General features: G+C 31.5%; 6 protein-coding genes and 1 long non-coding RNA gene across 17 annotated transcripts; 2 read left to right on the top strand and 5 right to left on the bottom strand.

The window, feature by feature from the left end:
* Positions 1–9,320: 9,320 nt before the first annotated feature.
* On the bottom strand, positions 9,321–10,013 carry LOC149498856 (transcription factor TCP14-like). Its single transcript, XM_089718638.1, has one exon. It carries the CDS (start codon positions 10,011–10,013, stop codon positions 9,321–9,323), a length of 693 nt encoding a protein of 230 aa, XP_089574764.1.
* A 6,945-nt stretch (positions 10,014–16,958) lies between these two features.
* On the bottom strand, positions 16,959–27,424 carry SETH2 (UDP-Glycosyltransferase superfamily protein). The gene is made up of 9 exons (XM_012209362.4): positions 27,285–27,424; positions 25,302–25,453; positions 24,626–25,198; positions 22,469–22,623; positions 18,769–18,859; positions 18,510–18,626; positions 18,309–18,412; positions 17,847–17,937; positions 16,959–17,661 (listed from the first exon to the last, which is right to left on the bottom strand). The coding sequence occupies exons 1-9, from the start codon at positions 27,301–27,303 to the stop codon at positions 17,563–17,565; spliced, it is 1,401 nt and encodes a 466-aa protein (XP_012064752.2). The 5' UTR covers positions 27,304–27,424; the 3' UTR covers positions 16,959–17,562.
* LOC149498857 (uncharacterized) lies at positions 27,032–30,017 on the bottom strand. Its single transcript, XM_089720500.1, has 2 exons — positions 29,876–30,017; positions 27,032–29,206 (listed from the first exon to the last, which is right to left on the bottom strand). Exon 2 carries the CDS (start codon positions 29,145–29,147, stop codon positions 27,312–27,314), a length of 1,836 nt encoding a protein of 611 aa, XP_089576626.1. The 5' UTR covers positions 29,148–29,206; positions 29,876–30,017; the 3' UTR covers positions 27,032–27,311.
* Positions 30,018–37,892: 7,875 nt separating this feature from the next.
* CPN60A (chaperonin-60alpha) lies at positions 37,893–42,084 on the top strand. Its single transcript, XM_012209361.4, has 8 exons — positions 37,893–38,138; positions 38,408–38,591; positions 39,214–39,335; positions 39,493–39,700; positions 39,800–39,945; positions 40,058–40,364; positions 40,513–40,964; positions 41,505–42,084. Exons 1-8 carry the CDS (start codon positions 38,085–38,087, stop codon positions 41,790–41,792), a joined length of 1,761 nt encoding a protein of 586 aa, XP_012064751.1. The 5' UTR covers positions 37,893–38,084; the 3' UTR covers positions 41,793–42,084.
* An 11,844-nt stretch (positions 42,085–53,928) lies between these two features.
* LOC105628048 (P-loop containing nucleoside triphosphate hydrolases superfamily protein) lies at positions 53,929–59,471 on the top strand. 2 transcript variants are annotated; one of them, XM_012209360.4, is made up of 8 exons: positions 53,929–54,319; positions 54,506–54,663; positions 56,316–56,569; positions 56,920–57,001; positions 57,136–57,561; positions 57,636–58,370; positions 58,556–58,666; positions 58,895–59,471. In XM_012209360.4, exons 2-8 carry the CDS (start codon positions 54,517–54,519, stop codon positions 59,270–59,272), a joined length of 2,133 nt encoding a protein of 710 aa, XP_012064750.1. In that variant the 5' UTR covers positions 53,929–54,319; positions 54,506–54,516; the 3' UTR covers positions 59,273–59,471. The 2 variants fall into 2 exon arrangements, with proteins under 2 accessions (XP_012064750.1, XP_012064749.1); XM_012209359.4 differs by having other exon boundaries at positions 53,930–54,319; positions 54,509–54,663.
* A 26-nt stretch (positions 59,472–59,497) lies between these two features.
* On the bottom strand, positions 59,498–62,052 carry LOC105628047 (Pentatricopeptide repeat (PPR) superfamily protein). The gene is made up of 2 exons (XM_089720729.1): positions 60,568–62,052; positions 59,498–60,346 (listed from the first exon to the last, which is right to left on the bottom strand). The coding sequence occupies exons 1-2, from the start codon at positions 61,852–61,854 to the stop codon at positions 60,230–60,232; spliced, it is 1,404 nt and encodes a 467-aa protein (XP_089576855.1). The 5' UTR covers positions 61,855–62,052; the 3' UTR covers positions 59,498–60,229.
* A 4,055-nt stretch (positions 62,053–66,107) lies between these two features.
* On the bottom strand, positions 66,108–70,608 carry LOC105628046 (uncharacterized). Of its 10 annotated transcripts, none has more exons than XR_016322523.1 (6): positions 69,871–70,608; positions 69,385–69,475; positions 69,126–69,302; positions 68,821–68,940; positions 66,837–66,914; positions 66,108–66,417 (listed from the first exon to the last, which is right to left on the bottom strand). It is a non-coding gene; the product is annotated as an uncharacterized LOC105628046 (long non-coding RNA). The 10 variants fall into 10 exon arrangements; XR_002283652.3 differs by having other exon boundaries at positions 69,642–70,608; XR_002283653.3 differs by having other exon boundaries at positions 69,428–69,475; positions 69,871–70,607.
* Positions 70,609–72,089: the final 1,481 nt, after the last annotated feature.

Consider the following 72,089-nt stretch of genomic DNA (forward strand, 5'->3'; position numbering starts at 1 on the left):
CTTAAGACAATTCGTCCTCGAATTGGAATCTAGTAGGAGAGAGTAAGAATGGACACACACAGAGAATTTCAAAGTCATAAGAAATTCCTTCCAACACCAAGGACACAGCTCAAGAGTGGATAATATGAACCTAGGAAAGAAAAGAGTCAAGTATCCTAATTGTATTTCTATTGCCAACCATCCTATTTAGTGCCAATTGGTTGAAGTTTACAAGAAACTTAAGCTTATTGTCTAAATCTCCAATTACTATCTTCAGACAGCTACTGAAATCTTTAGGAAATCTTTCTTTGAATAATATTTTATCTTAAAACCGGTTTAGCAATAAGTTGCACATTTATAGGTGTATATATATATATATATATATATATTCAAGATTATATGATTCATTTGAAAATTTAAACATTCCTTCATGAAAACCAAGCATATAATTTTACAAAAAGCGATTAATTGAACTTTGATTTTATTTATAGTGATAAGAATTATCTCATTTAATTTACATATACACTTACTAAAACTCTTATTGATTAAAAATTCAAAAACTTATTACTTTAATTCAAAACTTTAAGAAAAATCGTCTGCGACTTCCGTTGTCTATTATATCATAGGGCACTTCGAAATAACTGTCTTTGTTTCTCATCTATACAAATTCAATTGTCCCTATAATATCTTTACCATAGACTAGTTCATATGTTATATAGCTCCTAGATCACTGCAGCCCTTAGCTATCTCACTATTATAAAAAATTTTCTTAAGTCCTGACCTAATGCTATCTTAACACCCAAATATCGCATCAAATCAATCTCATTAGCTTCTTATCGCCTAATGCATATATACTAACAACTTCTCTCTCTCATGGACTAGAATTTTCTAAACTATAGTCTTAAACATTTATTTAAAAGTCTTAATTAGCCATACGTCTACCTATCACTAACTTGAGTCGACTTTATATTTAACTTTCCTATCTCATTTGTCCTTAATCAATCAATATTCTCTTATTCAAGTCGAGTAAGATATTTATAAATTACTCTAATTTGTCTACCACTTGCTCCTAACATATATTACACTTTGTTATATATACCATTTCTATTCCCTTAAACCATTCAAGTCCATTCCTAATGTTATTCTTTCCATTTATTTATTTATTTATTTTTTTTTTTTTGAATAAATTCTAAAAAAATTTAGTAGCTGAGCTGAATGCTAAAATACCGATTCCTAACCACCCAAAGTTCATCAATCCACCATACAAATGAAAAACCTATTTATTCTCTACACCATCCTATTCACTGATAGGAATAGAGCTCACATGAAAAGTAGTGCACTGGGTGATCAGGCCAATCCACTACCATCCAGGCATTACTCTATTCCCTAACCTAAAGATTGATATTAGCTCAGGCCCCTGTAAGTATTGTGATAGACTTATCTTATTGTTCCCAACTTTCACTTCAAACCTCTATAGTCTATTAATCTACATAATAAGTGAGATATTTTCCCACCTCATAGGGTCTAGTGCGTCCACCATCCCTAGGGAGGAAAATCACAAGGTTTCTTTCCCTATGTTGGTTACGGCCGATCCCAACATAAAGAAATTCCCTATACTCCGCAGTTGTGTCCTAAAATTTCTAACCTACGCTCTGATACCAACTTTGTCACGACCCGATTCCATGGGCCGGACCGGCACTAGAGCCCAGGTAAGCTTAAGGCTCCCGAGGCCCGTAGTAAGCCTGAAACACTAAAAATTTACTATCTCAATATAATTTTGTTAATATTCAGCCCATACTGATAGGAAAATAAACTTCAAGATTCTATTAAATCTCGGCCCAAATTTAAAACATCTTAAACATTTACAAATTACCCTGCTTACAATACACTATATTTATAATATAGACTCACCAAATTTTTGTCTCTATAATAATATACGACTATAAATATACAAATTCTATAACTGCGGAGTTCACTAACAAATGAATACAGATAAGTCGTCGGACATTTATCTATTTAATAGATCAATACTAAAATTAGAGAAGTCTTTTCTAACAGTGAAAGAGCAGAGTTATAGCTGGGACTTAGAAAGAGCTACTTCCTGAAAGATTTAAACAAAAGAGATGTGAGTCTATTAATGAATAATAATTATTGCACAACACACGCATTCACACAAATGTATAAATATATCAATCTAGTCATCCGACTAGTTATATGCTCACACAGCCAGTCACACAAATGGCATATCACCAGCACTCACAATTATTAACATCTTCATATAATCACATCACGTGGAAATTAGTCAGTGGCACCACCTGAAACCCCAACGAGCCGTCCTCACACATGGCTCGCCCTCTCATACATGTGCACCAGGGAGCCGATCCCCCATACGGCCAACTGGTCTAATCCTCACTGACCAGTCCTCTCATTGTTTTTCCCATTCTCTCTTTTCTTTTCCATACCAACAGGAGGCAACCCGGTGGTCTCCATCCAATCTAGATCATCAAGTGCTCACAACAGGAGGCCACCCTGCGGGCTACAATCAAATCTAGATTATCAGGTGCGCAACAACAAGAAGCCATCCTGTGAATTCCCATATAATCTATATCATCAGGTGCACAAGGGGGCGCCGATCTCCCATTTTCCCGGCCGACGGTCAAGTATCATATCATAACCGGATCCATATCACAGACCGTCCTCACAAACCCATGGTGGTCCACTTCATCCCAATTCCACACAAACAAAGCATAGCATTTTCACAACACAATTAATCAAACATTGCAATCAAATGCAGACATATTGATCAGTTGAACATCATAATGCAATGCACAATTAGACATCCATTCTCAAATGCAATTAAATAATTAAATAAATACCATTAACAATAAACAACAATAAAATAAATGATAATAATAAACAATAACAATGAAAATAATTAAATACTTAGATAATTAAATGAATAATAAAGATAATAAATAAATAATTAGAGCACTCTATTTATTATGCATTAAGTTATAGAATTAATCTAAATAAACCTATTAATTATGTTATGAATTAAAACTAGTCTAGGTTCTATCGAAATTTCGGCAGCACCTCCCCTAAAAATTGGACTATCTACCTGCTCAATATCACAATATTATTGTATATTTATCAAATCAATGCACACAGCCCATCCGTCGGGCAATCAATCAATTTAAAATCCCATCCTCCTTAACATCAGTGTCAACACCCAACTATCTCAACCATAAGTTCATAATTATAACGACTTTCAACCTGTTCCAACAATACTCATATAAGATTATTCGTTAAATCATAAACTGACCAAATTAATAGCTTTATGGTAATTAATCTGTTAAGTTGTTAAAAATCATTTTTAACAATAACTATTTATAACTACTATTTATTCAGATTCGATTCTTATATCAATGCCGGAAGTGGTTAGGCTTTAGAAACCTTAGGTCCTCAAAATTTCGCATCTAACCGTCAACCTACTAAAACTATCTTACTTTGTCTTATGCGCAACCAACTAGTTTTAGACTAATGATCATCTAATTAACTAATTAATTAATTCTAATTTATCTCCTCCTCAAGTCGCCTAATTATAATATTAATTCATGTAGTTTATTTAACAATATTAAAAATTAATTTGTAACTACATTATGCCAATTATCCAATTTCTAACAAGGATTATATTTGATCGGTTATTTATTTGAATTCAATTTAATTAAGTGATGGTTCTAAATTCGCAAGTTACAACACGAATCGGGAAATGGAACTTAGAGCGTACCGATCGAAATTCAAGTGACGATTCCACGATCCTCACAAAGAGAGGGAGATTCTGTCCCTTAGTGCCTCGCCGGAGGCTCGCCGGCCGGTCACCGTACCGCCATCGCCGCCGCCGTCCACGGTGGCCGGAAGTTCGCGAATGCCCAGAAACGTGCAAGGTTACCACCACCCGACTCCAATTTTTGTGAGGAGTCCAAATCTACAATCATTTGTTGAGCTAGTGGCTCGCTTGGCCGGAACAAGCTCGACAGTTCCTTCCTTGCCGTCGGCCATGGCGTTTTCACTTCCTTCCACCAAAGCTGTCGTTTCTTGGATGGAAAACGTTCACACAGGATGGAGGAATCGATTGGAGCTCACCTAGAAGCTTCTCGTCGCCGGAATCATTCGATCTTCGCCGGAGTTGCTGCTGCGTCACTGGAAAGAAGAGGCTCGCGTCGTCGCCGCTGAAGGCCTGATCGACGTGAAGAAGGACTGGCCACGTGACCGGCGGCATGAGAGGGATCGATCGTCACCCGCCATCGTCAGTCTGGTGGCCGGAGACAGAAGGAGGGGGAAGGAGGAGGGAGTCGCGCGCGAGAGAGAAGAAGAAGAGGAGGGAAGAAAGAAAGAAAGAAAGGTATGTCGGTTTCTAGATGATTCCGGTTCGATTCGAACCGGTTCGATCTATTTCACTGATTGGCTTGATTCTTGCTCGGTTTACAGGTTTTCCACTAGGTTTTTGGATTATTCGTGTGGTTTTTCGAAAAATCAATTTGATTTTAAGGCCCGGTTCGATTTATTTTATTTATTTAGCTCGGTTCCATAATATTTTCTCCATTTTCTCAATATTAATAAAATATGAACGATTATCATATTCGATTGATAACTAGAGTTTCTTTTGATTTGTCAAAAATTTTAAGTATTCTCGGATCGAAAATTTCCGAATAATCTGCTCTTGGGCTTGGACCAAATTCTAAAATTTGGGCTCGAATTGAGACTGTATTACATTTACAGCCCACACGGTCAAAATTCTCGATTTTTAATTAAATAAAAATTTAAAAGTTTCAAAAATAAAAATTCGGGGTGTTTCAATTGAGGAGAGAGATAAAAAAAGAAAAAAAGTATATTCTTTTAATATTTTTTCTTTATGCTTGTATGATTTGATTGGATATGTTTTTTTAAAAATATACATAATATTTTATTTAGGAGAGAGATAACAAAGAAAAAAATATATTCTTTTTATTAATATTTTAATATTATTTTTTCCTTATATTTATATGATTTGTTTGGATATATTTTTTAAAAAATAAATTTTCAAATAGAATATGCATGATATTTTATTTAGGACAGAGATAAAAAAAGAAAAAAAATAAGTCTTTTTATTAATATTAGATCGTAGCATGATTTGCTTAGTAAATTTTTCTTTATGGACTTCGCTTTAGTCTTTTTCTTTTTTTTTTTCATTAATATCAAATTTTATTAAATTATGGTTTCCAGTCGAAAAAAAGCTCATTTTTAAAATTCAAATTGGTAATTTTGTTTAAGATGATTTGTTTCTTGTTTTTTGTTGAGTTTTGAAAAGAGTTTTATTCTTAATAATAATTTTTTATTTTTTATTTTCTTTTTCATTACTGAATTAATTTATAATTACTATCACTTTAATTTTGTAAGAGATTTATATTTCCCTTACAATAACTAGATTGTCTCTTTATGATTGATTTTCTTGATATTTTCTCTCTTATATCCTAAATCTATTTGACTTGAAAGAAAATAATTTAGAAATTTGAAAAGAAACTAGAACTATATATTTTTGTTTTGGGTCATTATTTGAGGTTTCAAGAATTTATATGTATGTTGCATATATTCTTTTCTCTAATGCACTTGATAAATAATATTGCTACTATAGCCAAAGTACCATGATCTAAAACCATGGGCCAAATCGACATTAGGACTTGGATTGGCTTAAAGGCAGCCTAAGTCAATTAAGCTCATTCTACTCACAACATGGCCTCAAGCCCAATAATCATGTCCTCATAGTTAAAGCCCAATTTGATACTCCATAGATATATTGAGAATACAATTTATATAATTAATACATATATTCATAATATTCAATTACAATCCATTTGGAATATAATTGTGAAACTCTAAAATCTACAATCTTTTACATTTATATGCTTAACACAACTATTATTATTCTCTTTTATATGTATCTCAACTCGATAGGATTTATAGGGTTCTTTCCTCTTATTACCTGGAAAAATAAAGAAGCAGGAGTGAGCACCAAAGTCAATGAATAGGGTTAAATAACCCTTTCAACCCACATATCATACATATGATAATTATATTATATAATCAGGAGCCCTCCGGCTAACTATGAATGAACCATGTACATTTATCAAACAAGTCACAACTATTTCAGTAATCAAACAGTGGATATTAGCTCGTGGAATAACCATTATAAACACGGATCATGCTCACCTCCAAAGCATGCTTTAAAATAATTTTTGGAAAAATAATCCATTATCCTTGTGTCAAGTGCACTTAGGGAATGCACCCAATTCGGGCTCGACGGACCCAGTCCGTCCAATGTTTCTTTCCTTTCTTTTCTTTCCCTTGTTCATTTTTCCTTTCTTTTTCCTTTTCTCTTATCACTGATGCGCATCGAATCAAAGAGTGCACAGGAGGGCGCCACTCCACCAGCTTACAGCCCACCGATGGCATACTCACCATGTCCGTGCTTTTACCCCAGGGTGATCCAAATCATTCTAACTCCGCACATCACAAATAAATCATGTCCAATCACAAAATTTCAATATCATTCACACAGTGTATAATGTCCAGCATCTTCATATATTTCAATATATAAGTATATGTATTCCATGCAATTCATGGCGTACACGCCTATATGACATTTCTACGTGTATGCATTCTTCAAATAGATAACATATTATTCATGTATGTATGAATATAAAATACATGAGCGATGCAGATTATTTAACTTTCAATAATTTTTTCGTATTATTATTACTTTAGTAGTAATGGGTATCATAAAAAAAACTAAAATGAAAAAGATGTAATAATTTTTAGGGGCATAATTTGAAATTCATACAAAAAAGACAATTAGAATTTTAAAGAAAAAATGGGATGGGAATTTCCAATTTTCGGGCCGGGACCGAACAAAACTCGAGTCTGTACAAGTTGGTTTTAATCAAAGAACCAATCTCGTCCTATAAATACTTTTAAAATGGGATTCAGAACAGAACTATGAAATTAATATCGAATTTTTCTCGAAATGGAAAATTTGGAAAGGTTTTCAGGAACGTGCCAGGTTGCGCAATCCTGTGCACACCCCTAATTCTAATTGTATATCATTTTTTTTTTCTCATTTTCTCTTCTTACTCGATTCTAGATATACGTCATTTTCTCTTTTTTTTCTCATTTGGTTAGTTTGATTAAAAATTTTGTAGCAGTTGAAATATGTATCAAATTTATAATTAAACTATAAAAAATAGATAAGTAAAGTTAATAAAAATTACAATTTTATACAAATAATATAATATTAACATTTTTCCTCTCAAAATAACACCAACTTTATCTAGATATATATATCTTCAAGTTCCACTGCAACATATCTAAAAAAGAAAGTAATAAAAGTTAAAAAAACCAAAAACAATTCACCAGCTTCCTTCTCTAACGTAACCCAGATAGTATAGGGTTTGTTGTTTAATCCACTAATCTGAAAGGAGCCTTGGCACAATGCTACAGTCGTTTCACCAGCTTCCCTCAATACCCTCCTTCTCTAACGTAACCCAGATAGCATAGGGTTTGTTGTTTAATCCACTAATCTGAAGGGAGCCTTGGCACAATGCTACAGTCGTTGCTATATGTTCTAGCATTCAAGGGTTCGTGGTCCGACTTTTCAAGGGCTGCCCTTTACTAAGGTCCGTCTCTCTTTACTGTTCCCTCCATTTCTAGTGTGTTTAAATTCACTGAATTGGAAAGATCAACTTTCAAATGTCGAATGTGATAATGGCAGGTAAACTCTGCTGCCATTGAAAGTCGAAGTATTTGTTCTATTAATTACAGGAATGAGCTTTTCTTTTCTTTCTTTCTTTCTTTTTCATTTTGTAAATTTTTCCCTCTTCATGAGAATTCTATAGTAGGATTCTATTATATGCACTAACAATTTCATATTAGAATTTCAATCAGAGTTTGAGATTGAATAACCTTTCACAATTAAAATTTGAAACAAAGTTGAAAATAACTATTCAATGTACAGTACTGTACCTATTCTATGCTAGCTAGTAATACCATTGAATATGAATGCTAATTGCTGAAAGGTCCTAATCGGTTTGTTCTGTTTTATCTTTTATTTTTTATTTTTTATGTTTTCATAATCATTATCCATCTGCTAATTTCCCCCTTCTTGTCATTATTCTGAGATTATATTTAAGACCTTTAATTTTGTTTAAATCAATTTTTCTTCAAGGTTCTTCAACTTTTCCTGTTTATTTCAATGTCATAGTATTGATTTGAAATGTTTAATTGTAGGCTACTGTAATATCTGCTTCTGTCTTTGTCCTCCTTACTTTATGTGCATGCTGGGCATGATATAACAGAAACATTCTGTGTATTGAAATTGGAGTCGATTGCTAATGCTTTCGTCTATGTTTGTGAAAGCGCGGTTTGATGATAATGTTCACATTTGCTTCTGTTTCTCCTTTGATGAAATACTGGGTAATTTTGACATAGCTTTCCCTTTATTTCATAGTGTGTTTTTGAGCATCTACTATGACAGAATTTCCTCTCCAATTTGAAATCTAATCTTCTGTTGCTTGATTAATTTCCCTCTCCAACTTAAGTCTATCTTCTGTCCAACTAATATTCTAGGCTATTTGCTAGCTGCAACTCCACAAGATAGAGTAACCTGCTGCTACTAGAATCATAATGATGGTTTGGATATTACGAAGCACCAAGTCATTTTTACTTTGCACCAAGTCTTTCTACTTGATGAACTACTGAAACAAAATCTATCTGCATTTTTGGTTGTTCATTTCATGCAACTTCAGCTGAATTTTGATATGCAAATAAACATCATAGATTAATTTGTTCAACCACTTCCACCTTAAAACAAAAGTAGTTTCTTTTGATAGTTCATTCTTCCATTCTTGGAGAATACTATATTAGCCTCCAGGTTTCATAAAATACATCACTTATTACCTTAATTACATATTTAATATTTCTATTAAGCTCAACTAAGTAGGGAGCAACAGCATCTTTATCTTATCATTATTATAATAATTATTTTTTATTGTATTAATTTATAACTAAAAAGAGCATAAGGGAAAGATAAAAAATGATTATATAAAAGAAAAGAAAACAGAGCAACAAAGAATCAATGGACAAAATAGGGTCAACTTTACTACTAACAAAATGATGTTAATGAATTATCCAACATATAAAAGCCCAATAAAAGTTTCTCTATACCCTTGAACTAGACCACTATAAGTTAACCTATTTGCATTGCATCTCCTAGAAACAGAGAGAAGGGAAAAGAAAAAGATCAAAAGCATTCATGGTTCTCTCTGCAACTGCATCAACAAAGAAGTGAAAGATATGGTAGGCAAATTCCCATCTTTACCAGGTAAAAATTCAGATTCACCCCTTAATTCTTTTCTATTCCTCTCTTGATCTCCCATTCTTGGCGTTCTTGTTGGTGGTGCCGGTGTTGGTAACAGTGAAGAATCCAAAAAATTTGAATATTGAAAAATCCCACCAGAAGCATTACCAGAAGAGTTTGAAGATTCAATGTTTTTTGGTTTTGATTGCTTTAAGGAAGCATTTGTTGAAGGGACATCGTGCAAAGATGAATTTTTTGCAGTAATTCTTAAATTGTCATCACAGGTGGCAACGGAGACGGCGGGGGTCGCTCTGGATGGGAAGTGGGAGGGCGGCACGTGGTCGAGCAACCACTCAATCGTTTGACCATTAGTACGGTGGCCCAGTTCTCGGGTCAGTTGGAAAATACGTGCGGCACAGTCTGCCGGAATTCGCACACGTGTGTCACGGCCCTCCACCTTCTTGTGGCGGTCCTTAGAGCGGGGTTTGTTGAGATTAAAGAGTAGTTCCTGGGTTTTGGTGGTGATGGTGCCCGTGGCTGGAGTGGTGGCGGTGGTGGTGGTGGAAGTTTGAGGGAGGAGTTGTTGGGTTTTGGGAAAATCTGTAAAGATTTGTGGTGGGCCTATCGATATTGCTTGAGAAACCATTATTAGGGAAACAAAGGAGAACACGTTAGGGTTTATAGAGTTCTGATTTCGAAGGGAAAAGTCAGATGAAGGTTTTGGGGTTTTAAAAAGGGCACGATAAACAGGCATTTATAAATAAAAAATTAATTAATTAAAACGAGGAATTGGGCCTAATTTCTTAACTGCAAATTTCAACTAAGTTGGACTTGGGCAAGGATAATAGTAATTATTTTTCCTTTCGGTGAATAGTTTTGGCACAAATTGTGCCTGGCACAGCCAGGTGGACTATGGTAAAAGGACAGTAATGCCCTTGCAGTTTATTTTGTGATATGACGTAAAAGGACAATAATGTCCTTAAAAAATTTAAACAGTTTGTTTTATTATACATCGGATATTATGAGTTTCAACTGAGCGGATTTTATGAGGACCGTCACCGTCGACAGCCATGCATGGTGGCCGGAAATGGAATCAATTAAGAAAGTTGTTCTTTATATATTACAATGATGAGAATTTTGTGAGAATCTCAGTTTTACTATCAATTTCTATAAATTTTATCAATTTCAATAAAGCCCTAAATTTACCAAACTTAAACCCAAATTTCAATCCATAAAATCCTTCCGCCAAATCAACTTTAGTTCATAAAAAACTATAAATTCAAGCTTATCTCAACAAGGATTATATGGCCGGAATCGTATTCAACCGGAAAATTCAAAAACAATAAAACTTGAATTTCTTAGTACCAAAAATAGGAATTCGATTGACCGAACGGTGACCGAATATAGACTTCCCGTAACTAGAGGAGTATTTCGCTGTTTTATTTTTGTTAAACGATCGACGACCGGAGTTTGATTGGAGAAAGAGAGGCAATAAAGTCGACTTCTATGGTAAGAGGCAAACAAAGGAGGAGAGGAAGAATAAAGTAGAATTTTCTCTCTCATCCCAAACTATTTATAGTCCGATTTGGTCTGATTTAAATTCGATTCGATTTGAATTATAAAAGCATGTGTTTCTTTTGTTTTCTAACGGTTTAACTTGTAGTATTAATTAGATTAAATTAAGAAATAAATGTATTAATTGATCTTTACATACTTTCCTTGATCGTTAGAAAACTTTCTATATCCATTGAAATGATGATTATCTTAACATAAGGCATAATTCTAGGAATTGAGATTCAATGCTTTAATTAATAATTAGCATGTAATTAATCAATATCAAGATATTTCAAACCATTAAAATATAATTATAGCATTTTTAATTACAAACTAGCATTATAATAATAATAATGTTTGGTCTCATTCCTCGTTCCCCAACTTCCAGGTAGCGAAGAAGAAGCATTTTAGCATTCACCTATCCGTTCTTCTTTATGGAATACTCAAGTCTAGTGAGAACTCAAGTCGATTTGAATGACTTGTCATTGCACAACAAGCAAAGGATTGGGGATTTAGTGGTTCAGATCCAGATTATCATACCTTGCTGTTCATTTTACCATCAAAACGACGCGGTTTTGATGTAGGGAGTTTAAATCAACCCACAATCAAAACAATCATTTATGTTAATTATCATTTAAATTCTAATTGTATCATAATTATAGACATTCTAATTATAATTAGTATTATAGTCGAACTTAATATTATAATAACTTCTATTATACGATTATATATAACTATTATAATTATCACAATTATTCTAATAGTGCTATAATTATAAAATTTCTAATAATCACTAGTTTATATGCAAATCTATTCGTAATATAACAATATTACATATTAGCATAATTAGATTATTCATTTGTCTATAAGGTTATTAATCCTTTTAGTATTGTAATTATACTTAGCATTATAATACTTAGTAGATATAATGCCTAGTATTATCAAAGAGAACTATTTTAACTTAGTTTATTTAGCTATAATTATAATTATAGTCATAATTAATAATTATACGAGTATGCAATATCACAGAATATGAATATGTTTGATTATAAATTAGTAATAATTGAAAATTCCGTGATTATAGTAGTATTAGAATGATAATAGTAATTATAATAGGCATAATAATATAATAGAAGTTAGTATTAAGTTTCGTTATAAAACTATAATTATAATTATAATTATACTTGTATACAATATTGTTAGAATATGAATAAGTTTGATTATAAATTAGTAATAATTATAACTTTATAATTATAGTACTATTAGAATGATAATGGTAATTATAATAATTATAATCATATAATAGAAGTTAGTATTAAGTTTGATTATAGTATTATAATTATAATAATTATTATAATTATAATTATACTAGTATAAATATTGTTAGAATATGAATAGTTTGATTATAAATTAGTAATAATTACAAATTTTATAATTATAGTACTATTATAATAATAATGATAATTATAATAGTTTTAATCATATAATATAAGTTAATATTAAATTTGATTATAATGCTAATTATAGAATGTCCATAATTGTGATGCAATTAGAATGAGAATGATAATTAGCATAGTTAACATGACATAGTTTTGGTTGAGAATTAATTTAAACTTACGATATCAAAACTACGTCCTTTTGATCGTAAAATGGTTATTATTATTATTATTATTATTATATAAAATAATACTAGCTAGTAATTAAAAAGGTTATAGTTATATTTTAATAATTTGAAATATCTTGACATTGATTAATTATATATGCTAATTAAGGTATTGACTCTCAAATCTTAGAATTATAATGATTAAGGGAAGTATGTAAAATCAATTAATACATTTATATCTGATGGATATAGAAAGTCTTCCAATGATTAAGGGAAGTATGTAAAATCAATTAATATATTTATTTCTTAGTCTAATCAATTAATGCATAATAATCATAATAATCTAATCGATTAAGTTAAACCGCTAGAAAACCAAAGAAATTAAAATTTTGTGATTCAGATCGAATCGAATTCTAAACGGGTCAAACCGGACTATAAATAGTTTAAGGGAAGAGTAAATGTCATTTTTCTTCTTCCTTTCCTCCTTTGTTACGTCAAGCGACTCACTGTCTGTCCTTTCCGATCGAACTCCAGCCACCATATAACGTGAACAAAATTGTAAAATACACCTCTAGTCTTAATAAGTTTATTTTTGGTCATCATTTGGTTGATCAAGTTCATATTTTTGCAGACTAAGAAATTCAATTTTTGTTATTTTTTAGTTTTCCGGTTGGGTTTTGCAATTCTGACTACATTTCTTATTGAGGTAACCTTGAATTTATAGTTTTCTATAAAAGTAAACTTGATTTTGTATTCACTTAAAGATTTGGTGAAAGATTATGCGAATTGAAATTGAGTTTGAGTTGGGGTCTTTTGATGAAATCGATAAAATTAATAAAATACATTTTTCTCTTTTCTTTACTTTGATCTCCTTACTTGTAAGTTTCGTTGGCCTGTTCCTCGAGTGTGGCAATATTCAAATCTATCTCCTGGCCCTAGTTTAAGACCCTTTTAAGACTTCTTGCTTTAAAGGAAAAGAGTTCCATCCCCTTCCTTTCCTTCTTTCCATATAGTACAGTATGCTCTTAAAGAGACTTGCTCCTCTTGTTGATTACGTAATTAAAATAGAATAAAAGCTCAAGCAGTTCACGTAGCAGTAAATTGATAACAAAACTAAGTTCGTCATGAAATTTTCATTGTTTTGATATATAGTGAGCAAGGTTTTGGGTCAGTTCAATTTTCCAGTCATTATGCACGGTGGCCGGCGTCAGTTCGGCAAGTAGTTGGCAACGGCAAGGACAACAGTGCACTTTCATTTTGTAGTTTAATTTATAGAGGGGTCTTTCTCACTTCTCTATGCCTAATAAACAATTAAATATATTAAAGGCATTATGGATAATTTACATTTACTATACACAGATTGTGCAAGTCACAACTAGCACTGCCCATTTCCCTTTTTTTTTTTAGGAAAAGGTAATATTTTCTGTAATCTATATCCATATATATCTATAATCTATCTATCTATAACTTGAACGTTGCGATAAAAAAAAAATGCTCCTACTAAATTTATGTATTAATAAAAAAAATATTATTAAAAATTTTAATTTTATTTTCATAAAAATTTTATTGTCAAATTATAATAATATTTATAAATATTTTCTTTTCTTAATAAGTTATTTAATTATTAAATTTTTTTTACTACTTTATAAAAAATTTTTCTTCTATTTTGTGAGTACTCATAGATTTTTAGAATATAAATTCTCCATAATATTATAATTTATAATAAAAAAATTAATAGAAAAGTGTATATATATATATATATATATATATATATATATAATTATATATATAAATTAAATTGTACTTACTTAAATTGAGTAGAAATCAACTAGCACATACAGTGTTTAATGTATGTTCAAGAAAATTAGTATTTGCAAAAGTGAGAATAGGGAGAAGAGAATTGAAATTATCAAAAATAATTTTAGTAAGTAAAACTTCTTTAAAAATTTTAATTTTATTGATTGAAAAAATAAATAAAATCTTTTTCTTAATTAAATAGAATAATAATTGAAATTCAAATACATTCTTTAATTATAGAAATTACTAATTAAGTATAAATTTTTAATTTAAATTGATTATACTACTAATTGAATATACATTTTAACTTTTTTAGAAAAAATATAATTTTTAATTTTAATTTTCGGTATAATAAGTTTAAAAAGCAAATTTTTTTTTTAATTTTTATGACCTATTGTTGAAGTTTTGTTCCGTCTTCTAATCATATATTATTTATCATCTTAATATATTTATATAAAATTATTTTATTATGCAAATTTTATTTATTTTCAATATTAAGAATTTCTTTATTTTAATTATCAAGTATTTCGCAATTAAATATACGTCGGATAATAGCTTGACTTATTATTGTCAATCATTTATCCGATATCAATATTATTTTATATTTTATTAATCTTATTTGTTATCAGTTATAATTCAAAATCTAAATCTCTAAATCTTATTTTGTATTTATTTATAAAATGTTATAATCTTAAGTCTAATCATTATTTCGTATATTTAATTTTTAAATTTTAAATTCTTTAAATCTTATTTTGTATTTATATATAAAATATTATAATCCTAAGTCTAATCATTATTGTATATTTAATTTTTTAACTTGTGTTCACTAGCATAAATTGATTTAACTATATATTTATTATAATTACTCTTATTTATTTTTTAATAGAAAATTCATTATTTTCTATAAAAAATCATTATTATTACTTTTATTCTTCTGTATTATTTTTCTATTTTATAATAAAAATAAAATTTATAAACTGTCATAAATTTTTTTCGATTTTTAGATTTATCCATATTTTTATTTAAATTTTATGGAAAATAGCATGAATATGAAAGATAATCAATTTATAATAAATATTTTATTTAAATACCAATTGTTTTATAATCTATTAACTATTATGTTCAATTATTTTGTAATGGGAATTAAAATAATAATGAGAATTATTCTTGATAAATAATAAAAAAATTATAAATTAAACAACGAATATCTACGACAAGAATCAATAATCAATAGGTGCAATATATGTTCTAAAATATTAATGTTATATATAGAGAGACTCAAATGTCAATTAAAGATATAATTGTACCATTACAATTAAATATTAAACTGAATTTAAAAATAAACATGATAAATCATATAAAATTGTGAATTAAATAACAAGTTAACGTGCAGACGTTCTTAAATACTATTTATAATTAAATTTTCATAAGAACTGTATCCAATTTATTCTTTTATAGACTACTTTAATTCGCTCTGTAATGTTAGGGAAAATCTTGTTTTATTTATTTATTTATTTATTTTTATCAAAATCTAGAGTCAATTAGAAGGACTTTTTTTTTCGACATTGAATTAGAAGGACTTTATTTACAAATCACTTTCAATTAGAACTATGATTAGACCCATCTGTATTAGTGGGTGAAAAAATCTCGCGGCCAAAAACAAAAAAGGAAAGAAAATATAGGGCTGAAAATAAATTAAATGATTTGTGAATTTTTCGATATTTAGTTAGGAAAAATCTTGTTCTAACTTATTAGACAACTACTAAGTCAGTTAGAATTTATTTATGAAACTCATTTAACAAACAAGCAAAGTTCGATTTTATAAAAGCTCGATTGTCAAATTCGAATCAAATTTAATTATACATTTCATTAAATGGTAGCTCAATTCTGCTTATTTACAATATTGAATCTCATTTAAAATTAAAAATAATAATGCTTATAATTTTGGTTAAATTGAAACACATGGATAAAACATATATGGTATTTATTATCATGGTTTAACAGCAGAAAGTATTATTTATTTGAAAAAATATAATAAAATTAACAAAAAAAAAAAAAAGTGCTTATAACTTTCATGCAGTTATGTTTGTGAGAATTAAATAGAATTTTGATTTTTACTCTTAATTATTAATTAATATTAAAATAATGTGACATTATTATTTATATTTTTGATTAAATTTAATAAAAATTTAGCATCAACAAAGTTTATTGAATAAAGTTAATATTATGAATTTGATGATTTTACTTTTATTTTTATGCGTAATGTTTAGATAAATATATTTAATTAAGCATTGAATTATATGAGAATAATTTTGCTTGATTATTATGTAAAATTTCTTCCTTAAATTTCCAAAATTTTCACTAATAAAAACTTTATCAAAACAAAAATTATACTGTTTCAGAAAAAAAAAAAAAAAAAAAATCAATCCATGTCAAGAGAAGGTAAGAAAAGGCAACATATGATGCTTTTTTTTTTGTTTAATTAGGTTTTTACTACTCCTTTCTTTCTCTTTTCTTGTTTTTTTCTTAAGAAAGGCAGTTTCATTACTTCTACAGATGCAGACACACTGCTAATTGAATTAGAATTCTTAAAATAAAGATAAATTCAACGGGAAATAATACCAATCCCATATCCCATATTAAAATGGTTAACTGACTATTTCTAAGAAAATGATAATAAAATTCAACAATCATGAGGCTATTATACAATAGTCATTTTCCCCTAATTGAGGTTGAAGCTGGAAGCGTCTACCCTTTACTGGACCCACTCGACGAGAGCAGGATTTAATCTTAGCCTAGTGGGATGAAGATATTTGCCATTTACATATATTACAAATAAAAAAGAAGCAGCAAAAAAATGAAATGTCGTGTGGCTACTGTACAATAGCCATTTTCTATTAGAAATCGAATCAAGAGGAATGATCCATTCCATCTTCATCCACCACTGCTCCTGAGGGTAATAATGCAACAACTGGCCCTAAAATGTCTTTGTGATCTTCTATTAAAACATCAGTATTATCATAAAGTCTTTGCTAAGAAAGCATTATATTAGTTCTTACAACCAATGCTCAATGGTATAAGCTTCTCCACAAAGTAAAACTCGGTCGGTTAGTCTTCTTTTAACTCTCTTCCCTCTTCAGGTTAATGTCAATTACATAACAGCTGCAATGTTTCAAACGCAATCTTTCCTTTTCTTGCAGAAAAAAGATATGCAAGAAAAAAAATCGAGTCTTCAAATATATCATTTCGAGCTTTGACCATCGCTGAAGTTCAAGAACCTCTCTCTATCTTGGTGATTAAGAACAGTGAATTCAGGTACTTCTTCAATATTCTCTGCTGGCTAATTGAATATAAAAAGAAAAAATAAAGATTCAAATATAATACAGAAAACAATATTCAGTGTACAAGTCCCAGACACAAAAATGAAGAGAGGATCAATAATTTGCATGTAGAACAAAATTACTCCAGAAGGCAATAACATAAAAAACAATCTTCCAAGCAGAAAAGCCTTAAATGAGGTTTTACCTGCCATAATTGCACTATATGCAATAGCAAAAAATCAATGATCATAACCAAGCAGAAAAGCTTCCCTGCCCAAGCACCACATGAGAGGTACCTAATAAACAAACATGCAAGTCTAAGAATTCTTGAAGTTTAACTGACTTCAGACACTTAACATCGCACACCAGTAATATAACTTCCAAATTGCAGTATGAATTTAGAGAGGAGAACCACGGCAGCGGTTCAATTGTATTAAGCGTCAAAGGACAATAGTATTTTAATCAAATCATTATGATTCCAAGCAACTATATAGTTCAAATACTAAGTTTGTATCACAAAACCACCAAGTATAAGTACTTTGAGGTTATTGGCATGAAAGTAGTCTTAAAGAAGAAAGCTCAACGAGACAGCACAGTAAATCCATCTTAACTGGATTTTTACTAAATGAGTGTCCTCATAATAATAAAGGATTTTGCAATTTCTTACCGTGAGAGTCGTTCCAAAAATTTTTGATTGGGACATTTCAAAGCACGATCATATACAATCTCTGTCCGTTTGGCCACATCATGCCAATTGTAGAGTTTCTTCATCTAGTCAGTAAACATTAAGCAAATATTGGCAATTGCACAGGTGGTAAAAAAAATATCAAAAAGGTAAAAATTACCATAAGCAATTATTTTCACTTACTCGATCATGCATAACTTGTGGGTCAATTTTTGGAAGAATAGAAATTGCTTTTCTAATTGCTTGTACCATATCACCAGGATCAGGTTCTGCAAGTACAATCATGTCATCTGGTAGAACCTACATGGAGAGTCAACTGGTTACATTATTTAGAATTTGCAGAATTTAATCACTCCAGCATGCAACTAGCTTAACCTTTAAAACTATTGACCATCAATATTTATATCAACCAGATTGAAGAAAAAAGCCTCATGATACATGCCTCAGGGACACCTCCTACTCGTGTACTGACTGTCAATAATCCACAACTAGCAGCCTCTAATATTGCTATGCAAAATGCTTCGGTTAAAGAACTGTCAAAAGTGAAAAACATATGAGACAGCAAGAAAAAAATATAAGACATAATTCAAGGATAACTAAAGGTGAATTGATGGGACAACAGAATATCTGCAGTAGTGAAATTATTCAACCTGACTTAATAACACATGCATCCCCACATATTACTGCCATGCGAGTTTCGGTTGTGCTCTCTTTTGCTTTTTTCATGTGTGTTGTAGTCCTAAAAGCCAGTCAACATTGAATAGTCAAGAAGGAAGCTCAGTAATTCCATGTCCTAAAAGCCAAGACATAGGCACGGACACTCATTTGGGTGCTAGTAATAGGACCAATATTAGATCATATGATTCATTTCCACTACTTTTAATTTATTCAGATTGAATTCAACTGTTCAATTATTCTACTTTCCAATTCCTTTAACAAAGAGCCGAGTGGTCAGAAACTTGGACCTGTATGAAGATTTCGCGGAATCTTCACTCTTTGTGGTTCACTAGCCAAAAATCTCTTCAAAGGGAAAAGAGTAGATAAAACTTACAAAGAGCTGCATGATCAGAAACTTGGACATGGGTGAAGATTTTACAGAATCCCGAATCTTTGTCGTTCACTAGCCAAAAACCTCTTCAAAGGGAGAAAGAGTAGATAAACCTTCACCATCACCCCCATCCTAAATCCCCAGAACCAAGATCCCCAACTAATGATCCAAAATTCAGCACAGTTTTTACAAGTCAGCATTGGCAGCTTCCCCTTTCAAGATTAATGTTGGCACTTAATTGAACAGCAAAAGCAATGCCCAGAATTTGTGGTTCTAGCCTTTTCATTATTAATCCTGTTTCATCCATTTCTTGATGATTACAAAAATTAATTACTTATATAATATTAATTAGTATTAATTTCGGATAGCCGTTTATGCCTCGTCTTGTGTTTCCTTGAATAAATCAAGGATCAAGTAACCACTATGGGAGGATGGCTGAGAGAACACTGAAAGAAGAGCTTTTGAAGAAATAGATCCTCTGTCCAGAAAAGAATTTCCCGTGCACTATACTTCTTTCGAAAAACCTTAAAGGCTCAACTCAAACCAAGCATAAAAGAAAAGAATCCATATAGACAAACCCAATTAAATTTGAAGTGTGGCTTAGTTGAATAAGGTGAACCTGGTCTTGAAAGGGAGATCCTGCTCATGATAAAATATAGTCATGCCAAGTCTAATTTCCCATGTTTGCCCTTTGGGCATGCAGGAACTTAGGCCGTCAGTTATGCTAAGTCTACTCCAGAGCTTTGCTAGATTTAGTAGATGCTTTATACTTGAGATCTTACTCATATCACTCTTTTGTAAGTTTTAGTTGCATTGCTAGCAACAAGTATTTAAAAAGGGACCCACACTGATAAGTGTTATTTTTATAGTATTTTTAATATAATTTCTATTAGGATTTTTAGTAGTTTTTATTACTTTAGTTAGCTTTTTATTCAGTTTTATTTATATTTTTCATCAAAGCTTCCTTGAAACATAATTTGCTTAATCTTAAGGAAATTTGTAGGATTTTGGCACAAAAAAGAGCAAAATAAAGCAGAACACTTAGGCTCTAGCACGCCCAAGCCGTGCAATTCAGCACGCCCGTGCTGGAATCAAGGAAAATCAATATGGAGACTCAGAGCCTAGCATGCCCTAGCCGTGCTAGATGGCACACCCGTGCCACAGATTCTTCTCTAGACGTGCCCCTGAGCACGGCCCGTGCTGAACCATCCTTAGAACTCAAGCTCCGGCACGCCCTGACCGTGCCGCCCAGCAAGCCCGTGCTGCGAATTAAGTTTTATTTTGGGTTGCGAATGCCAGCCAGTCCTTACTACATACATGGGCCCACATAAGATGATTTCCTGACGTGCGGATCAACTTCTAATCTTATTTAGGCGCATAGGGGAGTCCTAATTGAGAAGAAATTCCAATTTCCTATTTCCAAAAGGTTTCTTTCTTAATGAAGACTCTATTTCCTAAACGAAGTCGGATTTTCTCCCAGGAAGTTTATATAAAAAGAGAACCAATTCATTGTAAAGATATCTCTAGTTTTAATATCTTTTGTTCTATTATTTTTCTCTCTTTAAGACTTCAAGTGATCAAGCATTGTGTTAAGATTCAAGGAAGTTGTCCACGTTATTTGACTAATTTTTATCTCTAAACTCTTAATCTTGTTTTTACTTTTCATTATTCACATTGATTATGGAATTATTATCAAGTTTAATTGAGTTTTATTTAATTACTATGTCGAACTAAACTCTCATACTAGGGATTTGATGTAGCTTAATTTCTTTTCCAATTTATAATATTAGATTTATTTTTCTTTGTTCAAAGTATAATTTATTATTGAGCTTAATGCTTCCAAGCAGAGTTTCTCCCATGGATTGATTTATTTCATTAATTACTATCGGGAGAATGGTTTTTGATATGAAAAATGTAATAAATTACATGAGAATAATAACTTGATGTGGAAGCTATATGGTTTGACTCATGGGGTTTTCATAAATTAACAACCTTAGATTATAAATTCATAAACAAACCATAAACTTAATGATTTAATTCATGTTTGATTGCACTATTGGAAGATAGGTAATTAGACCAGGTTAAAATAGCTAACAATACATCGGGAGAGCTTGTTAGTAATTTTAGGGTTGTTTCCCTTACTTGAACAATTAAAATTGATCAACGAACTAATAAAATAAATTGGATAGAATTAAGTGAAATCAAAATCACAGTAGTCTTTAATCTTTGATTTCTTTTAATCAAAAATTGCTTGCTTGATTTCTTTTTATTATCTTTATTTGTCGAATTTAGTTTCTTAAAATAATTTCCCTAAATCGCCATTTAAATAATAGTAGGTTAACACAATTTCAGTACTTGGTATACAATCCCTGTGGAAACGATACTATTCTCATTCTATATTACTTGTTGCGATTTCGTACATTTGCGAAAAGCACTGTCACACACACACAAAAAAAAAAAAAAAAAGAGAACTGCTTATCGTATAGGTATCAAAGGGCTCAATGTACCATATCTAAAAATGACAAACACTTCAGATGCAATTGCCAAAGCCCCAGTAAAGTGTTAAGTCCAGTTATTGACTATAAACCTTTATTTAAAGGACAAAGGTGAATTTCTATCAAAGGAAAGAGATACATAGACAGAAGCAAGAAAGAAACAAGATGCATATGCTTGGAAAGAGCAAGAAACAAACCCGATAATCATGCAGTATACTAAAGAAGCTCTTTTGAGCTAGAAGTTATGCAGTAAAACTGGTACCTTTTTCATTGGTCCAAATAAAACTAAAAAGAGGGGCAGATAACTGAAGTCTTTCACATTTCTTTAAGTAGAACTACCATGTGCCAACTTACTTGCCCTGTTTTTTGCAACAAGACCCCTACCAGCTAAGAACAATTCAGATTTTGCTATAGTATTTATATTTGCATAAAGACCAAGCCTATAACAACCCCAGCAAGTTCTCATGACCATCAGTAAAATCTATCAGCTGACTCTGGAATTTAATTTAATTTTCATGTTGAAGAACTCTGATTTCAATATTATCAAACTACCAAATCAAATAGTGCAAAATATATCCAAATTTGAGAATCTTTTGTACCTGTTTAAAAATATATGGCCAGAAATCAGGACAGACCGAACATGAGCATGTGGCACAGCGCCCAACATTTCAACTCGATCTTGAAGAGAATGCTTCTCCCTCATCTCTTCCAGCCGCACACGTTTAGGTCCATCTCCACCAACAACAAAACGAACCTTAACACATGTTTCCCAATGAGATGCTAGGAGCACAATAAACAGAAAGATAACGAAATTCACTGCTGAAAACAGTCTTCTCATGTGAAGATAGTTTATAAATATTCACAAATAAGAATAAGAAGAAAAAGCATATTTAGATTGAAATCAACAAGCAGGGCTAAGCCTAGTTACAGATTCAAGACCATATATAGTTCATATAGTGAAACATCCCCAAAGTTCTACATCTTTTTAGGCGCAGATGGTATGACTCAAAATGAGTTTCTATCTCACGTTTAGCTTTTCAAGAGTGATTACTTGCATGGGCAATCAACTTCTTCACTTCACTGTTCGTTTATCTCATCTTTCTCAAAAAACCTACCTACCCTTAGAACAGTGTGATCGGATGAGGTTTCTATTATTACCCATGGAAACACAGCACCCTTACAAGCACATTTCCATTGCAAGAACGACTCGAGATATTCAAAGAAAGGCACAGCGTATGCCTTGATGTTTAAATCAAATCAAAATCAAAGTAAACATGTGAAATTTGAGAATTCAGGAAATGAAAAATAATCACTTAAGTTTGCCAAGAGGTAGTTTGAGTTTTGTGAATATAAATGAAGCATCCACAAGAGAATTACTTGTAGATAAATCATTCAAAGTGTTACATGGAGAAACCTCATTGACTTATTGACATCCTACCGGTCAAACCCATAGAAAAATATCAAGTAATTAAACTTTTAAATTGTAACACTATTCTTAATTTTGAAAAGGGAGTCTTAAGTACAATAGGTAAACAGCTTCACCTTCTATTTGCAAACAGCTTCACATTGCCTACTTGTTCTACAAGCGGAAATGGGATTCGGATCCATGACAAAGCAACCTTACCATTACATCAAGATTCAAAAATAAGTATGATACATGGAAAATAAATTCTCAAATTTCCATGAGAAAAGAAAAGGAATGTGAAAATCTTAGTTCTCCCAATATAAAGACCTTATTTTTTACAATTTGTCCACAAAAGTGATATTTTAGACCCAAAATTCTATTTGTCTTCCTCAGCTGATTCATAAAGCTTAGGGCTCAGCATAAGTGAGAGATAACCGGAAAACCGACTCAAATTGACTGGTTCTGTTCGGTTTTGATTTGGTTTTTAACAGAACATGCTGAATGTTTTTCACTTAGTGGCTAACATTTTTTTTTCCTAACCAAAATAGCTAAAACTCCCCAAACTAACCGACCCAAACCAGACGAGCCAGTTCTTATAGAGTCAGTTTCGGCAATTCTGCTGATCGGTTCTATATTGGTCACCTGTTTTCTCCTCATTACGGTTTCTGTTTGATTCGGTTCAGAAATCAAACCAACTGGTGCGCACCATTAATAAAGCTCATGTCCTAAAGGAAGGAAATCATCAACCCTGCTTTACACATTTGCTAAAATTCCTCCTTTTATTGATGAAAGATATTGAGAAACCACAAGAAAGGCGAGCACAATAATGAGAAACATGGCAATAGTGTCCTTTGAATAAAGTGAAAATAAAATTGCAATGATAGATATTGTGGTTATAAACAAGAACAAGGAGGAATATTCCTACAATTCAAAATTTACAGCTAAATTATGTTAATTCTGTCAGGACAAAAATTAATAGTTGTATTTGAACAACAAAAATGCAAAATAGCATATCCTTGCCAAGTAAAACTAGTGAGATGAAGGTATATCCTTCACCAAAACTATTGATACTTATTTCTTTCCTTCTTTTTCTTTGGGAAGTCAGGTGTCCAGGCGATGGGAGATGCTAGTAGATTCATTCATCTATCAATAACTTGACTTGCATATTCCACCCAGTATCAACCTCATGCAATTATCAAACACCAAGAATCAAAAGTCATGCATGGGTAACTCTTTGACCAGCGAGTCCGATAAGGAACGCCTGATCAAGATGTTTTCCATTAGTACAACTTGCTTGTAAAAATAAACAACTGTCCAGCATAAATGCAATATAACAGTTCGAAATACTCACATTTGGATGCAAACGACAAACTTCTGGAATGACTTCAACAAGCAAGTCTGCACCCTTTCGATATACCAGTCTACTTATGACAACAATGACAATTTCATCACCACCAGGTCGCTCTGGGGAAGGCTTGAACATTGCAGTGTCCACAGCATTTGGTATCACAAAGACCTTTTCTGGAGGAAGACCTGATCGTAGCACCGTGTTTTCCTTGCTTGTATGAGAAACACATATGGCCTGAGTTACATCTGCTAAAGTAAACTGCAATACCTTATTCATGTGGATGCTTCCAACATCAGCAAAACCATAAAGTGAATGATCAGTGAAAACAACTTTGTAACCCATAGTACGTGCATGCATCAAAGCTTCATGACATAAAGTTGAGAATGCTTGATGACCATGTACCAATGATATTTTTTCTCGAATAAGAATGGTCCTTATAATTGGAAGTGTCCCATAAAAAGTTGGTAAAGTGTTCTGCATAAGAAATGGTCTCCATGGTACATAGTAAACTTTCAGCCCACCAGTCATGTATCTCACCCCAGCGCGATTACCATAAGCATGAGTCATAACCACCACCTGAAAATTTATGTAGTTAATAGTTTATGCAATCAACAATATCTAAAACCAAGGAAATCAATTTGATGCTGCTCTCTGGCAGACAGGAGGCTGAACCTCTGACCTTGTGACCAAGCTTTAACAGGCACTGGGAAAGGTAATAAATGTGGTTTTCCACACCACCAAAGTTGGGATAGAAAAAGTCTGAAACCATCAAGATTCTGTGCTTCTGATTATCCATCAAATCGATCAGTACCTTGCAGCAAAAGTAATCTCCTGTTTATGACAAGAACAACAATTATCCATGAGGCAAATGAAGGGAAATACACTAATAATTAATAACATCGTACACAAATAATAACAATAATAATACCCTAACATTGGCGCTATTTCTGTCACAGAATACTTGAACTTTTTACTTGATTATCAGAAAGATAGTTTCAGAAGCAGTGTAAACCAGTTTAACAATCAGCACAAATCTAGAATCTTAAATCGTGCAGAATTAACCCAACGGGAGTAAAAAAGCTGCAGAATATATAACTAAAACAGAGAAATTCTTGGATGCACTGGCTACATGTCCATCCTCTCTTAGACTAATGTGGGATCCACTTTCCATAGCTCAGTGAATCCCACATGAATGTCAATACAAGGTGCCATATTTCCATATGCACTGGGTGTAAACAATTCCTCATTCAGACAGGGGAAAGCTCAATAAATTACAACAGCACAAGTTCGAATAGCATATACCATGAAAATATGCAGTCTTAGAGGGAAAAGGGAGAAGGGGAAGGGAGAGAAGGACAAAGAGTTTGTATGTGAAATTAAACAAAACCTAATATAAAAAGCTAAGCAATGCATTTCACTGGCTTCCTATACAGTTAGGAATTTTAGACAATGGATTTGACATCAGTCATCCCATTGGCTTTCTCTACAATTACATCATTCTTAGACTATGAATCGACCAACAGCCATTGTACTGCTATAATGGAGTATTAGGCTCCAATACTATCAAACGGACCTGGTGTGACCAGTAACACAAAGGCCACAACAGCTGTGACCACTATTGGGGCTCAAAAGAAATCAGCCAGCTCCATCGCCTATATCTCCTGGCATTTACAGTCAATTCGAACAGCGATTTTCAGTTTTCATTCAGATCACATCCTGCAAAAATCTAATTGCATAAAATTGAGGCTAGATTTCACTTAAGAAACTTCACTTAGTAAAGAAGCAAAAATCTTGTGAATAAGAGTCTCTATATGAGCCTTTTAACATTTTCCTCAAGCGAGTTAATTTGGACTATCATGTTTTTTACTTGTTTTGGTAATTTTTTTTATCAAACTTCAAGCATTTGATTTATGCTGATACTTGTGGTGGATCCACTAATACCTTACATTAGTTTGCTCAAGCATTCCATAATTTTAGTGAACTCTTACAATATATTTTTCAATTTTTACCAAAGAAACAGAGCATAAAGACAAGCCACAACTAACAGCTGTAACAACCCTGTTTCCACCACATAGAATCGCAATTGAAATCCATACTTTAGATCCTACATAATGAACATTCTTTTTCGACATGGAAAAATATAAAATCAGGAAGAAAAAGCATCTTCCTGTCGCAGTTCTATAAAATTGGTCCGAAGGTATTCAGAGAATATTTGGTATTATTTTCAGTATCACAACGCTAGTACCATCTTATGAAAAACCAAGCAGTTTTGTAAATCAGAATATGATCACCTATCAGCCAATAGAAAATTTTACTGTCCAAGATTTTTTTCGGTTCCAAGTTCCAGCATTTGAGAGAGAGAGATAATAACAGAACCAAGTGCCACCAACACTGATAAAGCAAATAAACTGAGAAAAAAAAAAGCAAATATTATATAAAAGTTTTCTCTCAATAACAAAGGACAGATGCCACTCAAACCATATTCATCTTGAACTTGGTAATAAAAAAAGCAAAACAGGGAAGGAGATCTTAAGAAACATTGAAATCGCCTTATGTGAAAAAATGTCATTTTTAACTACACGAAATTCTTAACATCAGCCTACAATCAGTCTCAAAGCAACCCAAAACAAGCCACAAAAACATTATATGGTGGCATAACAACCTCTTGTTCCTAGTTGCATTTAGAACCTCAAGTAACTGTAGGTTTGCTGTTATGAGCTTCTCTTGCTTCAAGAACATCTGGGCAGTATCGCTGCATAAGAACTTCAACCTGGTCAGCAAATGACTTATTCCCATGTTCACCAATGTGTTTGACCATTTGGCTCCATCTTTTTCGGCATAAATCACCCGACCTATGTTCCAGAAGACTATCCCAGTCCACATCTTCCATGCAACACGCATCCAAATCATAAAGCGCAATCACAAGGTTATAGTCATCCACATCAAGCCACTCACCTTGAGCTACCATAGGAGATGTTAATTGGTTATACCATTTAAGACAGCACGTAGGAGTAGTTCTAGTACCTAACTGGTCACTAATTGCTGTCCAAGATATATTATCCCGCAACATCCCATGTTTGCTTTTTTTTACTTCCTCAAGAGCTTTCAAACGCAAATCCTTATTCACTAAATCAAATAAATTTTGGTACTCCTCTTGAGACCATCTTCCTTCTTTCCTATTTTTAAGTTTTATTCTACGCCATGTATCTTTCACATGAAACCTATGTTTGCCAAGTATCTCAGCCATAGTTTTCCAGTCAGAACCATATTTCTCATGGAACTTCTGCACAAATTCAACCTCTTCCGGAGTCCATTTGCGTTTCTTATCCCTTTGAAACAAAATATGGGCTCGATAATAGACACTCGAATGAGGTCTCCAAGGTAAGGCCGCTCCTATTTCCTTCCAACAGTTTTTAACTTCAGGATATTTTTTACAATGCAAAACCATATTTAGACCTTCTTCACCCAATCCATGAGAATCAATGTAGTTCAAAACAGCCACTTTAACCATCTCATCTTCCTCAGGTGAGAATCGCTTTCCTTGCACCAATTTGTCTTTTTGAGTCTCCTCATCACTAGGACCATCAGAAGAAGGGAAAACCTCCACATTTTCAGAAAAACTTACTCTCTTAGCTGTATTTGGTGTAGACTTTTGTGATGAATTAGTATCCTCAACACCTCCACCCATTTTCTGTTCTCTATCACCATCTTTTCCTTCCATACCATCATGTTTTTTCTTTTTCTTCCTCTCCTTCCCTGAATGATTAACCTTTTTCAAGATATTTTCATCCAAGCATTTGCTTTTACTTCCAACATCTTCATTTATTAGACCAACACTACCAATGTCCTCTCTTTTGCGCTTCTTCTTATCTTTTCCATCCGCTGCCTTACGGGCATGAGCTCCTACCTTCCCATCTCCCACCTGATTTTCAGCTAAATCTATGCTACTCACGTCCTCTATTATTCTATTACTTTCGTCATTAACTGTCTCAGCCGTGATTTTTGTTGATCTACTGTCCAAATTCACATTATGCTGCCCCTTCTTTTTCTTCCTCTCCTTCCTTGGATCCTCAACATAGACATGATCCCTTCCATTTTCAACCTCTTTTCTGTCTGTTGCACTTTTAATTACATGACCATGAACCACATCTTTGTGCTTTTTCTGTTTCTTAATTTTTGTCTTTCTTTGATCTACTTCTTTGCCATTAATCATCTCAGAAACATTTTCACTATTAGAGATTCTATGCCTGTCATCCATCTTTTCCATTACCTGAGATTCTACGTTGGCACTACCTTGCCCTGACTTTCTATCCTTATGCTGCCTCTTCTTATTTTCTATCTCTTGATTATTTAGTCCACCCTCAATATTAACAGTCTCAATTTCAGTATCACTTGGTTCAAAATCATTGTCATTAACACCAAAATCCTTTACTTTATTTTTTTTATCTTCATTACAAAAACCTTCCTCTGCGTTGTTCTTTTTCTCTTTCTCGTGCCCTTTCTTCCCAACACTCTTTGTACCCATATAGGCAAAGAATTTCCCTCTAACCTTCTGACTGGTTACCGCCAATCCCTCACGAAAATCTGAAAACAACACAGATACACAGAGAGAAGTCAGATAACCAGTCAGTCATTTAATAATCTAATCCCTTTTGCATAAACTTCAAAATTTGCAACCTTTTTGCTTAAAGCACCAATTCAACAACATAGAAGCATCCATCATTCAAACCATTTGCAGCAACCAGCAAATGCAGTAGCACAATGCACATTCTATTATCTAGAAAACCAAAATCAAAATCCTAAAATCAAAATCCCTTTCCTAATATTTCCAAATCTCCAAATAATTCACCCTAAAAAATTTCAAAGCCTCCAATTCAACATTAAACCCTGAAACCCCAAACAACAGAAACCTAAAACCCTAAGAAACTACCTTCCAACTTAAATCCACGCCAAACCCAGAACCTCTGGCCTGAACTACGAGAAAGACATCAAAAATATATATATATGCGTAAACAATGTTCCAAATAGACTTCGACAATTGCTAAAATTCATGGGTAAAGCTATACCCACTTAGGTAAAAATGGAATAAGACATGCAGTACTTGTAACTGAATCAGAAACCAAATCCATATAAGCACAAAAACCAGAATAATAATATTGAAAATCTACATTTAAACATATAATTGAAGGTTGAATCAATCCATCGAAGAAGCACAACAATAAAACAAAAAGGACAACACTATTTTAGTTTTACCTCGTCAAGGAAACAGGCTCCGAATTAGCAACCTGACACTGAACCAAAGCGCGATTTGGATTTTTCCAGAAAGAAGAAAAGTAAACCTTTTCGTACAGAGACGCACAGGGAATTAATTTTTTCAATTATTGTAACATCGTCGGTCTAGCACGGAGACGCACGGCGGAAGATACGAAAATATGGAAGAGAATATAAAGGGGGCGCATCGATTGAGAAATGGGATCTGAAAGGGCAGAGAGGGGGGAAATAAAGGAGGAGTTAATGTCGTTTGGTTTTTTTTTTTTTTAACTCACTTCTGCTCCGTGCTTGTTGTCGTTCAATAGCTAAAGTCCAAACACTGTCGTTTAGCGTTTCTTTTTCTCTCTCCCCCTAATGCGCGAACAATCAATTCATTATTAATTCATTATTTTTTTAAGGAGAAAAATTAATTCATTGTTGGAATATAAAATGTCGACCTATATTTATCTATCTATATAAATATATAAAAGTCGAAGCAAGTTTGCTTATGCTACATAATATTGACAAATTTAGTTTATGATAACATTATAAATGAATGAAACTGAGTCGAGTTTTGAGTTGTTCAGGTTTTGTTTGTGAAGTTCTAATGCAAACTCGTGCTAGATTTGAGCTTTTGTATTGAAGCTCGAGCTAGATTCGAGCTTTTACATTAAAGCTCGATCTCAGCATGTTTGAAACTATTAAGCTCGAGTTCGATTTGAACTCGATTCATTTAAAATTTGTTTGTGATATACACAAGCCAAGCTCGAGCCTTTTGCGATAGACTCGATGTTATGAATGAGATCATGTTTGATGTGTAAAATAGCATTACCACTAAATTTTGGCTAGACAACTGGTTACATGTTGGGACTCTAATGACAAGAAACCCAAAGGAAATGAATTCCTAGAACCCCTAATCGAGTGGATCGGATCAAAGATTAAGATGAATCCCCCTCTATGGCAACCCATGTTTATACAGAAACGGAAACACCAATAATCGAGTAAATAACAAGATAAACGCCATAATGAGTTGATAAGTTTACCTTAATTCTTGATGCAATTAGAGGATAGCAAATTCTCACAATCACTCTAATTAAGAAGAACATGCAAGAGCATGAACAATTCTGCCTTAGATTCAACTTATGCCAAAAAATCTCAGTTTACATCTTAAGGATGCTATTTATATGCCTCAAACAAACCTAACTCTAAAGAAGAGTATCTAACTAGGCTGCCCTAAGGCCAAAACACATGGGCCTAACTAGTACACACAAAATAGAATCATTTCCAGCCCAAAATAGACAACTTAATATTGGGCAGATTTCATGCATCATAAAATCAGCCCAAAACAACTTAAATAAACACTATGAGCCCATATCCCTTACATATTAATTAGACCAAAACAAGCAACAAGGGATAAGAACACGTCCAAGCCCATATCCCTTACATATTAGCATGGTTAGGGTGTGCTACACCAACAACAAATGTCTCCAACATTGTAAGAAGCCTAAGTGTGTCTTCAAGTTCCACACAACACTTGTTAAATGCCACATCATGAAGCTCTTGTGTAATTTGGTCAACATATAAGGACATGGCTGCCCCATATCGCTTGGCATGGCTCCGTGTAATTGCCCCACTAGGAAGCACCAATGGATCTGTATCATTCCCCCTTTCCTCGAAAAGATTCGTCCTCGAATCTTAGTTAAAAGTTGAGGTATCCTTTTGCTTGCTAGGATCAGACCACTTTTCCGTAGAATCCATACCTTTTTCTTTACTCTTCTTCTCCTTTTTTGACCGTATTGAACTCCATTGGTTGCTAGAACTTGAATATGCCTTTGCAACTCCTTTGTCTCCATTGGATTTCTTCTATAGACTGGTCGATTTGGAATGGTGGAGCCAAAAATGAAGTCGATTTGATGTTCTATCCCTCTCAAAGGTGGCAATCCACTAGGTAACTCTTCAGGAAAGACATCAGTGAACTCCATTGGGCCATTAATTTGTTTGGTATCTTTTGCGGCCTCTTTCTCTCTCTCAAGCAACTTTTTTTTATCAATATTCACTTCTTGAGGTGTCAATGGTGCAAGAACCACCTTTTTACCCTCAAATGAAGATTGGGTAATCTCTTCCGGAAATGCATGTTCAAAATCCTGCAAAAGATCAACAAACACACTTGGCAAGGATGGGTTAAGATCATTAGTGGCCAAATAAGCTCCCTTGCACAAAGGTACAAGTATAGGCTGATTATTGTACAAAGCATGTTTATCCTCACTTGTCCTAGCTATCAAACTCACATTCTTTTCTTTTTCTTTTCCTTCTTTCTTTTTAGATGCACTATGTGTATTTTCACTCATTTTATTTTCAATCTCTTTTTCTTTCTTTACAACCTCAATTCTCATACTTTACTTTTTACACTGGTCTTCATACACTTCTTTTGAGGAAAATGACGTTAGAATGGTCATCCGCCCATCCTTTGTGAATGAATACCTTATTGAGGTAATCCACACTTTTCCTTCCTTGGACCCTTCCTAACTTATTGTTCCAATCCCTAAAGTAATGATTAGGATTATCGACCTCCTCATCTTCAAGAGTTTGAAATCTAGTTGGGGAAGTACTAGGATAAGCTCTTGTTGTATGAGAGCTTTGGGCGGCTTTAATCTCCTGCAAATCCTTTTTCATATCTTGGAGGAAACTGTTGTGGATTTTAAACTGCCCTTGGATTGACTCCATGAAAAGTTTCAACTGAGGATCTTTAATTTGATTTCCTTCCCCGCTGGTTTCTCCAGACTTGCCTATACTCATGATTAGTACTTAAAAAAAATAGAAATCACAAAAGAATAGTGTTAAGATAAAAACACTCCCTCACGTGTTTACACTCCTTACCCCTCCTTGCAATTCCTCCAATTGTACTTCAGAATTTCCAAGCCAACCAACCAACTCAAAGAACGTTTAGAACACAAGGAAATAAACCTTAACAAGGAAAAGTAAGCACAAATTCTAGAAAGAACAGTTAAAAATGAAATGGACAGTAGCACAAGAACTAGATTATGTACTACTTGATTATATCAGTTTAGAGTGCAAAAACAAGCAAACACACCCTAATATTGTAATAGAAGCAAAGAAGGCACAAATAAAGAAAATAAAACTGAAATTTAAAAAGACGAATTCTGGATATAATGTATGAATTTAGTTCACTACAAAGCAAACCAAATATGGACCTAATTTAATTCTACCCAATTAAAGCAAGCAAACAATAAAACTAAAATTTCATATTTGACACAGAAATTATAGTGATAACCAGATTCACTTGTTGTCACAAGTTGATTAATTTTATCTCTAAAAAATGCATGCTTGTGCAAATAAGTGTAATATAGGCTGTCCTAGCAAAATAATTAACTTGTCCAGCAATGAGTTTGTATTTTCTCAAGATAAGACCCCAAACCAAGTCAAAATATGATGCCCTTCAAATGAGTAAAGGATAGGCTGTCAATTAAGATCCCTAATCAAGTCAAATATTCTGCCTTTAATTAAGAGTGAGATAGGCTGTCCTAGCAAGAATAATTAACTTTTCCAGCAATGACTTTGTGTTTTCTCAAGATAACATCACAAATTAAGTCAAAATATGCTACCCTACAAATGAGTGTAAGATAGGCTGTCAATAAGTTCCCAAATCAAGTCAAATATTCTGTCTTTAATTAAGTGTGAGACAGGCTATCTTAGCAAGAATAATTAATTTTTCCAGCAATGACTTTGTGTTTTCTCAAGATAACATCCCAAATCAAGTCAAAATATGCTACCCTTCAAATGAGTGTAAGCTAGGATGTCAATAAGTTCCCAAATCAAGTCAAATATTCTGTCTTTAATTAAGTGTGAGATAGACTGTCATAATTAGATTGTTTAGGTTGTCCAGCAATGATCTCTCCTTTTTTGTTTTTTTTAAACAGATCTGATTAAACAAATCTATGGCTAAACAAAGAGAAAAACTTCCAGATCTTGAATTGATCAAAAGGATAACTAGAAAAACGTGGCAAACAACAAGAATATCCAAAGAGAAAATCCAGATCCAAGAACATCTAAAAAGAAAACTCCAGATCCAAAAAGATTTAAAGAGAAAATTTCCAGATCCAAGAAGATCTAAAGAGAAGAGTCCAGATCCAAGAAGATTTAAAGAGAAAAAGTCCAGATCCAAGAATATTTAAAGAGAAAATTCTATATCCAAGAAGATTTAAAGTGAAAAGGTCCAGATCCAAGAAGATCTAAAGAGAAAAATCCAAATCTAGAATGAAAGCAAGTATTAAGACAACATCAACGGAAATCCAGCAACTAGAAAGCTCAAATTCCTAAACTAAGATAACAGAACTTACCTTAAATCTTTGATTTGGCTCTGATACCAAATGACAAGAAACCCAAAGGAAATGAATTCCTAGAACCCCTAATCGAGTGGATCGGATCAAAGATTAAGATGAATCCCCCTCTATGGCACCCCACGTTTATACAGAAATGGAAACACCAATAATCGAGTAAAGAACAAGATAAACGCCACAATGAGTTGATAAGTTTACCTTAATTCTTGATATAATTAGAGGATAGCAAATTCTCACAATCACTCTAATTAAGAAGAACATGCAAGAGCATGAACAATTCTGCCTTAGATTCAACTTATGCCAAAAAATCACGTTTTACATCTTAAGGATGCTATTTATATGCCTCAAACAAACCTAACTCTAAAGAAGAGAATCTAACTAGGCTGCCCTAAGGCCAAAACACATGGGCCTAACTAGTACACACAAAATAGAATCATTTTCAGCCCAAAATAGACAACTTAATATTGGGCAGATTTCATGCATCATAAAATCAACCCAAAACAACTTAAATAAACACTATGAGCCCATATCCCTTACATATTAATTAGACCAAAACAAGCAACAAGGGATAAGAACACGTCCAAGCCCATATCCCTTACATATTAGCATGGTTAGGGTGTGCTACACCAACAGCAAATGTCTCCAACATTGTAAGAAGCCTAGGTGTGCCTTCAAGTTCCACACAACACTTGTTAAATGCCACATCATGAAGCTCTTGTGTAATTTGGTCAACATATAAGGACATGGCTGCCCCATATCGCTTGGCATGGCTCCGTGTAATTGCCCCACTAGGAAGCACCAATGGATCCGTATCATCTAATCCAGTATTACCAAGGAGTTGATATTCTTAAACAATAACAAATAGTTTCTGCTTACTGGAATTCAGGTAGTGGTGACAATGGGATATTTTTTTCTCCTTGGCTTCCTTTTCAGGTTCTCAATGTTCTCCAACCCCATTTCTCAGTCAAGGATATTAATGATCTGGATGGGGTCGCTCTGCAACACTTGACATCTGGTCAATACTCGATACAATCCTCCTATCATTATTTAGCTAATTCCGAGTCTTTAGCTAATGACTCGATTTGGCAGGGTTTTTGGCATCTGAAAATGCCCCAGCAAATACGTGTATTCTTCTGGTAGGTTGCTCATGCTAAAATTATGTCAATATGGAGCATGTTAAACATGATTTCTTGACAAACCTGTATTATTATGCTTGTCCGCAGGTTCTTGAGATAATTTTACATTTGACAATAGACTATCCTGATGCCAAATGAATTTAGAATCTTCTTCGTGGTTATCAGATGGTGCCTTCTTCTTTTTTGCTAACTTGTAAAGTTGGTTGGACAAGAATTTATGTTGTGACTTTTGGGCTGGTGGTGGTTGTGTATGGAATGTTTTGTTTATTATTATTCTTTGGTGGCTATGGATGTTTTGAAATGACTGTGTATTCGATCCTTCTACTCAACACAAGTCCCTAACCTCTCTGTTTTTGCATATAAAAAAGTTTGAAAATTCATCTTGCGTGGAATAAATAGGACAATGGGCTATTACTATAGACTAGAAACTAACTTTTATTATCAACAGGGAGGCTACTCTGCATGGTTGGATTACGATAAACACTAATAGGAGTTCTCATGAGAATTGAGGGGCTACTAGAAGTGAGGGTTGCTTTAGAATTGTTCGGGACATTGACTAGGAGATTTTACTACTAATATGGGGTATGGCAATGTTTTAGAGGCCAAATTATGGGCTGTCTTGCATGCTCTTAACATTGCTTGGACTAAGGATTGGAAGAAAGTGACGCTTCAAACTGATTCATAGGTTGTTGTTAATATGTTGAACAGTGCAGGTACAATTTCTTTATGTTATAAGAATTTGGTTTCAAGTTGTGTTGCTCTGATTAACAAGAAATGGGGTGGTCAAGTTTATTAAGATCTTTCGTGAGACTAACTATATAACTGATTCGTTAGCAAATAAGGCTCTTTTCCAACCTCGTAGGCTTCATTATTTGGATTTTTCATCTGTTACGACTCGAGAATTTGTTATGCTGATATTGTGGGTGCTGTTTCGCCTAGGATATAATCTAATGGATTAAATTCCTCCCTGTTATTAAAAAAAAAAAAAAAAGCACAGAAAGGTATAACTTAATGGTAAACACGTACAACCTAATAATAAATCCAGTTCGAATCTCTCTTCCCTATACTCAAAAATTAATAATCTAAAAGATAAATTTATTGCATTAATAATAAGTATTACTTAGTTTTTTCAATAATTAATAATCACACTGTAAATTGATGTATCATTTTGTTATTTTTTAGTTTAATTATTTTTATTTTTTATTCTAAAATTTAATTCCTTTTTGAGTACTATGTATATGACTATTATATTCACTAAATTTGCTATACAAATTCTTTTTCATTTTTTTTTTTTTTAATGTTCAACCTCTTTTTGAAGGGTGATAAAAATTAACATCATAAGTAAAAGACACCTAACGATTATCGATCCATTGAGTTGCTTTCTTTTATTCATTCATAGTTTGAGTAAAACAGATTGCTTCGATTTATAGAAGCAATATCAATGTTTATTATTTTTAGTTTTGCAAATAAGGTAACTTTTTTCTTTTTAATTTATTAGGATACAGTGCTTCTATCATTTTTAAATTTATAAGAAAAAGATTAGAGTAGTAGTTTTTCTTATAATAGTCAAAGACTTTTTTTTTTTTAAAAAAAAAAAGGTAAATAACACATATTATTTCTTTCATCATATTAATTTATTTACGTTTATCAATCAAATTAAATTATTATTAATTGTTTATATATTTATAAGGTTTTCTTTATTATTTTTATTTTTTATTTTTGTAAATCTTTTAAGTTATCAAAAAATAATGGTATTAGTATAATATGTTGATGAAATATACTAAATACTCAATAAAATAAATTTTAAAATAATAATTATAATTATAAATATAAAAATAATATAGCTCTTTCATACAAATAACTTCTAAATGTTATAATATGTAGAGAAAGAGAGAATTTTATTAGGCCTAATTTCCTTTGTTATTTCAATTTTACGAATTGGTGTAATTCACATTATTGAGACATGTTTCATCAATTATTAAGGAGAATGATTTTTCATAATTAGCTTTTCCAACTTTTATGCTATGTTTGGGAAGAGCGAAGAAGTAAAATAAAGGTGAAAATAGAATAAAAGTGTAAAATGAAACTATTCATTTTCATTTCAAAATGGAGTGAAAATAGGCTAAGATGGGTTATTTTATACCATCCTTCACATTTTCACCGCAAACCAAATAAGGAATCTTGATAATCTCAAAAAATTTTCACCGTCTATTTTATATTCATTCAAATAAAGTATTAAATAAATTTAATTAGTCAAAATACTAAAAACTATATAAAATATTATTGTTTAATATATCGGAATTTAAATTGATGCTTTATATAATATTAGAAAAGTTTATATTGTTTCTTTTTATGCTTTGCTCCCTTATATTATGTGAAAGAAATAAAAATATTGCTAACTTTAAATTATCAACTACGTATCAAATTAACAAAAAAAAGGAAAAAAGGAAAAAAAAACAATCTACACCTACAAACGCATCCCTTTTTTTCCCGTTTCGGCGGTGGTTAAGTTCAGTGGCTAACCAACAAAACCCAAAAAAAACTCGACGCTTCTACGAAGTCGAAAGAATCTTCTGGAACTTCATTTCTATCAATAAAACTAAACCCTAATACCCTCAGTCTTTGGCTTGCCTCCTTTCCTTATCCACACAAAACACCACCATCTAACTGCCCTCTCAAAGCTCAAAAACCCTACTTTCTCTCTTGGGTCACAGAGAAATGGCAACATCTAATGCTATTTCCACAGCTTCCATTCTTTGCTCTCCGAAACAGGTATTTTCTTGCTTAAGCTTTCTGATTGTTTTCCGAGAAAAAGTAAGCGATTGAAGAATTTAATTACTTAAATGAGCAAAAGTGAACAGATGTAATGGGTTTTGTGAGTTTTCATTTTCTTTTATGTGCTTGTTTGTACATATAAATCTTGCATTTTGAGTATTTATTTTGTAGCTTTCGCAATTTCACTTGTATTGCATGGCAAATCTTAATATCTCGTTGTTTTTGTTAGTGGCAAATTTTTTAATTATATGCAATTTTACTTGCAGGGGAGCTTGAGGAGGAGAGTGAATCAGCAGCAGAATCATAGGCTGAATTATGGGCAGTCAGCCAGAAGATTTACAGTGCGAGCAAATGCAAAGGACATTGCCTTTGATCAGCACTCAAGGACTGCTCTTCAGTCTGGCATTGATAAGCTTGCTGATGCTGTTGGGCTTACACTTGGTCCTAGGGGTATCTTCTTGTTCTAGTATATTATATAATATATCATTTGTCTTGACTTTTCCATCTACAGCTCAAATAGATGAAATTTTGATTAGATATGAAACTTTTGTTAACCAAATGATGTATTGATGTCAAATCCTTGCTATTGTTTGCTGTAATTTTGAAGTCCAATTTAAATTTTTAGCTAAAAATCTGATGTAAGATACTAGGCAAAAGCCAAGTTGGTTTCTAGCAGTAATAGCAATAAGCATGTTTTGTTGTGAAGTAGCTGAGTAGAAAATGTGTTGGTTGTGGGGTTCAGGAATGATTGTTGCTTTGCTGAATTTTCGGATAATGGTTGATTGGAATGCTTTTAGCATGCATTGTTTGAGGAGTATCAATTTGAATGCTTTTAGCTTTCTCCTTTTACAAGTGTGATACAGTTAAGTTTTTCCTTGTTGAGCTTCTGTGTTTTGTAAATATCTCGGAATGGATTTTTGTCAATGGCTCAGAATGTATCCTTTTCTTCCCCCCACCCCCGTGCAACTTTATAGTGTTGAACAAAGTCTTCCACCAGCAGTTTTGCAAGGAAATTTGATAAGGAAATATAAGGGGAAGATGCTAACTCCCATACTTCAATTGCATATTGTAGGGAGAAACGTTGTCTTGGATGAGTTTGGAAGTCCTAAGGTAGTCAATGATGGTGTAACAATTGCCCGAGCTATTGAACTACCCGATCCCATGGAGAATGCCGGTGCAGCCCTAATAAGGGAGGTAAGTCTTCCTATCCAGAATCTCTCTCGTTACTAATTGTGTAATTTACTCATTTACTTGCCATATCCATACCATTTGTTATCATGTTTTTTGGTTGACTATATATAGCAAGGGTTTGGAATTAGTACATTGACATGTTTTTGATGTGCGGGTGAAGGTTGCAAGTAAAACCAATGACTCTGCTGGTGATGGGACAACAACTGCCTCAGTCCTTGCACGAGAAATAATCAAGCTAGGGCTTTTGAATGTCACCTCTGGAGCTAATCCTGTCTCAATAAAAAAGGGAATTGATAAGACAGTCCAGGGTCTGGTAGTGGAGCTAGAAAAGAAAGCTAGGCCTGTTAAAGGTCGTGATGACATCAAAGGTACTATACTTCTTACACTGCCTTTGTCTATTAAAATGATCTGTATCCCAATTATTTCTAGTTATTTGATTTGTAATTTACATTGAGTTATGTCTTCAGCTGTTGCTTCCATTTCTGCTGGAAATGATGAGTTGATTGGGACAATGATTGCTGATGCAATTGACAAAGTTGGGCCTGATGGTGTTTTGTCTATTGAGTCATCCTCCTCATTTGAGACAACAGTAGAAGTTGAAGAAGGAATGGAGGTATGCTTATCATCTATCACAGCCTGCCCCCATTTTTTTTTTTTTTTTTTCATGATTTCTGCTAATTCAGGTGGTTTGACTAAAAAGCTAACATCATTCTTCTGTATTGCAGATTGACAGAGGTTATATCTCTCCTCAATTTGTAACAAATCCTGAGAAGCTAATTTGTGAATTCGAGAATGCAAGAGTGTTGGTTACAGATCAGAAAATTTCAGCAATAAAGGACATTATTCCCCTGCTAGAGAAGACCACTCAATTGAGGGCACCTTTGCTTATAATTGCTGAGGATGTCACTGGGGAGGCTTTGGCTACCCTTGTTGTGAACAAGCTGCGTGGCATCCTTAATGTTGCTGCCATCAAAGCTCCTGGATTTGGTGAACGAAGAAAAGCTATGCTTCAAGACATTGCCATCTTGACAGGTGTGCAGTTAATAATGAACTGTGTGATTTTCTATGGAGTTTGCTAATATGTGTGTGTGTGTGTGTGTTTGCCGATTCAAGTATTATTGAGTTGTTTATTTGTTGATGCTTAATATTGTTAGTTCTCCCTGGTTTTCCTGCATTTTAGGAGCTGAGTTCCAAGCCAGTGATTTGGGTTTGCTCATTGAAAATACATCCGTTGAGCAGCTTGGTTTGGCCAGAAAAGTGACCATCTCCAAGGACTCTACCACAATTATTGCAGATGCTGCATCTAAGGACGAGTTACAAGCCAGGATTGCACAATTGAAAAAAGAGTTGGCTGAGACAGATTCAGTTTATGACTCAGAGAAATTGGCTGAGAGAATTGCCAAATTGTCTGGTGGAGTTGCTGTTATCAAAGTAGGGGCTGCAACAGAGACTGAGCTTGAAGATCGTAAACTCCGAATTGAGGATGCCAAGAATGCAACATTTGCTGCAATTGAGGAAGGCATTGTGCCGGGTGGTGGTGCGGCATTCGTTCATCTCTCGACTTCTGTGCCTGCAATTAAGGACAAGATTAGTGATGCGGATGAGCGTCTAGGTGCTGATATAGTGCAAAAGGTAAATTGTTACTCATTTTTAGGTACATATGTGGTGGTAGAACTGTGTAATAAACATTTTCAATGAAATCAGTTGCCCGATGACTCAGTAGGTCAAACGTGATGTAGTTTTCTTATTATATTTAATTGGTTATGTTGTTAACTTGCTTGTAATGAAGATGCAAGTCTTTCTCCTAGGGACAGAGTTTGTGTAAGTACATGGAGTTTCGAACAACTGCTACCAGTTCAGCGCCATGGAGTGTCAAAAGTTCCTAGTTTGGGTTCCTGTTTTTTTTCTGGGGTGTTGAGGGTCTGGGAGGGGAATAGCAGAGGAGTGACAGTATTTCTCCTGTCTAAAACTTTAGGGTTTACTTGATAGCCATTCAGTTTTTAAGATACCTGTTAAAATGTGTTTTGGTCCCAGGACGTTATTTCTGCAACTTCTTTTTTATTTTTTATTTTCAATTTTTTTCTTTTTAATCTTGAAGGTCTTTGATCTCTTTAATTGATATTTGCTTTTGTTGGTTGCTTGCATTAACCTGATACATTTGCTTGCATATAGGCATTGGTAGCACCAGCATCATTGATAGCTCAAAACGCTGGAATTGAAGGTGAGGTGGTTGTGGAGAAGCTAAAGGCTAGTGAATGGGAAATTGGTTACAATGCCATGGCAGATAAGTATGAGAACCTTGTGGAGGCTGGAGTTATCGACCCAGCAAAGGTGACAAGATGTGCCCTGCAGAATGCTGCATCAGTAGCCGGAATGGTCCTCACCACTCAAGCCATTGTGGTGGAAAAGCCTAAGCCTAAGGCACCAGCAGCTGCTCCTCCAGCAGGTCTTACAGTGTAATAACTAGGAAAGTTTCACACTAGTCGTTAGGTTTTCTGATGTTAATGAGAGTTTTGGTGGCGTTGAGCGATTGAATCAAATTTTTATCTCCTTGTGCCCATTTTGGACGGATTGATAATGTTATAGTTCATAAATTCCGTCGAGTTTGCAATTGTTGAAAATGTGTAAGATACCGATGATCTTATGTTGCATTAGGGGAAGATTTCATTCTCACTTGTATTATCTTTAAGAACAAAATAATTCTGATGAGAGAGTCTGGACACCGAAAAAGATCAGAGACAGTTTGATTTCAGTATGACTTGATGCTGGAGTGGTTGAGCCCAACCTGGAGTATGGTCCAATCTTAAATTTTGGATTTGGGCTATCCTAACAGGTGTATAAGTAACATTTTTGATTGAAAAAACAGTTGCTACCTATTGTGCTTCTCCAGCCATAAAAAGTGATTAAAAAAAAAAAAAATACAAATTCAATGTGTTGGAAGGGATTCAATATGCTCATAAATAATTGGATTTATCTTTTTTTTTTAAAAAAAAAAAAAAAAAAGAGAACAGCTGAATAAAATATTTATAGAGTGAAAGTGTATTGAAGTTGAATCATGTAATAATTGACCTATTTTTAGAATGGAAGTATAAAAATTCTTCATTTTCAAAAATACAAAAATATTATAAATTCGATTTTATATAAAAATAAGTTTATCAAGCATAAATTTGATAAATTCACATCAAACAATTTAAAACAAATTCTCCATTTTGATGATGTTGGAACAATTGGGTTATGTATATATTATATATGTAGCCCATTGAAAATGTGAACTATAGAGTGTGGTTTCCATTAAATGAAGTGAAAAGTGACTTATGGGATCCCATTTCTTCCATTTTAGTACATAAAAGTTGGAATAAAAGTCGAAAATTGATACCATAAAAGAATCCACTTTTTTGAAATTTTTGCAATCACGCCGATTTCTACTTTTGCTTCTTTTTTTCTCCCTTTAATAATCTTTTTTTTTTTTTTTTTTATTAATGAAAGGCATAATTGGTGACTCTTTTTTATATATTTTGCATGAACATATAATACATAATAGCAAAGTAGGAATAACAAATTTAACTAATCTATTATAAACTCATAGGAGAAGTTTCATCATTAAAAATCTAATTCTAATCATTAATTTTATTTTTTGAAGCCATCATCACATAAGCTTTTGCACTAGATCTCCATTATATACCAGCCAGGCAAATAATTAATAGTATATGGGGACAATGCAATGCTATGAACTATAGGATTCTATATTGGGACTTAAAAATTAATTATTAAAATTGAATAGGGCATAAAGAAAAAAAGACTATATGCATAGATATGGCAAAGATATAAATAGGTTGAAAAAGAAAGAGATTTTCTTTGGTTGATAATGTGGCCATTGGAAGCATCTTTGCTTATAATCACTCATTGTGTGCACAGAATTTGTTGATCTAGAAATGGTTCTTGTTTTAAATAATTTCTTAAGTGATAATATGATAATTAATGGAAAATTAAATAAGGAAGCTTTTTTTTTTTTAATGTTTTTCCTATTATCCATAGTCACATTAATTTTAAATATGGTTGTCTTCACTTTAAAAAAAAGAAAATTGATTAAGCTTGTAAACGTTTCGTTTGTTTTCATAAAATAACTTGCAAATAAATATTTTTCATAATTTTTTGTTATTTGAGGTGTTCAGAAAAGTAAGTGAACGAAAATATTTTTCTAGTCAAAAGAAAATTAAGTCATTTTTAGAGCGTGAAGCATTTGTTGAATTTTGACAAATTTATTATAACCTTATAAATTTCATATTTTTCTTAATTTATTAATCATTAATAGTCACTACCACCACTCACTGTTCACCACCAGCTACCACCGTAGGTGACTGATTTATCATTTTTTTTTGCGTTGTTCTCATATTTAATAATAAAATAAAATACGAAATTTATATTATTATTATTATTATTATTATTATTATTATTATTGTCTTCTAAGTTAAAATTTTTAATATTTTTAACCATTTTTCAAAAATAGTTATTTCCGGAAACAAACATAGCATTAGTTAAATATTTCTCTATCCGTCTCAAATTATAAATCGTTTAAAGTTTATGCAGATGGAGTAAAGAAGCAATATTAATTCGTTTAAATTATAACTAAATCAAAGGTAACTTGTATAAATTATATTTTATCTCAAAACCAATAGTAACTTATGAACATAGATATTGCATCTGATATAAATAGTGGTAAAATTAGAAAAAATCATTTATTACTCATTATAATAATCCAAATATCTTATATTTTGAGACAAAATAATCAACTTAAAATGACTTATATTTTTGGAATGGATGGAGTATACTTAGAATTAAAAAATAACAATCTAATCGATTTAGCTTTAGGTTGATTTACTAGGCTAGGAACTCTAAATATGCCATACTCTTTTAAATAATTCAACCCCTTATTTTGAATTTCATTTTCTCATCTAGTTATTTTGAAAAATAATCACGAGTTACGTAATAGAATAGCTATTTTTTTTAAAAAAAAATATATTTGTAAATTATTAAAAGTTTTATTGTATTAAATTTTATTAAAGAAATTTGAATTCGAAATCTTTCACTTTTCCTATTTTCTAACAACCATAAATGAAACTACGTGTAAGACTCCGTAATTTAAATGGCTAACCAAATTAAAGTTTTATTATATTTATATTGAGACCAAAACTTAAAATTATGAATGGGGCAATAAGCCATGAGTATGCAATGAGAATTAGATTATATGGTGAAATTTGACCATCAAAATTTTTTTTTTTAATATGTGGGAGACCTATTGAATTGAAATGATATTGTGAATCACGTTACTCAAATAACTATATTTTTTGAATAATGTTCGTCAAATTGGGACTATCAAACCTTTGAAAGTGACCGAGGCTTACTGATTTATTAGGATAGGATGAACTTTTTTTTTTTTTTTTTTGGTTTTCTGCATTGGACAGGCACCAAATTGGGCTGGCGACAGAGTCAATGGCATGGCCGTTTTGCTAAGCCATCTCCAAAGCTCAAGTTGGGGATAGTGACATCGCCGGTCAAATAACGGTGGTCTAGCTGATGGCACAGTTGGAAATATCTTACCATCCTAAGAAGCTTCCAAACCGTAACACTATTTAGCTAATAGGTCAAGGATTAAATATATGTAGTCTTAGTATAAGACTTTATAATTCAAATCTAAGGGTAAGTGAACTGAACAAATTGAAATTTTCTGAAATAAAAATTGGACCATTTGAATCGGTTGGTTTTGATCAATTTAGTTTGCTTTTTAACTATTTTTAATAGTTTTAAGTTTATTTTTGGATTTCATGAAAAGAAAATAAAACCAAACAAAAAAATTTCAATTCTTTCCATGAAAATCAAAATTAAATTATATTTATTAATTGGTTCAGTCAATTTCATCCAAATTCTATAAAAGTAATAAATCAAAATTAGAAAAATATTACTGTAATTTGATTATTATCCTAATCTAAATAAATTGAATTCTTATAAAATCAAACCTAAAAAATAGCCTAATTTTTCTATTTACCTCAAAGCATTTTCCTTTTAATTTAAAGAATAATAAAATAATCCTTCATTCATAATTAAAAAAATGTAAAATAATAATTTAAGTGAATTAATTTTTTGCAAACTTTATATTTTTTTCACTAATTGATAATGATCAGACTGAGCCATTAAGTAGCTAATGAGGATAAATATAAAGATTTGAAATTCCAGACAGCATTTGTTTTTGAAAGATAAAAATCACGGATTGGAATATTTGATGGTCCCGACTTGATCCCCGTCCAGGTTTTAAAATTCTGCTAAATTTTTATCAGGACAGGGATGAATGTTTTGTTGGGTGCTGACTCTGACATTTGTCAGCTGCATTGATGGGGCAAAACGAAGTATGAAAATGACTAAACATTAATGTTTTCAGACTCTAATTACCAAAATGGTTCAAAATATAATTTATATATAATCACAAATTTAACTATAATAATGTTTCTGGCAAATTGTAAGTAAATGTTATCATATTTTAAAAAATAAATACTCTAAAGTTTTAAATAATAATAAATATTTCCATGCTAATAAATAACATTAAAGCGGTGCAGGCAAAATAATTAATTATTTTAGTAGTTGTTAACTGTTTTTATAGTTGTTAATTATTTTATTAGTATTTTATCAAATAATATGTCATAATATGCTCTCTTAAACTTCAATGGACTGTTTGAATGGAGGTAAAATATAAAAAGAACGTAAAATAAATTTATATTAGTTCCAGGGCTCAGGTCCTAATTCTGCATACGTAATTATTCTGTTTTTGCAGATTGCTTTATCATTTGGTGCAAGTATAAGTTCTTTTCTTCATAAGTGAGAATTTCTGTTGAAATTTGTTACTTGTTATTCTTTCCATTTCACTTAAATTATCTTCTTAGTCTATATGAAAAATTAAAAGTAGTACTGTCTGATTGTTCATAAATACAAAAAGATACTAGAGTATAATATGCAAGTTGAGAAAGGATTAGAATTTGCTAAGCAGAAGTATATTGCCTCCATAAATAATATCAAATGTTCAAAATTTAGAGTTAGTTAACTTTATCTGCAATATTTAGTATTTGAAATTTATAGTCACCATTGTTAGGAAGGCTTATCACTACTTGGGAGTGCTAACAATGAAATTCAAGATACTAAACCCGAGTCAATTGGCCCTTTTATACACCCAAAATTACAATTTGAGTTTGGTAAGCCAAAAAATTTGTTAACTAAAAACCCCAGGTAACAGTATAAAACTGGAGGCATGTATATCTTTTAAAGATAACAAGAGATAAGCTATAAAAGAACCTGCAAAGTGGCAAAAGGGCAGTCAACCGCCTCCATCTCCGCCATCATAAATGAGTGTTTCTTTTCTGTTCATGACATGATTAAAACATTATCATTTTCACTTTGCTTTTTGATTTCTTGAGTTTGGAATTTCCCCTTTGTCAAAAGAGCGCTTGTTATCGCATATCATCATTGAGGGCCAAAAAGTGAAAGAATAGATAAAGAAAAACATTCCTGGTTTAGTGGTTTATTTTATTTATATTGATTAAATTTTTAATATGAGTGTTTTATCAAACCATATGAATAAAATGTGACAGAAAAAGTAATAAATAATATGCTTTTTTTTTACACCTACAGTTAACCTACTTAATTAACATTTATGCACCGTTAATTTTGACTTTAAAGTATATTAGGATAATAAATTGGACAATATTTTCCACTTGAATACGAGTGGATTAAGAATTAACAACGCTAGACATACCTATCATTTTGCAATTTATTTTTATCTTTTTCATTATAAAATTTTAAAATATATAAAAATTCATATAAATAGCTGAAAAAAAAAAATACAAAGAGTTTCATGTAATCTATACGTGGAATAACGATATAAGGAAGATAAGAAAAAAGTGAAAGTTAAAAAAAGAAGAGTCATATCATATGTTTTTTTATTTATTATTTTGATGAAATATTTTATTTATTCTTCTTGGAAAAAGCATAGCTTCCCAATTCCCAATGCAAAATGGACGTCCGTAAGGTCAACATTTTGTCCAAAAAAGGAACTATGAAATACCGTATGCACCCGTCGGCGTGGGCTGTTTTTCTTTTTTTCTTAAAAAAAACAAACAAACAGAACCTTTCTTTTCTTTAAAATTTTGGTTTGTTCATTACGACATTATTAGAGAAAGGGAGATTTCATAGCAAGGAACGCTAAACTCTCAAATAAAATGTTTTTTTTTTTTTTTTTTTTTTTTTAGGAATGCTAAATGGCTCGTGCTGAGCCTCACACAATAAGAATAAAGAGAATCTTTGCATATAAAATATCCTGATTGCCTTTAAATAAATATTTTTTTGTGAGTGACTGAAAATTTAAATTTGAAATTTATTTTTTCTCTCTTATTTTAATAATGATAAATTGATAAAACCACAAGCCCCAAAGGTACATATAGTTCACCGCCGGAATTGCCATATATAGTGGCCGGAAAATAAAATTACTTACAAAATCTGAATTTTTGATTTATTTAAAATTCAAAAATTTTGAAAATAAAATTTACGAGATATAGAAATGAAAATAAATAAATATTTTTATAATCAATATTTTCTATTATGCTCTATTTTGGACAGAAACAAGCCAAGATGACAGATGGATCAGTGTTTTGCAGTGAGCTTTCTTTTTCATGTGCGTGCCAATTGCCAAAGCCGTGTGCTCTTTTGCTCTTTCTTTTTTTCTTTTTTTTGTATCCATTTGTTTTTTAATTTTTATTTATTTATTAATAATTCTTTTTGAGCATTACGATGATTCTACATTCAGCGGTATTGAGTATTTACGTGTATGATTGTGAAATGATTTCATTTACACGTGGCATTTAATTAGATCTTAGGCTAGCTTTTTATATCCTAGTTCTTACTTTAGCTACAAGATCACTGTATCACAAGCTTTTAAAATTATTTCTAGTTCGTATGCCCATAATTCGGCTCGCAATTACGAGCTTGCCATCAGTAGACAAAAGGCCTCTAGCATTTTTTATTTCAAAAAAACTCCTTCCCCTCTAAAAATAGTCTTAAATTTAACGGCAAAATTATTAAAAATACCCCAAGTTTTGGGTGTAGTTTTAATTATATCTTAAATTAAATTTTCTTTTCCTAATTCTATAAATTTCAGTTTTAGTTATAATAGTATTTTAATTTCAAATTTATCAAATTTGATGCATCAAATATTATTTGCATAAAATATTATTTTCATTGAATTTATATTCTCTTTTACGGTCAAATTAATTAAAAATTTACTGTTTAATAATGCCCTAACTAATATTGGTTAGGAATTTAAATTCATAAAAAACCACGTAAAATAATAAATTTTAGTTAGTAAACATAAAATATTAATTTAATGGAAGTATGATTTTGGAGGAAGAGAAATAATTATGGAAAATATCGTGAGAATTTTTTTTTTTTTTTTGAAAAGAGGAGAAAAATATTTAAGGAAGTAATATTTCACTTATTTTTCATCTTGATCACGTATTTTGTATTTCTCTAATTTTTTTCACTCATTTTAATTAAATTATCCAAATTAATTAATAAATTTTAAATTTTTCTTAAAATACTTATTATTTAATTGTGGACATAATTATCAATTTTCAATAATAACATTTTATCTTTTCTAAAATTTTGGCCTTTCAAATAAAGAGAAGTAAATTTTTTTTATATTTTTTTCCTTTCGCTATAAAAAAAAAGGTTAAAAATTCCTCATTGTTTTCCTCTAATTTTTTTCTCTTTACATTCCAAACAAAACTTAAATGCTAGTTTAAACCCGAAGCCACCTAACACTATAAATATATATATAAAAAAAAAAAAGTATTTTGATATGTTAAAAGTAACATTCTAAGCTGTTACAATACTGCCTTAAAAGTCAGAAAATAAATTTAATATAATAAATAAAGTTTAATATATAAAACCACTTATTGAAGGAAAAAAAGAAAAAAAAAAGTTACTACTTCTATTCAATGGTATTTGTTACGTTTGAAATTTCATGTATCTTAAGAAAATCACTTAAATTTATTTAAGTTATAATAAATTATTGAGTAAATTGACTATATTATCCTTAACTTAATGCTAATTATCTAAAAAAAATATTAAATTGAAGTAATAATTATTGGTCATATATAAAGGGCAAAATGGAAAAAAAAATATTACTCTTTGAAACCATAAATGTAACAAATATTTTGCAACAAATCATTTTTTCAAATGTGACAAGTATTATGAAACGGAGACAGTAAAAAGTAAAAACAATGAAATATTAATTGACTATAATAAAAGAAAATCTATTTTTGTAGATGAATTAAGTATTGATTCTTACTTTTTTTATGATATTATTCTGTTTCTTTGCCATGTGAGAGTGGACTTGTTAATTCTTAGGCCACAAGAAATGATCCATTGACAATTAATCCTCTAACCATGATTGGCTGAAAGTATAAATTGTCAACTACACCCTTTTCCTTTTTCTCAAAACTTAAAAATCTCAAAATTGGCATTGAAATTAAGTTTTCTAAATTAACAAACATTCTGTTAATAGTTGATACCATGGAAGAAAATGGAGAAACAAGATGGGAGATTGACAATCTAGCCCACTGAAATATCAAAGTCCACGGAATAATATTACAAAAAGTTTGTTTTGCGGTTTTATTTAAAAAAAAAATTATTTACCAATCACTAAAAAATGTTTGGAAATACTTGCTTGATATATATATATATATATATATGGCTTGAAAGGGAATACTAACTATTATAATGAGATTTAAATCATCCATACCTAGGGTTGGAAGTCGTACAGGTATTATAAGTTAACTGTTAGCCTCCTTTGTTGAAATAATATATATATATATATATATATATATATATATATATATATAATTTAGTTTTGCTCAATCCCACGTCGGAGAGAAGAGCATGAGAGGGTGGTGAATATTTTATACTCTAAGGGACTCCAAAAGATTTTCTCTAAATCACTAATATAAAATACAATCACTAATATGTTTTGAGGGTGTCGGGTAGAAAAATATTTTGTAATTGTGGTTGTAACAATTTGCCGCATAGTGAATATTTTTCTTGGTTGTCGTTTGGCAACGGTTGTGGTTTTTCTCCACTTGGAGAGTTTTCCACGTTAAATTATCGTGTTATTTATTTTCTTTAATTTCTCAGTCATTATTTTATTTTCTCATTTGTTCATGCTTGAAGCCGATCCGAAGGGCGGGAAAATAGCAATTTTCCCAACAGTACCCACCCGGCTCTCATCCGTTTAAAGAAGATATAATTATAAATGAGTTTGAGATGGGTTATGAGTAGTGAAATTTACTACCCATAATACGACTATAAGTCTTTAGGTACCCGCTATATTAAATGGGTTTGACAGGAGATACTCGCAAATATTCTATCTATTATTATATTTAAATGAATTCGGATTTGGATAGTTAAAGATTCATGTGTACTTTGCCCGTATAGGGGTACTTTAAACGAGTTTTAAATGGATACATGTAGATAAAAATTTAAATAAATTCGGATATGTGTATTTAAATAGATATTTAAACGGATATGAATAATAAAATTTTAAAAAATATAGATATGGATAAATTAAAATTCACGGATACGTATTTCGCTTCCATAGCTTTTAAAAAGCAAATGCTTAAAACTAAGGTTTGACAAATGAAGAATTATTTTCTTACCCTGTCCGATTATGAGGCAAAGATGGAGATGAATTTATGTCAACTTTTTTCCTAGAAAGTTGACATGTGACATATTTCTCCAATTAGACTTTCATTTGACATCGTTTGATTTGATTATTTAATGTATTAATATCCTGACTTAATTTGGTTTGATTTGAATTTATTTTGAATTAGAGTTTTTGCTTTGGTTTGATTTGATTATTCAATGTATTAATGTATTGATTTAGTTTAGATTTATTTTGAGTTAATGCTTTTGATTTGGTTTGATTTGATTATTTAATGTGTTAATGTATTGATTTGGTTTGAATTTATTTTTAATTAGTGTTTTTAGTTTGGTTTGATTTGGTTTTTTAATGTATTAATGGTTTTAAGTAATTATTATTAATTATTAGTTTTTAAAAAATTATAAAGTTTAATAACAATGAATTATTCAATTAATGTATTAATGTATTGCTTTGTAACAAATCTTTACTCTCAAACTTGTGAAGTAACAAATGTTTTCTCTAACAACCGTTAATGCATCTTTAATGTTTCCTATCTAAACGTTTTTATTTATTATTATTTTTAAATAGTATATTAATGCACTTTTTTAAAATTTTAAATTATTAAACACTTTAGCTTTTTTAGAAATACTATATATAAGTTGTATCACTATATTTTTCTGTATTCTTGGCATAGGTATATTGGTCTATGCATTTAAATATATTATTCGTTTTTTCAAATTTAGAATTTTTTACGTCTCAACTATTTCCACTAATGGAGTTAGTAGTTTTTACTCAAATTTTTGTTTTCTTATTTTTTAAGATTAATTAACATGTTTTTGTAGCTGTAAACTATCAAATTAATATATATATATATATATATATATATATATATATATATATATATATATATATAAAGTATGTAGAATTTTTCTTGGTATTGCCACTTGAGATTCCAAATTAATTAACATGTTTTTCTTTCTTGGAAAGAAAGACTTTAAACTATTGTTAATATAAGTTAATTAAGGATAATATAAGTTTATTAAGAACATAATTGTGAAAAAATTTTCAGTCAAAAAATGGAAACGCTACACGTTAGATGGATAAAGGTTTTAATAATTCCTACCTTATCCACTAACAACTTTTTTATATACTATCTTACCGAATGAACATAATTTACAAAAATTATGTTTTGACGTAGTCAAAACTCTAAACGCACCCTTAAACGCTGCTATCGAATAGAATTTTAGCCTTCTTTATTCTAAGCCCAAACTCTCATTTTGTTAATTAATTAAATAACTAAATTGCCTAATTTCAAAGCCAAGTATGAAATTATGGTAATTAGTTGATTTTTTTTATTAAATTTAATCATTTCTCATTATTTTCATTTAATATTATTTACTATTTTTTATTCTTTTTAAAACAGAATCTGAGTCTTTTTTTTTAATATCAATATTTTTTTAATATCAAATATATTCAAAATATTATATATGAAAATCAAGTTGAATCCTCCGGTTTAATGAACTCATATCTTTACTGGTTTATTGACTGATCCGATTCATAGAATACTGGTTCCAAGCTAAAATTTATTAATTTTCCCATATTTTTTAATAAATTAAAAAAATAGTAAACTTTTTACAAATATGAACATTTTTATTGTACACTTTTTATTAATTTTCAATATTACAATAAAATAATAACATTTTAGTAGATATTTATTCCCATAAAAGAAGTAGAGTCTAAAACATTTTATAATTAAGAAATAATTATATTATATTATTTTATAAGTAAAATTTGTTTATAAAACAAAACTTTAAAAACGAAACTAGTAAACAATTTATAGTGTTAGAAATAATGACTAAAATACTCAACTATTGAGAATGATTTTAAAATATTAATATAATTAAATTGTATCGAGAATAATGACTTTGTGGGAAGAGCTCTTGAGCTCGATCCTACTAAATTCACATGCAGGAAGGAGCGAGAAGAGAAAAGTGTTAACTGTGATTAAGTCACGGACTGGATTAGTAAACTTCAATTAATAAGATACTGGTGGCTTACACGGAAAAAAAAAAAACAATCACTTGTATACAATGAGGTGTACACTAAAAGCAAAATTAAAAAATTGATTGGATTAACATAAATTGATTTATTAAGAAAGTCAATAGATTGTATCTTAAAATAAATTTTGTTAATAAAGTCAAGAATTTTTTATCATTGAAGTTATTGACTATGGAGTCATTTTTGAACATAGAAAGAGTCGTAGTTACCTCTTTTATGAGTCGGATCATTTGATCCCGCTAAATTAAAGAAAATTTAAAAATAGTTTTGTAATTCTATTTTTTTCAGAATTGACCCATTAGAATATTTAATACACCCTATTACATTATTTTTTACCCTACTGATTAATTCCTGAGACACATGTTTCAAACGGAAAAATAACTACATTAATTTTTTTTTTATTCAAAATGATTTTCAATTTTTTTTATTAAAAGTTGCAGCTAATAAATACCGTAAGTTCCGGACTGTTTCTGTTCTGAAATGGTAAAAATTGTAGTTTTTCTCCAACACGGAAAGCCTGTATTGGCACTCTGATATTTTCATACCGAAAAACAACACATGAAACGCAGGCACAATGTACATGGGCCAAGTCGTTTTCTGTGTCCCGCTTTAGTAATAAAATAATATTATATTGCAATCTATAATCAAATATGAAAAGAGACAGAGTCTATTATTTGTTGCCCGGTGCCCAATCCAAATCTTAACCCTACTGAACAACTAAATTACAGATCATACCACTCATTGATATTCGAGCATGGTCCCACCCTTCCCTTCTGCTATAAAAAAACCACCAATCCTAGTCTCCTAGGGCTCAGCCATTCGTGCTATTCCAATCCCAATCAAAGCCCAAATCCGTCAATTGAATCTTTTTAATTTTGTTTTTTAGAGAGAGAAAAAACAACAGAGAGCGGTTTTTTAGTAAGAGAAAGTGCGTATTAAAGAGAGACTCGTGGAGGCTTTGTTAGTGCGATGCGTGGGGGACAGGTGACAAAGAAGGAAAGCAATGAATGGCGAGATCCTGTAAATTTCTTCAAATGGCGGATCGTAACGCTTCTCCGCTTTTATAAACCCTAACCGTTTCATTCTAATAGTCTTGCTGTATCTTCATAATTCTCTCTGTTTGGTTCTTAATACACACTTGAGAGGGAGGAAGAAGAAGAAAGAGATCTCCTCTTTTAATTCTGTACATACTCAGGTTTCAATTCCTCTAAATCACTGGCATTATAACACCTACATTGTCGCTTTGTTTGTGTTCCTCTTTAGTTTATGATATTTGTTATTTTAACGCGCTTTCAACGATGTTTTTTATTTGTATTGTCGGAGGAGCATATATATTTTTTTTTTATTGTAATTGAATTTTTGGTTCCGGTGGTTGTGGTAGTAGTTGTAGGAATGGCGGAGGTGGCGAAACTGCTGTATATAGTGGTGGTGGACGAGGAAGAGAGGAACGAGCAGGGGAAAGAGTCGTTTAGATATACGCGTCCGGTTTTGCAGAGTACTCTGCAACTCATGGGATGTAAAGCGCGTCATGCTTTTAAGGTAATATTATATTATTTATTACTGATGCTTTGTATGTTTATTTTTTTTGTTGTGTAATGGCTTGAAATTTGCGATGTTAACTTGGCAATTTAGAACTTACTCTATTTTTCCATTATTCTAGATTTTGCTGTTAATCATGGCTGGATTTTTGGAGTTTGACGTGATTGTGATATCTCGTAATGATAATTTGTTGTAGATTAGTTGGATATATGGATTGGGTAGATCTGTACTTAATATTTCGATGGAAATCCTGAATTTCACCTTTTCCCCCTCTGTCTTCTTTATACATTAATTTTTGTTCGAACTTGGAGCTGTAATACAAGTCCAATACTGAGGAATGTGCAAAAAGCTTTATGTTCAAGTATAATAAATTGAAATGGTGTTCTGTTCGCATCTTGTGTCATATAAAATGATAATTGCATTAAAGTGGTCTCATAATGTAAAGCACTTCTTTTTTCTGTTTTCAATATTATCTCTTTTGTAATGCTTCCTATCTTGATGTGGGTTCTTTGATAACGTGAATTAATTGATTGAGCTTTCTTTTCTCCTTCTTGTTGCCTTTGAATCTACTGCTAATGTTACTTCAGATCCTTATAGAACTATGATTAAACAATGATAAAACAGATTTTCCTGTGTAATTGACACACTGCTTCAGTGCTAAGTCACTGGGATTTTATAATAAATTAACTAACCTTCTTATGCAATTTTAGATATTGTACAATCAATTGCACACGTTTGCTGCATTTATTGCTAGTTAAATGATTGTTCTATGGACTGGTATCTGATTTTATTTTAATTGTCTATTCTTAAGCTGCATTTATTTGTTTGTCTCATGGAATGTTGAAAACAATTGAGATTTTATCATTTTGGTTTATTTTGCATTGTTGGTAATTCTTCTTCTTTTTTTTTTTTTTTCTTGATCTCTAGCTTCTATTCTCCCCTTTGGACTTTATTGAAAGGGATCTAAAAGTTATTTTCTGCATATGCTTGTTGTGCAAAATGGTGGACTCTTACACTTTGGTCTCGATTTGATTTTGCTGAAAACAATGTGTATGTAAATTATTTTCTGGAAATTGAATAACTTTCTGGTATTTTGTTGAAACATTATGAAGTTTTTTTCTAGAGATTAGTACTTGAAAAAAATATCTTTTTTCTTCCGCTTATTTATGAAAATGGCTGAACATACAAAAACTTCATTTTTATGAAAAATTTGTTCAATGTAGAAAATGGTACACAAATATGGGTAAAGTGTGGTTGCGGTTTTTGATAGTTAGGATTTGTTAGTGGACTATTTAGTACATATCTATTTGGTTATGCTGTAGGTTCTTCCCTTTTTATGAGCTTGGAACATCTGGAATGTGACTGTTCTTTTCAAATGAAATAGGTGGTCACTTTCTTTTTTCTGAATATCATCTAGTTTTCTCTCTTGCTCGGAAAATATTTTCATCAATCAATATTTACAATTACTGTAGACTTTTTTCTGGTGTACTGTTGTAGGTTCTGTCATGTGATGTCTTTTAATTTGCTAATTTTCCACCCCGTGTTTTGAAGTTGTTAGTTATTTATTTAACTTGACATAATGTTTAACTGGTTAATTCCAATATTTTGCTGAAGCAATTGCACACATTGCTGAGTATCCCCTTCCTTTTCAGATTAGCCAAAGGGTTTTTGAACTGATGCGAAGTGAATCTTTTAATGATGCTCTACTTTGGAAAGAAGGGGAGGCAATTGGGGCTGAAAGTGAGTGGACGAATACTACTAGCAATAGTCCAACGTTTGAGTTGTACAAAAGGCGGACAACTGTAATTGTTAGAAGAGAAACTTTCATTAAAGTAGTATGTGATTCTCTGACTGAATATAAGTATGTGGGTCCTAACCAGAGGGCTGACTTGGTTTTGGCATGCAGGTAAGATATAAACATTTCGGGCCTTCATTGAAAGTGATTTGTATCTATAACAGCAGCAATGGATTATTGTCTTAACATGCATGTCTTCCTTGATTGCATGTCCACCAATTACATGTTTTAGTGGCTGAGGAGTTAGTTTTTTATGAGGATTTATTGGATCTGAAATGCAAATCCTATTTAACTCTATTGAAACCTCTATTCTGTATAGTGTACATTATGTTCTCTTGTTCTGGTAGACTCTTTTTTCTGCCTTATTTTACTGTGAAAAAGCATGTAGCTTGCTGTAGGTTTATGCTACTTGTCTTTATTCACTACCATTCCAACCAATGCACGTTATCTTTGTGTTGCAGAATTCGAGAAAGAAAGGAATCTGTAACTGTCCTGCTGTGTGGCACTAGTGGCTGTGGCAAATCAACTTTGTCTGCATTGCTGGTATCCTTTCACCTCTGTAAATGAGTGCTCTTGTATAATGTCATTTTTTTTCCTTTCTTGATGAGAAGCAGAATCTTTTGTGTCAAATTTCTGTTTCTGTGTCTAATGCTAAGTTTTCCTTGTGTTTCACGCAGGGTAGCAGATTAGGAATTACCACAGTGATATCTACTGACTCTATTCGGCACATGATGAGAAGTTTTGTTGATGAGAAGCAGAATCCTCTGCTATGGGCTTCAACATATCATGCTGGGGAATTCTTGGATCCTGTGGCAGTTGCTGAAGCAAAGGCTAAAAAACAGGCAAAAAAATTGGCTGGCATTGCAAATTCACGTCCGAAGGATGAACTAACTGATAGTTCCACCACTGTGAAATCTGATAGTCAATCACCAGATGTGGGTTCTGGTACGACTGAATTGATTAGTCCTAAACAAATGGCAATTGAAGGATACAAGGCACAAAGTGAGATGGTGATTGACAGCCTTGATCGTCTAATAACTGCATGGGAAGAGAGGAAAGAGTCTGTGGTTGTTGAGGGTGTTCACTTGAGCCTTAATTTTGTGGTAAGTAAATTCCTTCAGTTTTCTTTTTATTTGATGACTTCAAGTATTCTCTTGATTTTAATCCTGCTATGTAGATGGGGCTTATGAAGAAACATCCTTCAATCATACCATTCATGATATATATAACAAATGAAGACAAACACTTGGAACGATTTGCTGTCCGTGCAAAGTATATGACATTGGACCCAGCAAAAAACAAATATGTGAAGTATATTCGAAACATAAGAACAATCCAAGATTACCTGTGCAAACGGGCTGATAAACATCTTGTCCCTAAGATCAACAACACGAATGTTGATAAGAGTGTGGCAGCGATCCATGCAACAGTTTTTAGCTGCCTTCGCCGGCGTGAGGCTGGAGAAGCACTTTGTGATCCTACAACAAACACTGTTGCTGTTGTAGATGAGGAGTACAGGAACCAGTGTGCTGCAAATTCATTGAGCTCCAAAGGAATGTTTCAGCTTATCCAGAGGAAAGGTTCTTCTAGGCACTTGATGGCTCTTGTTAATACTGATGGGTCTGTGGCAAAAGCTTGGCCAGTTGATTCTGTGGGTAGTAGGGGGAAACATGTAGGCTCTGGCTCTGAGAATGGAAATTGGACACCTATGTATGGACCATTGCAGATTGGCAAGGCCGAACCAGTTAATCTCCAGTTTGGCCATTTTGGGATCAGTGCTTGGCCCAGTGATGGTGGTACAAGTAATGCTGGAAGTGTTGATGAGTCAAGGGCCGATTGGACTGATAATGGAAGTAAATATCATTCTTCTTGTTGCAGCTCACCTCGAATGTCTGATGGACCTGCCAAGGAGGTATCTTGGGACTTATTATTATTACTGTTTTTCCTCCTGCATCTCAGGAGCAGTAGGTTACAATTACGTGAATAGATAATGGAACTTAAATCAATTAGCATTATGTTATTTGTATAGCACTAATATAAAATCTTTTCTCTCTGGGTACTTTTGTTTCTGATTGGATTTCTTCATGGCCTCTTCAGCTTAAGGAGGAAAATTCAGTGCATGGAAGTGACGAGGAAGTTGATGATCCACCAGAGGCGGACAGCGATGAGGATTTTAGTGATGATGGTGATAATCATATTGACGAAGAGGTATGAACAGGATAATCAGATTGTACAAAAATCTTACAGAACACAATTAAGTTTTGGTCCAAATCAGACTGTCCCTTTGTAATAAGGGTGAACAATAGAGTTAAACATTAGATGACAGCTGTACTTAGTAGGTTGATACGGGTTGAGGAACTTTTGTTTATAATCGTATTAAAACATTGTCTTTTACTTTATTTTAATTCTCATTTAAACTCGGTTCCTGGTTAACAGATAGGTTCAGTTGATGAGGAGTCCACAAAATCTGATGAAGAGTACGATGATCTAGCAATGCAGGATGTGCAGGATAATGGCTATTGGTCAGACGATGAAGAATCCAAAGATAAATTGCTACCTATTTTGGGTAGCAGTTCAGGCCCCACGGAAGGAGAAAAGTATAGGCAGAATCTAGATCGGTTCCTTAGATCTAGAAGTGAGCCACTTGGTGAGCCACTATGTGCTTACTCTTCTTTCCTTGTGGAAAAGGGTGAGAGGAGATTGTCCAACCTTGGCAATGTAAAAATGAGAAAACGTTCCCTCAGCATTCCAGCCATCGGAAAACATGGCTCTATAGTTGCAGATCCGATTCTCTCTGGAGCTCCACAGAGGTAGTGAAAGTGGAATAATTCAACTTCCTGTTTTCTCAAAACCCTGTATTTCTTTTTTGTTTCTTATTAGTCTAGTAGTTGAGGGTAACAATTTGCACAATCCTGCCTATAGTACAGTTGCTTGACATGGCTTGATTATGTTTGTTTTTTTGTTTTTGCTGTAAGCAATCAAGCAAAATGGAAACGGTTCAAAATTATTTAAAGATGGATCGTTGCGCAGAAATCACAATTAAGAGTTATAATTTTCCCTTTTATTACATTTGAAAGTACTGGATAATAAACTATCAACTAGCAATATTAGCTCTTGGAATGGCCATTTTGCCTTCAAGTTCGACAACTATGCCCTTGTATTTAAAGAAAATCGATCCTTACACCCTAGTATGAAGCTTGTTAGACGTCCTTTCCTTTGTCGAACAGAAAAATGAAAAAAGAAAAACGCAGCCCGTAAAACTGATATTTCTGCTTCTATAGCATTACAGTTATTTAAGCTTTGAGAGCTTGGATGGATTTTCTTGCAGTTTTGTTTTAGGTTAGAGGTCTCTTGTTAGTTTAAAGTTATATGATCATCGGCTACGATTGTTCCCTGAGTATCATGAAATAATCAAATCCATCCTCTCTCCCTAAAAGCAACAAATAGAAAATAACTGCCCAACACAAGAATTGAGAAAGGTGACTATATCGACCCAAGCACCCCATTATCATCGGTATGACTTTGTGCTTCACTCTTGTGCCGCCCTTCTCATGGTACCCATTAACTCAACAGCCAAAACTTATAGGAAGAAGATTTGAACAGAGAATTGAAAAGAAAACGAGACAACAGCTACTGTATAAATCATTTTCTTCTTCCTCCACATCTCCATGGAATTCCCTTTGAATCATAGGCCAATCAAAATTGTGCACCTTACCAAATTTCAGGCTTCCATCCTTTTAGTCATTATGTTCCTTCAGATTCTTTGCCACCTTAAACCAAGTTTTCTTCAACTAAAGTTGCTGAATTTTCAAGACTTCCATCTCCTTTAACCATAATATCCACCAACTGTTTTGCCTCCTCAAACCGATTCAACTTAAATAATGCAGCCTCTATTTTGCTGCAAATGGATAAATCAGCATCAAATCCTCTCCTCACCATCTCAATTAGCATTACATAGGCTTCATCTACCATTCCCTTTCTGAAATTTCCGTCAACCAAGATATTAAAAATAACCTGGTCTAACTCAATTCCTTTTCTTTGCATCTTACTGACATAATATCCACCAACTGTTTTGCCTCCTCAAACCGATTCAACTTAAATAATGCAGCCTCTATTTTGCTGCAAATGGATAAATCAGCATCAAATCCTCTCCTCACCATCTCAATTAGCATTACATAGGCTTCATCTACCATTCCCTTTCTGAAATATCCGTCAACCAAGATATTAAAAATAACCTGGTCTAACTCAATTCCTTTTCTCTGCATCTTACTGACATATGCCATTGCAATCTCCATTCTCCCAACCTTGCAATTGCCATTTATTAATGCCCAAAATGTATCAACGGTCGAGTTAACACCTCTAATACTCATCCTATCAAACAACAGAAGTGCTTTATCCACGAACCCTTTATTACAATACCCATTTATAACCAAATTATACATGTGGGTATCAACATTCAAATCTCTACCATGCATCTCCAATAGCAACTTCTCAGCTTCTTTAATTTTACCAAAGCTTGAGTACCCATCTATCAAAATTTTATATGTGTTAATATTAAATGCCTCTCCTTCCTTTTCCATTAATGCCAATATGCAATTTAACTCCTCAAAACTCCATCTTTTAGCACAAGCATCTATCATTATATTATATGTTATAATGTTGGGTTTAATTCCTTTAATCACCATTTCTTCCACTAATTCTCTACACTGTCTAATCTCTCCATTCTGACATAACCCTTCAACCACAACTGTCAAAGAATATACAGAAACCTCAATGCCTGTTTCAATCATTCTATTAAAAAACTCAAGGCTTAATCTCATCTGATCATTTATCTTAAGGGAAAGCAAATGCACAGTACAAGTTCTCTCATCTATGTCAATTCCTTTATTCTTCATGTAATCAAAAGTCTTCAAAACTTGTTCAAATTTCTTATTATCAGAGTAAACCTTAAGCATCATATTGAATAACTTTGCTATAACATTTGGTTCAAAGCAACAACAATTCTCAATAGTAGAAGCTAAAATAGAAAACGGGTACCTGTTACAATCCTTAATTGACACAGATTTCAAGAGAATTTCTGCATCTGAGAATCTTCTTCCCTTTGTAAGTTTTGAAATTAGTATCAAATGGGCTTGAAGATCAGGTTGAAATGAGATCAATGATTCGTTTTGGCGGAGAAAATCGAAGAGATGTAAGCAATACAAAGGTTTTAGATCTGGGTCCGATAGAGTTTGGTGGAGTTTTGTTGGGTTGAGATTGGAGAGAATTGTTGAAGAAGGAGGAATTAGGGTTTTAGAGATTGAGTGTAGGTTTTCTCCGCAGAGTTTTGGGGATAGATTTAAACGGCGAGTCCTTTTCACCGTTTTGAGATTTCTGAGAACTTTTCGTATCGACATTTCTATACAGAATCGAAAAATGGAAAAGCCTCGCCGGTGAACAGCATGAGATGAAGAGGGAAAATTATTAGCGATAATGAACAGAACATTCAGTCGAGAAACAACGACATATTTGCGCGGTTCTGTCGTTCCGGAAAAGCACGTCCGATGTGTGGTCAAAACGACTAATCATTTAGCCGTTATTGCTGTCAAAAGGGAAAATCTAAATTGGGCCTCAGGCCGTCAACTTTATTAATTTTGGGAATAAGGCACAATGAATCCTCGAACTTGAGTCTGGTGTACAAAAAATGACCATTTTCTTTCTTTTTTTTTTTTTTTAAGGATAAAAATTACCATTTTCTTGCTCAACTTAGATAATGATTTTCTTTTTTTTTTTTTTTAAATCAGCAGTTCACATTTTATTTTATTGAATTATAAAATTCAAGAAAAACTTATCAAATATAAAATATTAAACTCAAGAGAACATGCATTCTTTTATGTTTAAAACTATAATTTGAGTTTGATAAATAAAAAAAAAGGAAAAATTACAATACGATCCCTATGTTTTGCAAAATACAATTAGTTTATTTCTGTTTTTTTTTTAAATATATTAATTTATCTTTATATTTTACTTTCACTACACTATCAGGTCATTTTGTTTAATTTTTGCATATTTGCTGTTAAATCAATAAGAAGACACAAATGTTAAAAAAGAGATACTAAAATATTATAGCAGAAAAATTACAGTATAATTTCTATGGTTTGAAAAATACAACTAATTTGTCTCTGTATTTTAAAAATAAAAGGGATATTTTCACCATTTTATAAAGTACTTAACAAAAAAGTGAATTTGCACAAAAAGAACAAGAAGCCTAATTTACTACTCAAAAGAATTTTAATTTAAATCCAATTATAATTAAAAAATATATATTTTTCTAATTCTGTAATTTTTTTTAAATCAAATACTTTATCTGTCACACTTTGTTTGCATGATTTGACAAAACACACATATTAAAGACTGAGTCAATAAATATATTTTTTTAACCCTTAACTTATTAATATATTAATGAAAGTTACCCATTTAATGAATAATCATAAAGATTATTATAGAAAAAATAATTGTTTAAATATATAAATTTAAGAAAATTTTGGAACATTTAAAAAAAAAACAAACAAAATGAGACGGATGAAGTATTTTATTTAATTATATTTTTAATCAAAGATAAGACACCATAATTTTTATAATTATTGTTAAAAATATTTTTTTTCCTTAATTTTAAATAATTTTTATTAGTTAAAAATATTAAAAATTATTTTTTATCAAATATTGGCCTTTTTGATTTTTTTTTTTTTCCAAGTTGAAGGGGTAAATTACACAAAAAAAATTGATTATTGGGCAAACTGAATAATACTTCTAAGTTGAAAGAGCAAATTAAGCTCTATTCCCTTGTATATAAAGATGTTAATTGACCTTTTAATTTGATGGGTCAACTCGAAAGCGTCTAATGATTAATTTATAAATATTTTCAACTCATTTTCAACTTGAGCAAGTTCATTTTATAAATCATTAACTATTCGAATATATTTGTCCTTGACTATAATATTGTTGAGTTCCCTTTATTAAATGCAAAATCTTAAAGTATTGCCTTTCTTTCTTTCTTTTTTTTTTTTTTTTTTTTTTTGGATGAAGTATTGTCTTTCTTTTTAACAAGTAAGGCAAGCGCGAGATAAGGCTATGGCTTGGTTGAATGATAAACGGATGTAGCATGTCTTTCACTTGGTTTTCCTTTTCTATTTTTTTTTTTTTTTAATAAAAACACTATCATATTTATAGGTCTATATTGATAGATTGGGCCCCAGGAATTGAGGAAACGAAATGGTTAAAGGTATCGTATATAAAATTAACATGTTAGAGTGAGTTTCAATAAATTTGTGTCATAAACGGCTTAATTCATTTATAATAGGAGTTAAAACGGGTCGCATAATAATTTAACTCACAAAAGCATGCACAACCTACTTAATTAAATATGTCATATTTTACCAGACTCGTCTAACACTTTAACCCATATAAGTTGTTGTAATATAAAGGGTATAATAATCATTTGAATATACAATATATCTCCAATAATACATGTTAAGCTGTTAGATTTTATGATATGCTTGTGACCCACTTAATTGCGTGATTAATAAAGAATTATGTGTATATTAATCCTAATCAAATCATCATGTTTGGTCATCTTGACTCCAACATGCAATGGTCATGCCACCAACCTATTTTCACACGCTAACTAAATTCAAAGTGAATTATGATTATCATGGACAAATTTCAAGTCTCTTGTCTGTCCGATAAACCTCATACAGACATCTCGTATTTTCAATGTAAGACAAGCCTCATACATTTTATTGCAACAAATAATTGCACCACTCACTTACAATTAGGAGAAACAAATAATTGGCTTTGATATCAAAATTATTAGGATTGTTATTCATGCAATTCTAACAAAAATATTTGATATGGAGAATCTAAAAAAGAAAACAGGGCTAAGAAGATAAAATAAGATAAAAGAGAAAATAAATTCAGAAGTATGAGAATTAGGGTCTGTTAGGCAAAATTAGTTGTTTTAGTAAGGTTTAACTGTGAGTTATTTGAATAACTTTTCATGAAATGTTAGAGAGCTAAATGTTATATGAGTTAATAACTTTTTAAATAACATTTTATAAAAAGGTAACTCATGTAATATTACTGAAACAACTAATTTTGATGAACATATCCTATACGTCATATAATCTACCTAAGAATTACTTTCTTCCCTGCTAGCCACATAGACCTCAGATTGCCACATCAGCTGAACGAGCAAAATAATAAATTGTTGCACAATTACAATCAAATGCAAATGTTTATCTATCAATTACAATTAAATCTATCACATTTACATTTAGGTCCTAACAGTATTCAACTATTAATTATTTATTATTAATAAAATAAAACACAAATATTTTTTTTTATAGTAAGAGAGAGAGAATTTGATAAACATTGAAGTGAAGGCAACAAATCATATATTATTTCTTATATTTCAAAGAAAGAGAGAAAGTGCATAGATATTTATTTTCTTTAATTACAAATTCTATAATTGATGAGTAAAATGTCAGGAGGAGCTTTTTGCTTCTTAGTAAAAATAGTGACCTATTTTTATTGGGACAAAGTGATTTAATGAGATTGTGTGTAATGCATGGGATCCAAGATGGGTCCTAGAGTTGCATGTATGCCACGTGAATGCCCTTTAGTAAGGCACCATATAGGACCACCGGAAATGACATTTAGGACCACCTTTGCTTTTTTAGGACCTTTTTTGCACCAAAGATTGTATGGATCTGTTGGATTCTTTTCTATAACCAGTTGCTTTCAATCGTCAATTTTTTCTTTTTAATTTTTTTTTTTTTGTCAATAACTATTTTCAAAAGAATTTTCAGCTTAGCTTATATAAACTATAATTAAAAATTTTCTATCAGACAATTTTAAAATTGTATTTTAATTTAAAAATAATAAATCATAATAAGATAAGAAAATTCAAAATAGTTAATAATTGATGAGAAGATGTTTTATTATGCTTGTTAACCAAAAAAATCCAACAATTTTCTTCTAAAAAAAATCCAACAAATTAAAATCTCAGCAGCGATAATAAATAATTTCTTGTATATATTTATTATTATTCAATACTTATTATTAAATTTAGAATAAGAAAACATACTCTCAGCATTCTTAGATTTTGTATATATTTTACCAAAGTGGAATTAACTTAATGTACTACATATTTGAGATTTAATTTAAGAAATATGCATTTTCCATTACATTGAAATTATTTAAATATTATTTCAGGAGTTAAATTAATTTATTGTCATTTTCAAGATCAACCATTTGAAAGCTTCATATGCACCAGGGATAATTTTGCTGCGTGTCACATTGACATAACTTTGACTTCTTGCCATGTATTATCTGGGCATACTTATAACAGATCCAAGAGACATAACACAAACATTCCCACATGGAACCCATGTATAATTCATTAAATCATTAAAAAAAAAAAATTCAAATTTACTTAATACTTTTAATTTTAGCAATTATTCAAATTTATTTTTTCTTATCCACAGTGCGCTAGTTGGTTGCTTATTTGGCAGTTAGTTGGCCACACAACACCCAAATGATCAAATTCACATAGTCTTTGTCATTCATCCTTACTTTCAAAAACTTCTAAGTTTAAAGATTGCGAAAAATCTATAAGTTAAGGATTGTGAAAATTCTATTTCTTTTCCATTCCACTACAATTTTGAAAGGATATTGTATGACTTTACAATTAACACTACAAAAAAAACGCTAATTTGCGACCGATGTTATAACAAACTCTCTTCATGAATCATTGACAGGCAATTTGAACCCTAAGATCTGCCAATTAGATTTCTTCACTCCTGAAACTATATATATATATATATATATATAAAACGTTTTCTTTTTCCATTTCAAATAATTCTACATAAACTTACTATCAATTCCACCGTGGCTGAAATAATCTTTGACCCTTCGTATTCCTGCTACAAGAGATTGGAGAAAACTATATAGTTATTAGCAACCTTAATTAATTTATTCAAGAATCATGCGCGTGTGTATATATAGTTAATCTTCTTACTTAAAAGACCACAACAACTAAAACAATTTATTACTTGAAGGAAAATGAACAAATCTTAAATATATAATTCGAGCATTTCTATGTACCAAGATTAAGTCCGCACAATAAATATAGAATGAAAGGTTATTGTGAAAACCAAAATTAACTCATAATCACTATAAATAACAATCGATGTTGGTATCAAAAAAGCATAAATAAAATCAAATTAGTAAATCATGATGATGCCTACTTAATGGAAAAATTTTGCTATAACAAGCAAAAAAGCAATAAGAAGATGTACAAAAAGAACTTTAACATGTAAGGAAAAAAATGACATCTTACAGGGATTTCAAAGAGAAAACCATTCATGAAGCCAATTGCAAGAATTGTGTCTACGGCTCTAACTTGTTAGAATGGAAGCTGTCAAAGTTAAAGAATAAACACAATTGTAGTGAGAAAAAGAATAGTTCATGTATTATATTGAAATGTATCACTTAATATTCCTATTTTCAAAAATTAACTAAATAGTTCTTCTGTTAGATTTTCATTTTTCTGCCACTCATGAAATCAACTATTCTCTATTAACCTATTTTTCTATTTTTTACCCTGAAACCAATGCCCATACCTTCAGATTCTCATCAATCAAACATCCACTTATGAGCTCCAAATATCTTCTCCACAAGTAAAAGCATAAGATCTAGACCATTTCACACTAAAATTTCTTTCCAAATCAAAGAAAAAAAAAAAAAAAAAAAAAAAAGACTTCCATTGAGATCATGAGAATTGGCTCCACCAAAATATTATCCCAACCAAAAAATCAATGGTATTTCAGTAAAATAATTATATTTCTGATTTTTTCAATTAATTAACAGAAAAAGGCTAAAAATTAACGGAATGACTAAAATACATATAATTTGAAACTGAGTCATCCTTTAGCCTAAAAGTGTGTTCATAATATTTCATGTGATGTACTGAGCAAAATAAAATCAATGCAATCAAATGAAAACTAAAGATTTATTTTGTTCATATTATTCTTACAATCTACCAAATAAAATTACCTATCCTTAAAACTTAAAACTAAAGCAAAATTCATCAAATACCATAAGCTAGTGTGGGGCTATTCATGGATAACAGACAAAATATATACACAGAATCATATGAAGGTCCATAAGGCAAAGATGTAGGGCAATTCTCCAAGAAACCAATGAAATCTTGTCCCCAACTAGATATGTATGAAAGATTTTACAAGAACAAAAATGTTATCTAATATTATCAAATCACAGAAATAGAATCATTAATTATAATCCACGCATCTAGATTTACAAATGTATAACTAATCTTGGAAGTAATAACAAAACAGAACCAAAAGCTTTTGCTTTGTATTGATATTAATTTGATCAAATTAAGCGGATATTCAGATATATAGCCGAACTCAACTAGTTGAAAACAACAAAAGAAAACCTCAATTCAGATTAATTTGTTTTCAGTTAATTTTATTTCAAAATGAGTCTATTTTAGCATTATTAACACAGAATAACAAAAAGGAAAAAAAAAAAAAAAATACAATATCAACAGATCAATTTCAATTTACCTTTGCCATATTTAGAGACATGGAGAGGCCATAGCTTTGGATGAAATTAAAGGAATATAACCTTTACAGGATTACAGAAAATGTGAATGAAAAGCTTGGATAGCGATAGAGGCACACAGATTTCTATAATTTTGAAGTGACTGAATTATCACTGTCATAAAATTACAAATTCATATATTTACCTCACCCTAAAAAGAAAAGAAAGAACTCTTCTAAAGTACTATTGTTGGGGAGAGGTGAAAAATAGGAGGACTAGATATGTCTGCAAGAGGAAAAGAGTGAGAAAGAGAGAGTACATGAAGAGGGTCCAAGTTGCTACCAAATAGTTAGGTCCACCAGTAAGAGTGATAGGTGATTGAATGCTAAAGCCAAACACAACAATGGCAGTGACAATGTGACATGTTCCCACCGTGAAATTTTAATTTCTTTCTTTTTCTTTTTTCAAATTAATATCAAAGTTCTGATTGAAATATGCATATATTTCACTGAAAAGAATATATATATGTACATATGTTTTTTTCAAATTTTTTTCTTCTCCTCCATTAATTTTTCAGTAGACAAACAAAAACCCACTTAGAAGAATGTCCATATTATAATACTATTTAGTAATTTATGGTGAAGACAAAAGGGTTTTTATGGGATGAAGATACCCAAACTCCAGTTAAGCTATTTTAGCTGATATCATCACATCAACCACTCATATAGGAACAAACAAAATTAACTCATATTCTTTACCTTATAGATTCTTAGCTTCTGTTCAAATAGCTCCAAACTGGCTCCAAAGGAGTTTCTTCAACTTCATTACAACACAAATCCCTCTATAAATTGTTTTTTTTTTCTTTTTCTTGGCCTTTTCTGCATATGGACATTGAACAATAAAAGACCCAGAAATGTTTATCTTAAGAAAAGTCAAGACCAGAAGATCTATTTATAGAGATATAGAAATCCATAAATGGATCTATAACTAAAAACCCATTATAGCAAAAATGTCCAACAAATTTATAAAATATATATAAATGATATGAAAACCAAGTACTTACTTTTCTCCTTCTCCTTGGTTTCTTGAAGTCCTATCACATCTGCAACGAGAAAGCTAGTAAACAGATACCATTTTTAGATTCCAGGATAGTTTCCTAGGAATGGAATAATCATAGATCTGCAGAGTCAGCAACTCAAACCAATAAAAGGTTCTTGAATAACCCTTTAAATACCGCCACCTGCAAATCATAATAAGAAAGAGAACCCATAAAGATAATAATATAAAGCTGTTCCATTAAATTAAATCCATTAGTTGTATACCTAGACACAAACAATTAATCCAAAATTAAATAAAAAAACGCACAAAAATGCTATTGATAATACCCACAACCACCTCCACCTCCACCATCACCTGAAAGAAACAGAAAAAAGAAAAAGAAAATATCTTTAAGAAAAACAAACAGAAAAGAAAAGAATAATCTTTCATAACAATTAATCCGCAACAAAATGAAAAAAAAAAAAAAAAAAAAAAACATAGAAACTTTATTGAGTAATGGCTGAATAGCAGCCATAAGCACCTGAAAGCAACAGAAAGAAAGAAAGAAAAACAAAAAGGAAAAGAAAAGAATCAACTTTTTCTTGTATGTTGAGGTGCATGATGGTGTAGATATAAAATATATGTATGAGTATAGTCGTTTATTGCCGATGCAGCATCATCAAGATTCTCACTTTCAAAGAAGAAGAGAGACGCAGAAAAGATTGAGAAAGAAGGAGAGAGAGATTAGTTTAGCATCATCACCACCGTACATTTGCATGTGAATCTTGATGATGCTACATCTGCAAACAACGACTGGCAATCTATCCATGCACAAAGCCCCTCTATTCCCCTTTATATATATAGGGATAAGAGATTCAAGAAACAAGATAGATTAAAGATTAGTACTAAACCAAATGGAAAAATATAGTATATATTATATTTATTGTTGTAATTAAAATAAAAATTGTATTTTTCATTGCCCATATAGCAACAAGGCCACGAGAACAATCTGACGTGGCATCTGACCACTGGTTAAAATCACAATTGATTACGTGAAGGTGGTACCCGAGAAGAATCCCAACCTGGTCTGCTCTGTGTTTCAACTCAATCTTCATACCAAACAAAAAAAAATTAAAAAAAAAAAAAGAGAAATGTTTCTTGGGTATTAAAAAAGAATTGAAAGAGTTACAAAATCCGCAGGTTTTGGTTTCTGGGTCTCTGCTTGTTTTTCTCTCCGGTTAGATTCTGCCAAAAGTTGCATTTATCTAAGAATATTCCGGCCAAAAAACAAAATTAAAAGAAAATCAAATTAATTATACATATGCTATGATAAGGGTAAATAAAATAAAATAAAATAAAATCTGAAACAAGAAAATTAAGGAAAAAAAAAAGAGGAATTCCCATATTTTCTTGAAAATAGATTAAATAAATAAAAGCCTGAGAGAGAAGCAAAGAAGGAAGAGGAGGAGACTGAATTGAAACATGGATAATAATTGGTAGAGAGGTGCTATTGTATATGTTTTATATGGACGGAGATTAATCAAAGACTTGTAACTTTTTTTTTGGTATTTTTAGGATAATTATGTGTTTCGATTTGATTGGTTGATGCCTCGCTGTATAGTACTGCACAATGTGTTGCCGCAGTTACACATCGCCATCTCCCCAAAACCCTAGTTTTTATTTTTGAGTGGTGATACAATAAGGGCGGTCTTCTGCTTCTCCCTTGCACTCTCACTTCTTTTTTTTTTTTAAGATAAATTATTACTATAAATTTCTCTTCACATAAATAACTTAAAATTTATTCGCAAAAAAGGAAAAAAAATGTCTTACATGCCAAAAACATTTTTTTTCACAGCATATATATACTCTGCTTCAATATACCTTGACTATGAATTAATTTCTAATACCATCTTAATTATTATTAAATAGTTTGTCATGTCATTTTATTATCAAACATAATAATTTTTAAGTAATTTTAAATTAATTTCTGAGCATCATTCGACAGAGTGGCTAGATGATCCTCCATATTTGATTAATGATGTACTTTTTTTTTTTTATGCTAATAATAATTGAGTCAATTTTCTTTTTGGAAAAAAAGTTTATGATATTGTTTTATTATTTAAGAGTATTTTGAAATTTATTTACATATATGAAAATTAACTTTTTAATGATTCTAATAATTCATTTCCTAATATTACTAAGTGCATTCAAGGATATTATAAAAGGTTTTTTTTTTTTATCAAATGCTAGTAACTCATTAATTGAAAAACCGACTTCTTTTCTTTGCTTTTTTTTTTTTTTTCTGAAAGCAATTACTTCAAAAGATCTATTTAGCAAAATTAACTATTTTGATAACTGTTAGCTATTTTAATGGTGTTTAACTTTTGAGTAATTTTTTATAAAACGCTAAAAACTAAATATTTTATAAGTTAATTTTCTATAAAATATTACTTTAACATCTAAAAGCTAATTTAAATAATATATTATCAAATATTATAAAAGATATTATTTAGCTACTTAAAAAAGCTATATCGAACACAGCCAAAGAAAGTTGAAACTTCCAACATCCAGTTTTCTTTTTTCAAATTTCTAATTTACCAAAAAAGTCAAAAAAATATTTGGTATGGTTCCATTTACAATTTGTAAATGACAAGTCTTATTAAATTGTCTAAACAGAAAACCAAAAGAAAAGCCATTAATCAATTTGCTGTTTTAATTACCAAATAGTTTATTACTAAAAATATTTTAAATTCAAATTAATTGGTGAATTATTTAATAGAACATGTGCTGCATCAAGTATTCGATTTTTATTTCAACTCACATGATAACGTTTGACCCAAAGATGATCAATTATGTTCAAACTACTCCTGCTTTAGTTTTAATTTTAAATTTATTAGATATTAAAATGGATCGATAATAAGAATATTATTTTTTTATTCATCAAATCGGTGAACATTCTTACAATGGAGTAGACTTAATCCTAAAATTT

The sequence above is a fragment of the Jatropha curcas genome, chromosome 1 (genome assembly GCF_041381405.1).
Source record: "Jatropha curcas cultivar XTBG-Jc1 chromosome 1, XTBG_Jcur_1.0, whole genome shotgun sequence".
Taxonomy (NCBI): domain Eukaryota; kingdom Viridiplantae; phylum Streptophyta; class Magnoliopsida; order Malpighiales; family Euphorbiaceae; genus Jatropha; species Jatropha curcas.

Bases quoted from the DNA above. Each gene is read 5' to 3' on its own strand.
- LOC149498856 (XM_089718638.1), bottom strand. From the start codon at position 10,013: ATGGTTTCTCAAGCAATATCGATAGGCCCACCACAAATCTTTACAGAT.
- LOC105628047 (XM_089720729.1), bottom strand. From the start codon at position 61,854: ATGTCGATACGAAAAGTTCTCAGAAATCTCAAAACGGTGAAAAGGACT. The intron at 60,347-60,567 runs GCTGCATTATTT...AGCAAAATAGAG, and splicing joins CCATTTGCAGCAAAATAGAG to GCTGCATTATTTAAGTTGAA.
- LOC105628048 (XM_012209360.4), top strand. From the start codon at position 54,517: ATGGCGGAGGTGGCGAAACTGCTGTATATAGTGGTGGTGGACGAGGAA. The intron at 56,570-56,919 runs GTAAGATATAAA...TTTGTGTTGCAG, and splicing joins GACTTGGTTTTGGCATGCAG to AATTCGAGAAAGAAAGGAAT. The intron at 57,002-57,135 runs GTATCCTTTCAC...TGTTTCACGCAG, and splicing joins CAACTTTGTCTGCATTGCTG to GGTAGCAGATTAGGAATTAC.
- CPN60A (XM_012209361.4), top strand. From the start codon at position 38,085: ATGGCAACATCTAATGCTATTTCCACAGCTTCCATTCTTTGCTCTCCG. The intron at 39,946-40,057 runs GTATGCTTATCA...TCTGTATTGCAG, and splicing joins AAGTTGAAGAAGGAATGGAG to ATTGACAGAGGTTATATCTC. The intron at 40,965-41,504 runs GTAAATTGTTAC...GCTTGCATATAG, and splicing joins GTGCTGATATAGTGCAAAAG to GCATTGGTAGCACCAGCATC.
- SETH2 (XM_012209362.4), bottom strand. The intron at 18,860-22,468 runs GTACAAAAGATT...CACTTTTGACAG, and splicing joins GGCCATATATTTTTAAACAG to TTCTTTAACCGAAGCATTTT. The intron at 17,662-17,846 runs GTAAAACCTCAT...ATATTCAATTAG, and splicing joins ATATAGTGCAATTATGGCAG to CCAGCAGAGAATATTGAAGA.
- LOC149498857 (XM_089720500.1), bottom strand. From the start codon at position 29,147: ATGGGTACAAAGAGTGTTGGGAAGAAAGGGCACGAGAAAGAGAAAAAG.